This window comes from Nicotiana attenuata, unplaced genomic scaffold (genome assembly GCF_001879085.1).
Source record: "Nicotiana attenuata strain UT unplaced genomic scaffold, NIATTr2, whole genome shotgun sequence".
Taxonomy (NCBI): Eukaryota; Viridiplantae; Streptophyta; class Magnoliopsida; order Solanales; family Solanaceae; genus Nicotiana; species Nicotiana attenuata.
Window position 1 is genome coordinate 854526 of NW_017670350.1, and position 59252 is coordinate 913777.

The 59252-nt window shown below is 39.9% G+C and overlaps 2 protein-coding genes across 2 annotated transcripts; both read right to left on the minus strand.

Annotated features, from left to right (window-relative positions):
- Positions 1-13272: 13272 nt before the first annotated feature.
- On the minus strand, positions 13273-14242 carry LOC109238234 (chlorophyll a-b binding protein 21, chloroplastic-like). Its single transcript, XM_019404662.1, has one exon. The coding sequence runs from the start codon at positions 14165-14167 to the stop codon at positions 13370-13372; it is 798 nt and encodes a 265-aa protein (XP_019260207.1). The 5' UTR covers positions 14168-14242; the 3' UTR covers positions 13273-13369.
- Positions 14243-19815: 5573 nt separating this feature from the next.
- LOC109238235 (LRR receptor-like serine/threonine-protein kinase FLS2) lies at positions 19816-24143 on the minus strand. The gene is made up of 2 exons (XM_019404664.1): positions 20706-24143; positions 19816-20258 (listed from the first exon to the last, which is right to left on the minus strand). The coding sequence occupies exons 1-2, from the start codon at positions 23842-23844 to the stop codon at positions 19882-19884; spliced, it is 3516 nt and encodes a 1171-aa protein (XP_019260209.1). The 5' UTR covers positions 23845-24143; the 3' UTR covers positions 19816-19881.
- Between the last annotated feature and the right edge of the window lie 35109 nt (positions 24144-59252).

Here is a 59252-nt window from a genome sequence, read left to right on the forward strand (position 1 = left end):
TCCACAGCGATTTTCGCCGCTTCCTCACCCCGAGGTGAGGTACCTTCGGCTCCAGTCGGCTCAGGGACTCCAACTGAATCCCCCTCTTGGACCCCATCAGATTGAGGCAGAATATTTCCAGTTTCGACCGATCTGGTGGCCTTTTGACCCTCGGTATTAGCTCGTGCTCGAGCCACCAGACCAGAATCATGCTCCTTTTCTTCTTCTTCTTCTTCTTCTGCCTCTCTTTGGAGTTGAACTGACTCCATGGACAGGGGAATCACATTCTTCTTGGGCTTATGAACCTCTCTATTCTTAGGCTCTGGCCCCTCGAGGGTTGAGGTCCTTTTCCTCTTGCTCTCCTTTGCCGGCTTCGGGACAGTGAGTGAGTTTTCTTCTTCACCAGACGGGGGCCTCATCATCACCTCCTTCCCAACACCTACAAAAGAAGAGAAACAGATAAGTTCGGAAAAATGCTCGAACAATGGTCAATCATTAAGTTGAGGAGAGGATCTTACCATGGCTACTAGCCTCTCATCGATTCCTAACCAAATCAGGCCATGCGTGCTCAGCGTGGGTCGATTGGGATATTAGGCTCCTGACCCAGTCCTCGAGTTGAGGGACCGCACCCGACATCCAAGCAATAGCTGCATCCAGTAAAGCGCTAATAAGAAAGGGAAAAAGAAAAACGACGACAATAAACAGGAATTGGGGACGGGGTCATACTTACGTTTCATATTCCATTTCTCAGGAAATGGCATACTTTCGGCCGGGATCAAGTCCGAGGTCTTCACTCGAACAAATCGGCCCATCCAGCCACTGTCTTTGTCCTCATCTATGCTCGAGAAAGGTACCCTGGTGGCTCGACGTTGAAGCTTTGTTAATCCCACTCGATAGAGTCGGGGGCTATATAAGCGTATAAGGTGATTGAGGGTGAAGGGAAGCCCATCGACTTTGCTCGAGAAGAAACGAAGTAATATCACTATCCTCTAGAAGGAGGGAAGAATCTGACCGAGGGTCACCTCGTGCTTCTTGCAAAAATTTATGATGATCGGATCCAAGGGACCCAATGTGAAAGGATAAGTGTAAACACTTAAGAACCCTTCAATATGAGTGGCGATTGCCTCTTCTGGAGTAGGCACTACCACGTGTTTTTTTGCCCCAGTTGCAATCTTTTTTAACATAGAAGAGAAGTTTTTCGGTTATCGAAATATACCTCGATACCGGTTCGCATCGGTGTGGCATCGAGGAAGTCTTTTCAACCTTGAAATCAGAATCGAGAACACCCTCCGGGGAAAAATTCTTCAGGGTGTGGCTCCGCCGCCGGTTCTTCGCCGGCCGACCGTGACGATGAAGCAGTCTCCTTTCGCGGAACGGTTTTAGATGTTTTGGCCATTTTAAGCAAGGAAGAAGAGAGATTGGAATATTTGGTGTTTTGCGATAGAACAAGTAAGGAAATTCAGATATTTGAAAATATAGAGCTCTGAAGAAGGCAGAGATTTTGGAAATTAGAGGGAAAAAATTTTGTAAGTAAAGTTTGGAAGATGAAAAAAGATGCATTTATAGACCATCGACTGACAAGCATTAAATGCCTAGAGAATTGTACCAACGAGACGTTCCAGTCACCTCTGCCGCTTACGTCATGATAAACCGAGGGGAAGAATGAACACTTAATTTGTTTCTTGTCATTGCACTCCAAAAAACGAGGGGACTATCTGTATACGGTCAAAATCGGGCTTGCCTAATTTTGTATGACTAACCGAAATCAGGGTGGCAGATCAAGACTTTGCCTCGGTTATATCGGACCACAGTATAGAGATGGATTGGTAAGCTCGTGAATCAATGGTCGATTGAGATCGAGACCAGCCGTGATCGAGACCGAAGCGAGAAAGAGATCGAGCAAGATCGAAGGAAGCCTGCTACGCAGGGGCGGATTTAGGGGGGCAGAAGGGTGTTTACCCGAACCCCCTTCGTCGAAAAATTACAATGTATATATAAGGCATAATCTGTTTTTTTTATATATATATATATATATATATATATATATATATATATATATTATGTTTTGAATCCCCTTGACATAGTTTAAAAGCATAGCTTAGTGGTCAAGGGGGTTCAAAACTTTTGTAAGGTCATTGGTTCTATTCCCACTAGCTACAATCTTTTTAACTTTTTTCTTTTTAGAACTCCCTTAGGGTTAATCCTACCTCCGCCACTGCTGCTAGGTCGCATAATAGAAAGCCGAGATATCCGTGATTGGGCAAGGATCGTGCCGGAAATCTCGGCACGTATCGAGTCAAGACCGGACCTTCAGCCAATCATGGGATTTTCTTCTGTAATTAGAATTACAATAAATAGGATTCCTCTACTATATAAAGAGGGTCCTAATCATTTTGTAATCATCACACTCACGCATAATCAAGAAATATCCTACATTTTTTCTCTTAAGCTCTCTTAAGTTCTGTTGTTCAGTTCATACCTTTTTAGTATACTCTGTTGTTCGAGGGCGATCTAGCTCGAGGGCCACAATTGTTCATCACATTGGTTTGCTTTATTTTATTGTTAATTTCTAGTATTAATTTTCATATTTATCAGTTTGTGCCAAGTGAAATCACGTATCCTTAAAATCACTTATAAGTTTAATTGTTATCCAATTTTAAGGTAAACAAAGATTAAAAAAAAATACAAAGAACTAGGTAATTTATTGGCATAATACCCTAATTTCAGACTTCGAAATCTTGGTAGAGATGCAATGCTCTGTTTTACATATGGATTTAAAATTTCTAGACTTTGAAACTTTGCCGTTGGACCTTAACAAAGTCATTTGAGTTAGCCACGCAATTTATCTTGTTCAATTTATGCTTTTCACAATACTACTTAGCATAAGCAAGAGTTGGACTTAATAGTTATGTAACTTTCAGTTTACATGAAAGTGAAGATACTGGTGTTTTGGGTTTTTACAAATGCAGGCAATGCAAGAATATCATGGTTCTTTTCGAAAACAATTTTTTTAACATTGGCCCATGCTTGGCTTTTGTTTATCGCATCGGCATTGTTTAACCAGAAAATAGGAATTTCGATCAAAGCTAATATTTCAGAAGAACTCGGGTTACTGATAATCAAAAAAATTAGATTGAAATAATTAGACTTGCAATAAGAGAGCAATAAGAATGCGTAAAAGTAAATGTATTTCAGTAGTAGTTCGAACGTGTCCCTACAAGTGATATTTTCTTCCCTTTTATAGGGAATTTCTTAATATAACGCCTACTCTCATTAATAATTGAGCATTAATGACTAATAATATCATTAATGTAACATTACAATAGGTAATCGTAACTGTTACGTGAAGATTATGTAACGTTTGGCTTATTGATTGAAGATCTTTGAATCTGCCCTTTATTCTGCCTTGGTTCATTCTGACCGTGTCTCTTCAACTCCTCAATTATACTGAGGTTCCCGCATCTAATTGCCTCGTGGATATGTTGTTTTGTTCCTCTCTATTTCGTACCTCTTTGTAAATTTGTGACCAGCTGTCATGTTTCTATTGCTCCACATGGATCGCCTTGTTATCAGAAATATTACACGTGTAAAGTCTATTTTTTACCAATACATATAGTCCCCCCACTAACCATTTATTTATTGATTAAATATTTGGTAAGTGGATACCCATTTATGGCGGGAATTTTTTGTTGCCACTTCACTCGTACCATTGCATCCGTCTTTGAATGTATACGTCGCTTGTCACTTCCATTTAATGCTCGCGCCACGTGGCATTCTCATATTGGTTCTGCAATTTTTCAGCGCCTTTTAGGGCTTTTTTCGGCTGCATCAGTCATGAAGTGACAGTTTCAATTATGACTTTCACATCACTACTTTTTCCATTTTTTCTTTTTTGACGGTCACCTCTGAGTATAAATACCCTTTTTTCTTTCCTTTGCTTTCACGAAAAATTTCTGACTCTCCTTCAGTATTTGTAAATTGTTCTTTGTCGTGAATATGTCTTCTTCAAGCCAGCAACCCAAAAAAGTTATCATTGTAGATGAACTATCTCCTTCTTCTGCTCCAATCCGGAGTAGGAGGGGTGGTAGGCTAAGAAGTTTAAGTTCTACACCTTTCAGGGGTTCTTCTTCTTCTCGTAATATTACTCCTCCGACATCTTTTAAGTCTGATATTTCTTCGTCTTCTTCGAGGGCTAGGGCTTCTATCTTCTTCTAAGAGTAGGGAACCTAACGAACCACTTCGCGAGCCAAAAGTTGATGAGATTGTCCCTGCCGAGTTTTCTTTTATAAAGGATAGTGAGGCCATTAGTAAGCAGCTTTCTTCCATGTCATCGCATGATCGTGCTGACCTTTATCCTACCCAAATAACAGAGGGTTTAGTGTCACTCGTGCGTAGAGATTGCTGTCGGAAATCTGATTTTCCAGTCGTAGTTCCTAATGACAATCAGAGAATAACCTCTTACAGAACTGGGTATTCTTTTGTGTACACTTATCTCTTTATTTTAGGATTTAAGCCTCCCATCGACCCTGTCATCATAGAATTCTGTCGATTCTTCAATGTTTATTTGGGACAAATCGGTTCTCATGTTTGGAGGGCAATTGCATGCCTTAGGTATTTGGCCAATTTAGCTTCAGTTCCTTTTACTTTCCATCATCTTATTCACCTCTATTCCCCGATGCTATTCCGCCAAGGAGTTTTTACTCTCGCGGCTAGGAGTAAAAGGGTTATAGTTATACCTGATGATGACAAGGATAGAGGATTGTATGTCCGATATGTTGCAGTCCCTACTGCAGGTTTGGTAGGTGAAGAAAATCTCCCCTTTCCTGAGAAGTGGAACTTTGCACGTGAGTACAGTTTTGCTCACTTTCTTTCTTTATTTTTGATAAATTACCAGTACCGTAACTATTTCTTTTTCTTTTCTAGCTTTTCTGATCCCTTTCATTTGTTAGGGTTTCCTGCTCGTCGAATCTCTGTTGTTGCTGTGTCCGCTTCAAAACTTTCTTTGGCTAAGGCCCAAGAAATCATTGTTAATTCCTCTTCGTCAAAAAGGAAGGCAAGTGGGTCCCAGACCTTGGAGGATGAGGAAGAGCAGGAGGAGGGTTCGCAGATTTGGAGATCGCGAAGAAGGAGGGTCGTATCTGACGATGAATCTGTTCCCGTTGCTGATCCTCCCGTACCTGAATCAGAGCATTCCGTTCCTGAAGATGCAACTTCCTCTCCTGCTAATGAATCAATTGAACAACTGTTCCACCAAGGCTTTGGCACAATTTCAAAGGAAACACCTCTTGCTATTGTCCCTCCGTCTTCTCCTGTGGAACTTTCGTTTACTGCTCCCGTTACCGTTTCTGTTCCCCACCCTATTCCATCTGTGGCTCCTTCATCTACCCCTATTTCCGTACCTTCTATTATTGAAGTAGGATCTTCTAGTAGTGGTGTGATGAGGCAAATAATGATAGAGGTTCCTTCGGGAGGCAGCCTCTTAAAGAAGTCAGGCTAGGCGGATGTATGGCTAAAGCCCCTAATAGGCCCGGTTGAGAAGTCTAAGTTGGAAAGTCACAGCTCCTTAACTTGGTTAAACGATATTGTGCACTCGTCCCTAAAGGTAGACTTTATATCATCCCTCATTCTTTTCATATCTTTTACTGTATCTAACTTCTCCTTTTATGCAGATCAATCTTATTGGCACAGAATTAATGAAAAGAATCGTTCATACGGAGCAATTAGCAAATGACTATCATACCGAGGCTGACAACTAGAAGGAGCAGTTCGAGAGTCTTCAGCTTGATATGGATGCAGTAGAGGAAGAGAAATGTGCCCTGGAGCAGCAGATCAGAGTAATTATAGCGGAATTGGCCAAGCAACATCAAATCAGGCAGGTAAGGATAGAAGCATCTTGGAGTCTTCCTTTGCGGAACAGCTTTCCCATGCTACTAAAGAGATAAGAAGCTTGAAGGCTTTGTTGGATCAAAAGGAGGCTTACGCTGGTGAACTTGTGCAATCACTTACTCAGACTCAAGAAGACCTCCGTGAATCTTCAGACAAGATTCAATTTTTGGAAAGATCCCATGCCCCTCTGCAGGCTTCTTATGATGTTGTCGTGGTTGAGAGAGATGAGCTAAGGGCCGATATCGAACGATGGGAGAAAGACTACGAGGCTTTTAAAAACAAAGAAGTTGTTGATATAAGTTGGGCTTATTTGAATGCCCGACTTGACACATTGACGGAAATGGGCCAAGAGAATTTTGACTTAGAAGTTGAAATTGCCAAAACCAAGGAGACGATTGAAAAGTCTCAGCAGAGTCAAAAAATTTCATCACCTGAAGTTGAGATCCCAACGGGTGACGAGATCGTGCCCGATGAAGCTACTGCTCAAGCCTCGCCATCTCAAGCCGCCCCTTCTACTGATGAAGATAATCCCCCCAGTGTCTAGTGAAAAGAGTTTATTGAAACCTGTTCTTTTTTTTTTGAACAATTGGTGGTTACCCCCGGTCCCATTTTGGGGGTTATGTTTTTGGTAATAGGAAGTCCCCAGGTCTTTTCGGGGCTTTTTGTAAAAATGACAATCAGTTTATGACTAAGTTTATACTTAGTTTTAACTTAATATTATAAAGTTTTCGGTTTAACTTAATCCCTTCAAGTTTCTGTTATACTCTTTTTGCCTTGTTTTTTTTTTAAATCCAAGGTCTTGTTTTTAATTCGCGGGTTTTTGTCTTACCCTTTTGACTTTTTGCATTTTCAGAAATGCTTTATTAATTTCATGGATCTTTGAATCAAACATGAATTATAAAAGAGGGCCCTTTTATATACGACACTTAATGAAGAAGACGTCTCAACTTCATAATGGTGTAAACATACGAAAGAAGAAATAGGAACACACATGTTTCTTGAAATAACTTTGATAAAGTGTTCATTCGAACTTTGTCAAGTGTAAATAAAATTTTACGTGCATTTAAATATCTTCTATTATTCTTCCGTAACTGTTTCTTTACAACAAATTTGCAAAAAAGAAAATTCAAGGGTTTCTTTATGACCCATGGCTAAATACCGCCTTTAACCTAAACATCGTAAGATTTTAAAATCTGTATCTACGAGTGTATTCTTCACAGGTTTTTTGATCAGGCTTGTGTTATTGGCTCGTGACTTTGCTCTGAACTTGATATTTGATGAGTAGACTTTTAGGCTTGACTTGACTTGAAATTTAATTGATTTCAGCCTTCTTTTCCTTCTTTGCCTTCCTTATACATATATCATATGTATATTATGTAGTCCCCCAAGTGTTTGAGCTTTGAAGCATGAAATCTCGAGCACTTGATTATTCCTTCCATGCGGTCCTTTTCCTGAAAAGGAATAACATACAGGACTCGGAGGTACGATTTTAGATGAAGACTGCTTAACCCATTTAAATTTCCATCAGAATAGTTGTAACCCTAGACCAGGAATTATGTTCTTTCCGCGTGTCTTTCAGGTCGTAATTCATCATTTAGTGAGGGCTAGCTTTCTGCCTATCATCTAAAATTGTTAGTAAATTTCTTATAATTCGAAAATAAAAATCGTTAGTGAGGATACCTGCTCGTTGGTATTTCCTTTCCTTAGAAATAGTATCTCTTTAGATGGACAACATTCCAATTTAAAGGTAGAATCTTGCCATCCAATGTTTTAAGCTCGTATGCTCCTTTTCCTGCGATACCGTGAATCTTATAAGGTCCTTCCCAAGTTGGACTTAACTTTCCTGCATTGGCTGCCCTTGTTGATTGGAAAACTTTCTTGAGTACGTAGTCCCCAATCTTGAAGTATCTGAGACGAGCTTTTAGTTATGACTTGCTCTATTCCGAGCTCTCGTGCCAATTCTAAACCTGCAATCACAGCTTCGTATTTTGCCTCATTATTAGTAATAGGATGACATTTTATGGCTTGTCGTATAGTTTCTCCCGTAGGTGGTACCAAAATAATTCCTAGACCTGCTCCTTTTTACATTCGATGAACCATCAGTAAATAAGGTCCAAGTACTTGGATTAGACCCGTTAAATACCTGCAGTTCTTTTTCTGCCTCCAGCTGCATTGTCTGACTAAAATCTGCCACAAAATCTGCTAAAACTTGCGACTCTATTGCAGTTCCTGGTTGATATGCTATGTCATATTCACTTAGCTCTATGGCCCATTTGGCTAGTCTACCTGATAACTCTTGTTTATGCAGTATGTTGCGTAAGGGATAAGCAGTTACTACAGAGATAGGATGACATTGAAAATAAGGTCTTAACTTCCTAGATGCTATAATTAACGCGAGGGCAAGTTTTCTAGATGAGGATATCGAGTCTCAGCATCTAATAATGACTTACTAACATAATAAATCGGAGATTGTTTACCTTGGTCCTCTCGAACTAACACAACACTTACCGCTACTTCTGAAACAGCAAGGTAAATGAGTAGTTTTTTCCCATCTTTTGGTTTTGTGAGAAATGGTGGATTTGATAGGTATACTTTCAAATTTTTAAGCGCCTGTTGACATTCTTCAGTCCATTCAAATTGATCTTGCTTTTTTAGAGCTGAAAAAAACCTGAAGCATTTTTCCGATGACTTGGAAATAAATCTTCCCAAAGCGGCTATTCTTCCCATCAGTCGTTGTACTTTTTTTTTATTCGTCAGTATATCTGGAATTTCTTCAATAGCTTTAATCTGCGTTGGATTTACTTAAATACCACGGTTAGAAACAAGAAATCCCAAGAACTTACCTGACGAAACCCCAAACACGCATTTTTCAGGGTTTAATTTCATATTAAATTTACGAAGAATCTGAAATGCATTAGTTAAGTGTTGAATATGATCCCCTGCTTGTTGTGACTTAACCAGCATATCATCTATATAAACCTCCATGGTTTTCCCTAGATATTCCTGAAATATTTTGGTCACCAGCCTTTGATATGTGGCCCCATCATTCTTGAGACCGAATGGCATCACTTTGTAACAGTAAGTCCCCCTGTCTGTTATAAATGAAGTCTTTTCTTCATCTATAGGATCCATTATTATTTGATTATACCCTGAATAGGCATTTAAAAAGCTCAATAATTCATGTCCTGCAGTAGCATCAATTAGTTGATCTATATGCGGTAATGGATAAGAATCTTTAGGGCAAGCTTTATTTAGATCAGTACAATCTACGCAAACTCGCCACTTACCATTCTTTTTTGGTACCACTACAGTATTAGCTAACTAGTTTGGATACGTTACCTCGCGGATAGACCTAACTTTTAAAAGTTTCTGGACCTCATCTTGAATCACCTAATTCTTGAAGGAGCCTTGCTTCCTTTTCTTTTGTTTGACAGGTGGGTACGATGGATCTTCACTTAATTTGTGAGTCATTACCTCCGGGGGTATACCTGTCATATCTGAATGAGACCAAGCAAAGCAGTCTACGTTAGCTTTTAAAAATTTAGTCAACTTACATTTCATTTCATGGCTGAGGTTGGTCCCGATGTAGACTTTTCTGTCAGGCCAAGGTGCAAATAATACTACAGCTTCTAATTCCTCGATCATTGTTTTGATATTCATTTTCTTCTGGTTCTTGGATGGTGTCAGGCCTCGAGTCTACATCTGTTCGCCCATGCTTAGTTGAGGTTTGTGTTGCAGCAACCTTAACTTGGTTCTGTGATTGCTATTTGTCTTCGCTTTTTGTGCTTGCATCTGCTACGGAATTAATGCTTCAAGACGCTTGTTGGTCACCACGTATTTGCCGTATTCCCCATTGTGAAGGGAATTTGATAACTTGATGCAAAGTGGATGGAACAACATCCATCTCATGAATCCATGGTCTACTAAGAATCATATTGTAAGCCATATCGATTTCTACTACTTAAAATTTGGTTTCTTTGACTACTCCTTCTGCGAATGTGGTGAGTATTATCTCGCCTTTTGTCACGACTCTCGAGTTGTCAAAATCAGACACGGTATGAGCCTTGAGTATCAACTTATCTTCAGCTTGCATCTCATTTACCACTCTTAACAGAATGATATTCACGAAACTACCTGGATCAATCAAAACTCGTTTCACATTAGTGTCATGTACAAGTAAAGATATTACCAGTGCATCATTATGTGGGGTTAGCACGCCATCTGCATCTGCATCTGCATCATCAAATGTAATACTATCTTCTTCCAAAACCTGTCGAACTCGCTTCCCGTGTGTAACTGTTATTTTTGACACCTTCCTCGCTGTTGTATATGTTACGCCATTGATCCCTTCTCCTCCACTTATGACATTACTCGTCCTTTTTGGTGAAGGGGTTTTGGGGGCTCCTGCCTATTTTTCATATATGCATGCTTTCCCTTTTCACTAAATAATTCAGTCAAATATCCTTGTTTCAATAAATGTTCTACTTCACCTTGCAGCAATCTACAATCCGCCGTTTTGTGACCGTGATCGTTGTGAAACTCGCACCAAAAATTAGGATTTCGCCTGTTCGGGTTTGATCTTATTTCTTTTGGCCAGCGTACCTTGTCTCCCATGCTCCTTAAAACAGCCACCAACTCAGATGTGCTAACATTAAAACTGTAACTGCCGATCTTTGCCTTCGAGTTTTTGTCACCATCTCTCGTCTATCGCGTGTTTCGTTCTTTTTCGAACCTTGATGATGAACCTGACTCTCTATCTCTTGATCTATGATCGTACCTTGGGTTTTCCTGTCTTGAACGTGAGTCTCTTCCTGCTGGTCCCATATAAGGCTCGTACCTATTTTTTCCGGACCTTTTTTCAGTTTCAGCTCGCCTTGAACTTACCCTTTCATCCGTTCGAGATTGAATGATGGTATCTTCTTCTATCCGCAGCTTTATCTGTTATCAACATCATTCCAAGTTGTTGCTGGAAATTCTCGTAGACTTTTCTTGAGTCTCCTCGTTGCTTCTGAATTTTTTTCATTTAGATTGCTGGCAAATGCCATAGCTGCCAGTTATCTGGTACACGTGGCAACATCATCCTTTCACGCTGGAATCTGTCTACGACTTCCCTGAGCAGCTCCGTATCTCCTTGTTTTATTTTGAAAATGTCCTCCATTCTTTTCTCAACTTTTTGAGCTCCCGAATGTGCTTTGATGAATGAATCTGCAAGTTCAGCAAAAGAATCTATAGAATTTTCGGGTAAAAGAGAATAACATGTTAATGCTCCCTTAGTGAGTGTTTCTCCGAATTTTTTGACCAGTACTGATTCAATTTCTTACTTGGTCAAGTCGTTGCCTTTTACACCGGTTGTGAATGCAGTTACATGATCCCGTGGATCAGTTGTTCCATCATATTTCGGAATATCGGGCATCTTGAATTTCTTCAAAATTGGTAGAGGAGCAGCACTTGGCTTCCAAGGTGGTTGTGAGTATTTGTCCATATCTATTCCCTTGATTACAGGCGGCACTCCAGGTATTTGCTCTATGCGATCGTTCTGCTCCTTGAGCTGTTTCTGCAAAGTTACTAAATTTTGTAAATCTGAATTAACTGGGTTACCTGACCCTCCATCACGAGATTCGCTAGGAGTTCCTCCACTGCCCGAGTTAACGAGCCCCGAGTGAGGATTTTCTAAGGTGTTGTTGTTTGGAGTCGAAGTTGGCAGCACAACTGGCAGCTGGTTAGCGAAGGCCTCAAGAGCATTGCTGACCTGTTGAGCGATTAACTTTTTCAAAGCTTCATTAATAGCTTCATCATTTTCAAACTGATCATTCACATTTGACTGAGATCCATCAGGAGTTCCTTCTCGAGATTGTCGAGGAGAATTTCGCGGGGAAGGGACCGGAGTTCCATCACCTTGCTGATTCACCCGGTGTTGATGGTCTCCTTGATTGTTGTCATTGATATTCGACATGATTGATTTGACAAAAAAGTCGATTTAGAAAATAATAGATTATCAGATTTCCGGTAGCGGAACCAATTTGTTTAACCAGAAAATAGGAATTTCGGTCAAAGCTAATATTTCAGAAGAACTCGGGTTACTGATAATCAAGAAAATTAGATTGAAATAATTAGACTTGCAATAAGAATGCGTAAAAGTAAATGTATTTCAGTAGTAGTTCGAACGTGTCCCTACAAGTGATATTTTCTTCCCTTTTATAGGGAATTTCTTAATATAACGCCTACTCTCATTAATAATTGAGCATTAATGAGTAATAATATCATAATGTAACGTTACAATAGGTAATCGTAACTGTTGCGTGAAGATTATGTAATGTTTGGCTCATTGATTGAAGATCTTTGAATCTGCCATTTATTCTGCCTTGGTTCATTCTGACCGTGTCTCTTCAACTCCTCAATTAGACTGAGGTTCCCGCATCTAATTTTCTCGTGGATATGTTATTCCGTTCCTCTTTGTTTCGTACCTCTTTGTAAATTGTGACCAGCTGTCATGTTTCTATTGCTCCACATGAATCGCCTTGTCATCAGAAATATTACACGTGTAAAGTCTATTTTTTACCAATACAGTCATGAAGTTCAGCATTACAATATGCAGCCGTGTTAAGAGCAAGAACATTTGCTGCCACATGCTATATTTCGAGTTCAGACTACAAAACATGTTGGTTTTCCCTTATCATTGAAATGTCAATGGTCTTGTAGTGAAATACTATTAGGTCCCTCTTTCACTTCTCAACAGAAAAATGAGAAATCATGTAATAACATATCATGTTGTTGAACATTATTAATTTTTTATGTATGGACTCCAAAATTTGTAAATTACTCTATTGGAGGCTATTCTAACAGTGTTACCATTTGGGGCTATTGCTGCTACATGCCTATGCACCGGAAAACCGTTGGCCGTATTTGTGCCTTCATCTGTATGTTTTTTAAGCTCAATATCATGAATTTGTACCGCTAAATTCCAATTTTTGTGTTTGTTTCAACTTGTGTCAGTTTTTCCAAATGGATAAATGCCTTTAATTCTGCAGTGGATGTTTTCGGCATAATTCAGAGCAAAAGGTGGGACACCCGAGAACATGCAGAAATAGTTGATACTTTCTCTATTCATTCAAGAGACGGGACAACAGGTAATTTTAAGAAAATACTTCTTTAGCCTTGGTTATTCAACTTCAACATTATATTATTCTTGGAACTATTATTGCTTCTTGAGAACTCATTAAACTCTATAAGCTGCTCTCGTCTGCAAATTAAAGTTTAATCTTTTTAACAGCTTTTTAGTTTTTCTAGTTCCCACATATATCCCAATTGTTTCTTTTGGTCTTCCTCCGTTCTCTTTTATTTTCATCTTTTTTCTCTTTGGTATGAAAGTTTGATTCATGGCTTTGGAAGATTAAACTCAGAACTATACAATTATTGGAATAAAGAATTCATTCTATTGTCAAGTAGCTCACAACAACTTTACAAGACCATCAAACAATTAAATTTTAAGATTGTTTTACAATATTCATTTTCCGGGGACAAAGTTTGTGGCGTAGGACCAGGCGTTGTTGTTAACTGGGTCAGCAAGATGGTCAGCAAGGTTCTCCAATGGACCTTTTCCGGTAACAATGGCCTGAACAAAGAATCCGAACATAGAGAACATGGCAAGTCTGCCATTCTTGATCTCCTTTACTTTGAGCTCAGCGAATGCCTCTGGGTCATCAGCAAGGCCTAATGGGTCAAAGCTGCCACCAGGGTAGAGTGGGTCGACAACCTCACCGAGAGGTCCACCAGCTACACGGTATCCCTCAACAGCTCCCATCAAGATAACTTGGCATGCCCAGATGGCCAAGATGCTTTGTGCGTGGATCAAGCTTGGGTTGCCCAAGTAGTCAAGTCCGCCCTCGCTAAAGATTTGGGAACCAGCCTTGAACCAGACAGCTTCGCCAAACTTGACACCGTTACGAGCCAAGAGCTCAGGGAAGACACATCCAAGAGCACCAAGCATAGCCCATCTGCAGTGGATCACCTCGAGTTCACGGTTCTTGGCAAAGGTTTCTGGGTCTGCTGAAAGTCCAGCAGTATCCCACCCGTAATCACCAGGGAATTCACCGGTCAAGTAGCTTGGAGACTCACCGGAGAATGGGCCCAAGTACTTAACACGGTCTGGACCGTACCATGGGCTGCTAGATGCGACGGGTTTGGCGACGGTCTTTCTCATGGACACCCTTCCATTTCCAGTGATTTCTGAGGCAGATGGGGAGAGTTTCACTGCCTGTCCAGCAAAAGAAGGGGAAGAAAGAGCCATTGTAGAAGCTGCCATGGTTTATCAAGAGGAGAGTGAGAGGTTGCTGGTGTGATATGTCAAAGTTGGTTGTGAGGAGCTGAAGTCATTCGGGCTTCACTATGTATAAGAAGTAAGTGGGAAAGAGTCCCTATCCAGTGATATCTATATCAACGGTCTCATTGGGTTTCAAGATTACTCTCATGCACACTTGGCAATCTCAAATTCATCAATATTTCAAGATTTTTAGAATGTGTGGCTACAAACATTGCAGTAAGATATCTTCTACCTTTCTCCATTGTGCAAATATTGCTTAGATATTTCTCTTCCGGAAGGGTAAAAGACACCAGCACTATTAATTAATCATTCAATATATGTTGTGGCTCCAGTATACTTTTCATGCATATATTCTCCCTGGTTTAAGGTTATGCAGAATAAATTCAAGAAAACCTGAAACTTGTTACTCCAATTTGTAATATTTGGGCAGTAAATATTCCCATGATGCTTATGATTGTATAGCAATGCGAATTTAAGTAATATCAGTATCTGATGATAAGTATTTCTTACTTTCAGTTTTACAAACCTAACGTCTACAAATGCAGGCGATTATACAAGAATATTGTTTTCCTTTTCTAAAATCTTTTCAACATAGCTCTAGCTCACTTGGATTTTTTTTGTTAAATCGTTCCCATGGTTGTGAAGACGTATTCTCTACGATTCATACAAGTGGTCCGGTTTGGAACTAAACGGTGTTATGAGTTACTCTATATTCAGACCATGTTCATATTTCACAAACCGACACTATCATACGTGCCTACTCCGGTTTGGAAAATTTAAAATTGTGCGAGAGATTTTTCAGACCCAAAAGAAGAAAAAGACTCGTGGTTAGTGGTATTGGAGTTTGCCAAATGGGCATGAAATGCCAATGCTATCAAATTGTGATCCACCGGTTAAAGAACGATAATTGTGTTAAAGGACAAGGACCTGGGGCAAGTCGTGTCTAACATATTTAGGGGTGGTTTGGTTCGAAGACAAGTTATGTTGGAATTAATTATGCTGAGATTAGTTATACTATGATTAGTTATGCTGGAATTAGTTATCTTGGTATTATTTCTTATTGACTGTTTGGTATGTTGTATTAATCGTGGGATTTCAATTTTATTGTTTTATCCCGAGATAACTTGTCCCGGAATTGCTATTCCACTCTCAGGCAAGTATAAGTTATCCCACTGCTTTCTCAATCCTAGAATAATGTCACGCCCGACCTTGAGGCGCGATCGGCGCTCAACCGAGATATCTCAGTCAAGCAAGCCTACTTGATGCCTTCTACCCGACCTTACCCATAAATAAAGTGAAAATGCATGCCATCTGTTAGACAATGAGAGGATTTCATAACACACCAATTTCATTACCATTAGTTACTTCATTTACAATTCCCAAGGTAATATATTACACGTGCGTAGTTTTAGAAGTGGAAACATGTGTTACCAGTACAACGTTTCAAGTTTGACTTACCCAAATCAAAATACAACCCACACTATGTCTAAGGAACCTCTAATGGATACAAAAGTGTAATATAATGGTCCCGGCAACAAGGCCCCGGCTATACCTCAAAACACCATATATAAGGAACAGAATATATAAGACCCCGATATGAAGTGGGGCTCACCAAGTTAGCTGAGAAGAGAGTGTACCACTATCACTGATTGATGCCGCCTGCTGTCGAACCATCTGCATCCATTAAAGATGCAGCGCCCCGGGGAATAGGGACGTTAGTACATACGGAATAGTACTAGTATGTAAAACTAAACACCCTCTCGATGAATCGATTAACAGTACAAGGAGAAAGGGCATGGAATCAATGAGAGCCTCAAATAATATTAAGCATCAAATTAAGAGAAAGATAAGTTTTCGAGTAAATATCATTATTTTTAAGTTGGGAGATCTTTAGCACCGATATACCATCGTGTTTTTTAGCACAGAATTCGATCTCGGCCCGAACGGCTAAGCGGTCTCACCCAAAGACATCCAAGCACAACACCACCATGCTTTTAGCACGGAGTCAGATCTCGGCCCGATCGGCTAAACCGTCTCACCCCAAGACATCTAATCACAATACCGCCATGTGCGCGATATGGCGTCCGATCTCGACCCGATCAGCTAAGCCGTCTCACCACGATATCGCATGGGTCGACATCACCTTCCGCTAGAAATCATCTCATCCCAATTAAGGGAAATAATCTCAACACATCAATCTCATCCCAATTAAAGGGAATAATCTCAACACATCAGTCCGGGGATTTATCCCCCAATCGCTCCTACACTGATACGTGTAGTTTCGGGTTTAGGTTATTTTAACCTACCCGTCCTCGGTGACTAAATGATGCTCCCAAAATATTTATTATATAAAGGAGTTACAACTCATTTCATAATCTTTCACACTTTCTTTTTATTTCATTGACACTATTGGTCACAAGTGTAGTTTTCATTCTTTGGCACGATGGCCACATTTTATGTCTCAGACTCTTTCTTATCACTTTCCAGCATCATCATAGGTTATTAACAATAAGAGCATTTGGAATCAAGACTTTAAATATGTATATGAGCAATAGGAGTCTTAAGCACATTGAGTATTCTTTATTAAAACATCATAAACTCGCATTTGAAACATGAATTGAAGTCATAACGTTTTGATACATAAACCATACTTGAATACATTCCCGAAGGAGCGCATAATGTGATAGGAGCAATTGAAACACATTTTGAGCATATAATTTCCGACACAATGCTTATTTGGAATAAGTGAAATACTAGGAATGACCCGGATCATGAGAAAGTAAGAACTTGGGCCAACCACGCTTGAAACATACGAGGACATCATGGAATTCGATTCTACGAGAGAAGTTTATCCAACATACCTTAAATCCTCCTCATAACGATACTACAATGATCTACTACACTAAGCAACTTCAATCTACGATAACAACATCCAATGGGGCCAATATTAGTAACAAATTCCACAATTTAGCTCATTTAAGCACCTTATCAAACACCTAGTAGGCATAAATCTCTACATTTCTTATCCATAGAACTAGTTCATCCAACTACCACCATTTACCAATAATTTATCCCACCATCATTCTTAAACAATTTATAACTTCCAACGTCACAGGCGTGACGAACCATCCACACCCAACCAATAAAATTCCATCAAATAATCACTCTTCAAATCTCTAATTCTCTATAATGGCTAAGTATTTAAATTGGGAACTTATGGCTTCCAATCACCATCCCATACGTTCCAATACTTAATCCTTACTCATATTCCTATAACAAATTCATGCATGTAAGTCTAAGGGTGTAGGATTACCTTTTGAAAGAAATCTTGCAAAACCCTCTTTTGAGTTCTTGAAGAAATTTCTTGAAAATCTAAGGATTTCATGGTGGATTGAGTTAGTTCTAGTGTGAATATGATAAGATTCACACCAAGATAACAGGGATTGCTTACCTTGAATATGGGAGGAGTTGGGGTCCTTGAGAGAGTGGACGAAAGCTCCAAAATTCGTCCAAGTGAAATGGGGAAATAAGCCCCCGAAATGACTTCAAAGTACCTTAAGCTGGGGCGCGCCCAGTTTGGTGAAGTGAGCCTCACTTCGCCGTCCACTGCATGCGAGGGTAGACAGGATCTCTGCCCGGTCTGGCGAAGCGGGCCTTGCTTCGCTGTCTGCCAAAATAACTGGGTGGTCTGACTTTAGTAATTTGATCATAACTTTTAGTAGGAATGTCCAAACGATGAACGGTTTGATGAGTTTGAAACTAGACTCGAAGGGCTACGCTTTAGGGGCAACCTTTATTGAAAATATCTTTATATTATGAGAGTTATACCCGTTCAAAGTCAAGTGTAGTGCAAATTTGGACATCTTTTCCACTTAATATTTGTTCCAAGCAACTTCTTCCCACTTATAAACCTCTTTAATGTGATCCGAAACACTTTTCATATGTATTTTCATGTCAAAATAATGTGGTTCTATCCCATAGATCTCATTAAGTACTCAAAAATATTATTCCCAATTATCGTTGGTGCACTATAAAGTCTTAAATCATTAGAATTTTTTTTCGGGGCCTTACAAATAACCTATCCCAGGATTAATAACCAAACAAGAAATAAGGCGGTATTAAATTTTTTATCTCATAATTATTTTTGTTAATCCATCTGGATTGCTATTCTCTTATGTTTGATCATACCTACTGAAATACCACTAAAAGAATTTCACATTCATAGTTAAGTGTTTGGTGGTGAAGTTCTCTCTTTCTCTATCCTCCTCTTTCACTATTTTGGGAAGAATATTTATACCCAATAAAATACCATATTTCATATCAATGTTAAACTGTTGGATCATAAGAAAAAGAGTAAAATAACGTCCGTTACATTCTAAGGGTGATTTCTTCAACCGATAGTTAATAGTCTAGCCAAAGCTTCAGGAAATAAACAACTGTTTGATTCAACTGTGGATTTCAGCAGTTGGCGCTCTTTTCTCCCCTGTTACCCATAACTAAAACCCTAAACCCCAATATTCATTCTGATTCCTACAAAAAATGCGAAGGCCTTCGCCACATTCCATTTTCTTCTCTTCTCTCAAACAATTGGAGAAAAGATTGAAACTTGACAACCCAACTCAACAAGAAACTACTGAAACACCTGAGACCGAGTCTTTTATCAGCCCGTTATACCTTAACTGTGATGAGACCTCCAACACCAGCAACACAAACCTTAAAGAGAGTGAAACCCCTCTTCAATTTCTCTCAAATTCCCCTCTTTTCCCACTTCCCCAACAAACCCCATCTCAGATAAACCCTACACAAGTTCAAGAAAGATCAGTTGATAAAATTGAAGCTGAAGGTAATGGGGTTGATGAGATTGAACTGTTGATGCAGCTATTGGGTTTATCTGATAGTAAAAGGGAAGGTTCAAAAAGGGTGGAAGTGGATTTGGGCTGTGATGATGCATTTTATGGGAAGATTGTTGGGGTTAAGGGCCCAAAAAGTGAAAAAGAAGTAGAAAGATTAGAAGGTTGGATTGAGCATTTTTTGAATAGTAATAATAGTGGAGAGAGAAGAGAATCATTCAGGTTGGCTCATTTGCTTTTAGGCAAAGCTGCTCTTATTCATTCGGAGGTTTTCGATGGTGTTGGAAGCTTTGAATTTCCCTCTACTGTTGATGAGTTCTTGCATAATGATCCACCGATAGATGAGGTTGCGTCTTCCCTCTCTAGTAAATAAATTTCAAGAAATTGTATTTTATGGTAGAATAGAATGTGATGGATGATTGTAGGCTTATTGAAGGCCTTTATTGAGTTTTGCTTAATTTCACTTCTAGATATTTGTGTTTCAAAAAAGTATACTCATATCCTGTACAGAATCTTTTAGTGAAAGAATTCGTTGGCACTATGGTGTTGCAATTGACTGCTCGCTAACTCTCTATTACATGTCACTTTGTAAAGATCTAGCTTTTTGCTCCTTTGTTGTTTTTTGAGCTGAAATATTCTTGAATATGCTGTTCGAATCTAACATGAGAGCTCAACTATATCTTTCTTGTAAAGCAGGAATAATCGGGAAAACATTTTTGTCTAGAAAGACGTAAACTCTGTTATAATGGTAAAGACTTTTTAAGTTATGGACTAGTTCCATTGGCCGCTAAGGGAAACTTGGTGGTGGTTCACATTAATATTGTTGAAATTCCAGCTTCGTCTACATCAAATTGCATCTTTTACCAAACAAGCATGTGAATTCATGCATTCCATCTTACTTAACTTTGAAAGAGAAGACAGAACTTGTTCCATGTCAGGTCTGTCTTCAGGATCAGGAGAGGTGCAGGACAAAGCCAATTTAAGAAGTCCCTCTACTACATCCTGTTTCTTGGAGACATATGAAGTTAGATTAGGATCCACAATCTGGACTAGCTCGTTTATGCCATTTGCAACGGCGTTCTGAACAATTTGATGCAAAGTCATTGGTAATTCATCTGCTCCTGTAAAACCTGTTGGCCTTCTTTTTGTAATGATCTCCATCACTATTACACCATAGCTGAATACATCTACTTTTGTAGTCACTTTCCTCATATATGCAAACTCTGTTATATAGCAGAATATTTCATGTAAGTAAGGTGTCAAATAAAATAAGGAGCATGTAAAATGTCCAACAAATTCAAAATTAACTTTCTTTTGGTAAGATTAAAGCTGACATTAGCATTAAAAGTACTTTGCAGATTAGCAGATTTTATGTTCAAAATATCACATTATTTACATGCTCGTCCATTCTTCCATATATGAGTTGATCAGTATTTTGTGATTGACAGGCAAAAAAAAAAAATTCTGCTAAGCTGTATATTGTGATTGAAATAAATGATGTTGTTGCTACTGAATGATACTAAAATAGAATACGTAAACATTACTCATTGACCAAAATATGGATTGTGATCCCCATATAAGCTGTTTGTTGATAGCACTCTTTTGTTCATGTTAATGTTAACAATAGAATCCAGACAAACTATGGGTTAAGAATTTGTAAGAAAGATTACCTGGCGCCAAGTAACCAATAGTTCCTTCAAATGCGGATGCTGATGATATGCTGCTCCCATCCTGGAGATGAATACCCAACATCCTAGCTGTCCCAAAGTCACTGACATGTGCTTCCATATTTTCATCCAGAAGAATATTTGAAGGCTTCAAGTCACAGTGCACTATTGGAAAATCATAGCCTGAATGCAGGTATGACAAACCACTAGCAACCGAAACTAAAATATCAATCCTATTGGACAATGTCCAGTCGTCCACCATTTGATCATAAATAATATTGTCCAAGTTCCCTTTCTCCATGTATTCTAAAACTAAAGCCTTTAGCTTCTTGCTTTCCCAAGCATAACCGAGCACCTTAACCAGGTTCCTGTGTCTGAGTTGGCTCAGAGTCTTGACTTCCCTGTCAAAGCATTTATCAGCTTCTGCTGCGAACCGGTGATTCAGTTTCTTAACTGCTACAATCTTTCCATCTTCCAGTCTACCCTTGTACACAGTACTTAAACTGCTGGCTCCAATAATATTTTCTGGACTGAAATTATCAGTAGCAAGTTCCAAATCCTTTTGATAAAATCTCTCGAGGCTCAGTGCTGAGGTATACTTTGGAATCATATCCTCCGTGTCTTTCACCTTTTGCTTCTTCGTGTACTGATGAAGAAAAAAGATTCCCAACACGAGAAGAATGAGACCAAAAGCAGATCCAAGTGCTGCAAGAATGATCAAGGTTTTCTTGGAAAAACCGTGAGTACCTGTTCGGATGCTTTTGGTGCTGCAAGGCCTGAGAAACTTAGTTCCACATAGAGATGGATTTCCCACTAAATCTGCCAACTTTATATTGTTGAATACACCCCCCTTTGGAATGTGACCTTCAAGTTGGTTGAAAGAAAGGTTGAGATATTTCAATGCAGGCATACTGGCAAATCTCTCTGGAATGATTCCCTTGAACTTGTTATGTGAAAGATCAACAGAGCGAAGATGTGGCAATCCTTCCATTTCAGGAAGTTCGCTTTCTAATCTGTTCCTTGAGAGATTCAAAAACACAAGCTCACTTAATTTGGTGAGAATTGCACCTGGAGCAGGAGCAGAGAGCATGTTTCCTGATAGGTCCAGTGAGAATAAGTTTTTGCATTGTCCAAAGGATCTGGGAATGCTGCCTGATAGATTGTTGTTTGACATATCAATCTCTTGAACCATTTCTAACACGCCAATCTCATCTGGGATCGTTCCGTCCAAAAAGTTGCTGGAAACGTTCAAGTAAAATTGCATACTTCTCATGCTGGCGAGTACTGCTCGAGGAAGAGATCCGGTGAGAAGGTTGTGTGAAAGATCTAAGGTCATCAGTCTGCGGAGGCTCGCCATGCTCTCTGGGATTGTACCATTAAGCTTATTTCCGCTCAGATCCAGCAACGAGAGTAACTCCAGTTTGGATATCTGGTGAGGTATTGGACCGAAGAAATTATTGTTCTGCAGCCGGAGTTCATTGAGATTTTTAAGCTCAAAAAGTTGCACCGGAAGTTTACCTTCCAGCTTGTTGTCAGACAGCGAAAGACCCTGGAGGTCTGAAAGCATTGAAATTTCTGGTGGTATCACACCTGAGAAACTGTTTTCGTGAAGCACTAAATCCATCAGTTGACTCAGTTTACCAATCTCTGGTGGGATTGGCCCGAGAAATGAATTAGTACGGGCTCTTAGAACTCGAAGTTTAGAAAGTCTGCCAATCATCGGTTTGAGTTCCCCGCTGAAATTGTTACCACTCAGATCTAGAACCTCAAGCATTGAGCAGTTGAAGAAATCGTCAGGAATCTCCCCCACCATTTTGTTTGATCCCAAAGACAAAAATGTAAGATTGGACAACTGCCCCAATCCATTGGGTATTTTCCCCGTTATTCTATTATAAGAGAGGGTCAAAACTAGAAGATGTGAACAATTTGTTATGCTAGATGGAATAGATCCCTCTAGGAGGTTGTCACTTGCAGTTAGATTCTTCAGATTATAGAGCAACCCAAATTCTGATGGAAGTGATCCAGTCAATAAATTGAAGCTCAAAGACAAATATGTCAAGTTTGTCAGTTTTGTTATAGTTGATGGAATCTCCCCAGACAAGCTATTTGAGTGGAGGGTAAGCACTTGTAGTGACGTTGAAGATCCTAACTCGGGAGGAATTTGACCAGTTAGCTCATTCTGTGAGAGTCCTAAACGAGCTAATGACTTCAGGTGGAACAATGAGGCTGGGATACTGGAGTTCAACTGATTGTTATACAATCTGAGCGTTTGCAAGTTTTCTAAATTTCCAAGCTCTGGAGGTATGCTTCCGGTGAATTGATTAGTATACATGTTCAAGGTAACAAGATTGGTACAGAGGCCAAGTTCAGATGGAATTTTACCAGAAAGAAAGTTGAGATGCAACTGAAGAATTTCTAAACTTGACAAGTTGCCAATTTCTGGTGGTATAGGCCCAGACAATTGGTTCTCGCTCAGGTCAAGGGTTTGCAAAGCTGTTAACTTTCTAATGGAGGTAGGAATAGAACCAGTGAAATTGTTTTCATAAGCTACAAACAACTGAAGATTAGCCAAATTACCAATATCAGACGGTAATTTGCCTGTGAAACTGTTGTTGATGAGGCTTACTAACAACAATTCAGTGCAGTTGCATATACTCTCAGGTATACTCCCATTCAGAAAGTTATTTCCAAAATCTATTAACTGCAGGTTTTTGACGTTTCCAAGTTCAGCAGGAATTTCACCAGAAAGAGAATTTTGATAAAGAATGAGCTCAACCAGCTCTGTGCAATGCCCCAGCTGAGGTGGAATATTTCCAATAAATGAATTCAAAGTTAGATCAAGAACCTGGAGTTTGGAGAGGTTTCCCAGAAATGGAGAGATTTCGCCTTTGAGCTGCGTCTCAAACAGCGTAATGTTGATGACATGGTTTGAAGAAGGATCACATGTAATTCCAGACCAGTTGCAATGGTGATTTGCATCAGTCCAATCCACAAGTGCACCAAAAGGGTCATCAGAAATTGAGTTCTTGAAAGCTTTCAAAGCAGCAACTTCAACTTCCAAGCTTGGAGTTTGGCCATATGACAAAGGTATGAAAAAGGTAAAGGAAAATATGGCTAATGCATATACAACTGTTTTTGACATTGTTGGTTCAAAAACTCAATGAAAAAACTTAAGCAGAAACTGAAGACTTTATACACTTACTCTAGAATCTTTATTCACTGCTTTCAATAGAAGTCAACTAGTCGTAAAAACTAAGGAAAATGACTTGCATTCTATGAATCTGTAAGAAAATACCAAGTAGGCCTCTAATCTAGGATGTCCCATGTTAGAGAACAAGTTGCCTGTGCCCCCACACAGGAAAAGAAAGCAAAGAACTACACCTACTCAAAACCTAGGAGTATATTAAAAATATCAAGCTGCCTGACCACCAAATAAATAGTAAACTCAAAATATGCATTCACATTACATTCAGTCAACTTTTTTTCTAGAAGTGGAACATGGGGCAGAAATGTCCTGGAAGTTGAGTTCAGTTTATTCTTTTCCTGAGAAGGTCAAGTTGGAGAGAATTGTGAGTAAAGAAGCAATTTCACTTTGATACACCTTAATATTGGCTATAACTAATGGTTTTTTGTAGGTTTCAATGGTAAGGTAATTATTTATTTTCATAAGTGTTTAAAGGTTAGGTACTGAGAAGTCATAAATAAAGAGAACAAACCAAAAGAGGGAAATAAGAAAAGAAAGATGATAATCTTACAACAAAAATGACAAAAATGGTGTGCCAGCGCATTGACTAGAGTCCAAGGGATGGTCACGAGCCAATATCTCAAATCAAAGTAAATGCAAGTTGGGCAGGACACTCCAATATGAATATATGATTATTCGACTCTATGAGCTATCCATTACTACAGTTTCCCTGTCAAAAGTAGTTGAAACACGGCATTCAGTGCTAGTCTTTTCCTAATATATAGAATAATATGGTTGTTAACGATATACTTTGTAAGCGATAAAACAATAAAAAATAGAAGAGGGGTAAATCGTAATCAAATATAATAAGCCTAGAGATGCCAAGATGATAATATTGTTGTAAATCTAATATTGCAAAGTGAAAATGTTTACCAATAAGATATTTTCGTTAGAAGTAGAGATATAGAAAGAGAAAGCCAGAAAAATGAGAGAGTTGTGTTAGATCAGATCCCCTTTTTACAATGTGGAGGTCTCCTTTATATAATAGGAGACCTTCCTCGAAAGAATCAAAAAGTTACAAAGATAGGTAGCGTCTCCCTAGTGTAGACGCTGAGTTCTAAACGATGTCGCTTTTGTCCTCACGGCCGAGTCGTACCCGCTACGTTGGTTGGCGTACACTCATTGGGCGTATCCACTGGCGTAGAGATACTGAGGGTCAAATTTGACCCTATACAGTTAGTCCCTCCGCTCGTTGGAGATGCGTTCGGTGGGCGTCTTCGACGGGCGGAAATACGAACCTCGGCTTAGGAGAATTTGACCTCGACCAGGGGCGGCAATATGAATGAAGTGAAATATATGTCGTTGTTGAGCAGCTGACGCGTGGCTTCCTTTTTGGAATGATGTCATCGCCTGTATGCATCATCATTATATTTGCCCCCGAGGCGGTTCAGAGGATGAAGTGACGTTTTGGTTTCCGGCGCATGTTTTGAATCATGACTCTTCGATTCCTGTGCAACTTATCCTTATAAGTATGAGAGAGGTTTGATCTGATTCCACTTTCAAGCCTCTGAAAAGTATTTTCTGATACACTCCTTTGCCTTTCTTTCCTGTAACCGTTATTTCGTGAGGGACTCTCCCACTTCTGTTGAAACCACACTTCCTATCGTCAGTGCTTCATTTCTCAAGTAGTATAATCATGACAAAACGCGGACAGAATAATAAAAAGGCCAAAGATAATGCCCCGTCTAGGGTTCCGCCATCTTCTGGTGGCGAAGGGGAAAAGGCGGAGAAGGCCCTTGTTCCTCTCAGCGTAGACAATGTCCTTCCGAAGGAGACGCACGTTCGCAGGGATTTTCCAACTAAAAGCCCTGATCTTCCCTGGGAGCACATCATTTTACTACAATCCCATTTAGATGATCTGCGAGAGACGCACCATATTCCGGACCGCGTGGAAATGGTTCCGGCCGGGACGGATTATGCCAATGTGCACCGGCCTGGATATTGCACCTTCTATGAGTACCCGTTCTTGATCGGTTACGACCTTCCAGTCTACCCTCTGGTGGAGGAGCTTTGCCGTTTTTACAATGTGTTTCCGGCCCAGCTCACTCCTTATACTTTGAAGGTGTGCCGTATCATGACCACTTATGCGGCCAGGGCTGGGTGCAGCGTCTCGGTCCACCACCTCTTACAGTTGTTCAGCGCTGGTTACCTGAGGGGTACCATACTGCAGTTGAAAGGTCGTGGCACAAAGGGCTTGGTCGTTAAAGCCGATGATAAGCCCAACCACCGCTTTTGGCGTAAGTATTTCTACATCAGGACGGAGCACCTGGTGTCGAATCCCGAGGGGTTCCCGGAAAGATGGAATCCAGAACGTAAGTATTTCTACTTGTAGATTTCAGTGCTGCTTGCGCTTTCGACCATACGGCCATTGTGACCTTTGTTTTTCTTTCTTCTCTTTTTTATTCGCAGCGAGGGCTTCTCCACCCCAGCTCGTTGATGACATTAAATCGTGGGTGGAAAGAATAATACCCTATGCGGAGGAGTGTCGTACCTGGGCTGCATTTTTTCGACAGTACGGCCCATCAGGTAATTCTTTGGCTATGGTTTTGGGGATTCCCTACGTATTTGTTACCTGACTTATTCGCGTTGGCAGGTCGGAGCGCCCCTAAGAAGAAGAAAAAGAGCGTCGTCATCTTACCTGGGGCGGGGACCGATTCTGAAGATGGATACATACCCTGCGGTTCGCCCAGTGATGACGCTACAGAGGTTCCTCAACCGCTGCCTGTGGCGGCGTCCGCGAGGGGAGCGATTCCTTCGATGCCATCCGTTCAGGCTGCGGAGGAGACTTCTCAGAGCGAGGAGACGCCGGAAAGAAAAAGACGTCGGTTGATAACCGGCAAGGGGATAGCCACGGCAGATGAGGGGGCGAGCGAGCCCCATCGAGAGTCAAGGCCAGTTTTTATGGCGGATGCCATCCGTTCCGGGAGGTCGGCTCCCTAAAGGGGGGCGGTTCTCGACGCCAGGCCAACACGCATTCCGGAGAGCGGCTCGTCGGCTACCGTTGGAAAGGCGGACGATGATGCCGAGAGGGCGAGCTCTGAGGTTTCCCAGGCAGATGCAGAAGCATCAACGCAGGGTCCGGCCCGTGTAGGGATGACGGTAGGTAGATCCAACCGTCGAATTCTGATCCCGGGGGGGTATAACCTGTTGCAACACAGCGAGCAGGCCGCAGCGGATATGACCCTGCTATGTGCGGCCGCTGAGCGTGAAACGTTACAAGGGGTTAGCGACGGGGAACTATCCCGGAGGGTTGCCGGTGCGGTCTTACAGGTATTTTTCGATTCTCTTCATGCATCGTAAAATAAATTTTGATGCATGCTGACTTGCCTTTCATCCTTTTCCTCTTTTTTTTAGACTCTCATTTTGGAGATAGAGAGGGGGCGGCGAGCGCAAAGGAAGGCAGCCACCTTTAACAAGGTGGTAAAGAAATATCGGCAGTGCCGAGTCAAGCATCAAGCGCTGGCGGACCTACTCAAGCAGGACCCGGAATTTCGGGTTTTCCGTGAGGGTCTGGAGCAGTCGGGGGCCCAGCTGAAACGGAGGGTGGCCGAGTTAGAGCAGATCGATGAGCAGCTGATGGCCGCCCTGGCCCGGAATATTGAGCTGGAGACTCTTCTCCAGTCTAAAGAAGAAGAGTTGGAGGTTGGCCGTGGGGTAGAGGCGGAAGCTGCTGATTTGCGGATCAAGGTTGCCGCCATGACCTCCGAACTCGATGCCAAGGCGACTGAGATTAAAGTCCTCAAGCGGACTGCTGCGTCAAGGCCTGATGAGGATGCGCGTCGTAAGGCGCATGATATGTGGGTATACGCCGAGGCCAGATTGGTCGTCTTCGAGGAGTTTTTAGCTGCGGGTCGAGCCACCGAGGCGGAGGTTCAAGAGCAACGACGCATAGTCCGTGTCGCTCGTGAAACTTATGGGTATAGTTCTGATTCCCCAGACCGGGCGGGCTATAACTCCGAAGATGTCAACCGTCTAGAATCCGGCTCTTGGATCTCTACGGCCTATCGGGCAGAGGACGGCGGTGGACGAGATGGCGATCCGTCGGGAGGCGGTGATCAGGATGCCGAAGCCCCTTAGGACTTGTATTTATTTTGTTTTGCTGTACTCGGAAATGTAAATGGGTCCTTTTTGTACATGCATTTTTGGATGATAATGGAAGTTATACTTTTCTGTTCTTTTCTCTCTGTATCTTTTATTTTCTGCCTTAGCTTTGTTGATGGTTTTAGCCGTGTGCGCAACTTCGACTATCTTCGAGTTACACGCTGTTATAGTCGAGCTGGGTCGACTTATCGGCGTCGACGGCCTCAGCCACTATACGGTTGATGGCCTTAGTCGTGTAGGTGACCGGCTGTCGTCGAGTCGTTTACTCACCTTAGTCGAATCTAGGTCGACTGTTGGCGGCGTGGCCTTAGCCATACTGTAATTGATGGCCTTAGCCATGTAGGCGACTTCGACTATCGTCGAGTCGTTTACTCACCGTAGTCGAATCTAGGTCGACTGTTGGCGGCGATGGCCTTGGCCAGAATATAATTGATGGCCTTATCCATGTAGGCGACTTCGACTGTCGTCGAGTCGTTTACTCGCCGTAGTCGAGTCTAGGTTGACTGTTGGCGGCGATGGCCTTAGCCATAATATAATTGATGGCCTTAGCCATGTAGGCGACTTCGACTGTCGTCGAGTCGTTTACTCACCGTAGTCGAATCTAGGTCGACCGTTGGCGGCGATGGCCTTGGCCATAATATAATTGATGGCCTTAGCTTTTCGCACATTGGAGATGGTCGTAGCCTTTCATGCATTGGAGATGGCCGTAGCCTTTCATACATTGGAGATGGCCGTAGCCTTTCCTACATTGGAGATGGCCATAGCCTTTCCTACATTGGAGATGGCCGTAGCCTTTCATACATTGGAGATGGTCGTAGCCTTTCCTACATTGGAGATGGCCGTAGCCTTTCCTACATTGGAGATGGCCGTAGCCTTTCATACATTGGAGATCAAGCTAGTCCAGTCCCTTTATCATGTCGGCCTGGAGGTCGTAAGGAGAGGTTGATATGATAAACTTGTTTCGCAAATATCTCTAGGTGTCCCCTCTGTCGCCTCGTTAAAAACCTCCCCGAGAAAACCCAATTGGGACAAAACTCGGGTAAGGGAAAAAGAGTACGACTCGGGAGACGCCTTTCAGAAGTGGAAATACTTGAGGTGAGTAACGTTCCAGTTGTTTTGGAGCGTTTTCCCTTCCATTGTTTCCAACTGGAATGCGCCTTTGCTGGCTACTGCTGTGATTTTGTAGGGTCCTTCCCAGTTGGTGCCCAGTTTCCCTTCACTCGGGTCTTTGGATGCCAATGTCTTGGCTTTAAGGACATAGTCTCCCACCTTGAGTGGTCTTATTTTGGCTATCTTGTTGTAATATCTTTCGACTTGTTGCTTTTGGGCTACCATTCTGATATGGGCCATTTCTCTTCTTTCCTCAGCCTCGTCGAGGTCTTGGAGCCTGTTTGTGTCGTTTTCTGTTCCACTGGTGTGTGAATATCTTAGGCTTGGTTCGCCGATTTCGACGGGTATGACCGCGTCGGTTCCGTAGACCAGCGAGTACGGTGTTTCCCCCGTGCTGGATTTGGGTGTGGTCCTGTGTGCCCATAACACTTCGGGTAGCAGCTCGGGCCATAGCCCTTTGGCGTCCTCGAGTTTCTTCTTTAGTATGTTTAATATTGTTTTGTTGGAGGATTCCGCTTGGCCGTTGGCGGCAGGGTGATATGGCGTGGAAAGTATCCTCTTGATGCGCCATTTCTCGAAGAATTCTGTCGTTTTCTGCCCGATGAACTGTCGTCCGTTGTCACAACTGATTTCTTTGGGGATGCCGAAGCGGCATATAATATTTTTCCATATGAAGGCGATCACTTCCTGTTCGCGTATTTGGGCGTACGCTCCTGCTTCCACCCACTTGGAAAAATAGTCAGTTAAAACTACTAGAAATCGTACCTTTCCTCGTCCCGCTGGTAGGGGACCGACTATGTCCATTCCCCATTTGATGAAGGGCCATGTGGAAGTGACCGAGTGGAGTGGTTCTCCTGGTTGGTGTATCATGGGGGCATACTTTTGGCATTGTTCGCATCGGCGGACATATTCCGCTGCGTCTTTCTTCATGGTGGGCCAATAATAGCCGGCCCGTATTATGCAGCATACGAGGGCGCGGTTGCCTGTATGGGCACCACAATGTCCTTCATGTACTTCTTCGAGCACTGGCCGCGTTTGTTGCGGCCCTAGACACTTGGCTAGGGGTCCGCCAAACGTCCTTTTGTAGAGCTCGTGGTTTATTAGGCAATAACGGGCGGCCTGTACGCAGAGCTTCTTGGCTTCTTTTTTGTCGAGTGGGAGTGTTCCATCCTGCAGATAGGATACAAATTGGTTTCGCCAGTCCCAAGTCAAATTTAAAGAGAGTACCTCAGTGTGATCAATGGCTGAATGGAGGAGGGTGACCACGCTTTCTTTGTTGAAGTTTTTAGTGGCTGTGGCTAATTTTGCTAAGCCGTCTGCCTCGACGTTCTGTGCTCTCGGAACTTGTTCGAAGCGGCACTCGTCGAACTCGGTCATTAACCTGTGGATTTCTGACTGGTATTTTTGCAACCTCTGCTCCTTGGTTTGGTAAGTCCCAGTGACCTGGTTCACCACGAGCTGAGAGTCGCAATGGAGAACGAGTCGTCGAGCTCCATACTTGATGGCTAGTTTCAAACCTGCAATAACAGCCTCGTACTCGGCTTCGTTGTTAGTCATCTCGGGGCATCGTATGGACTGGCGAATTGTTTCGCCCGTGGGGACCTCGAGAACGAGTCCCAGTCCCGATCCCGAGGCGTTAGCGGCGCCATCAGTGTAAAGAGTCCATAGGTCGGCGTTGGAGGGGGCAGGGCGTGCCTCCAATTCTGCTTCTGGTAATATCTCTGCGCTGAAGTCGGCTATGAAGTCGGCAAGTACTTGCGACTTGATGGCGCTCCTTGGGTGATATGAGATATCGTGCTCACTGAGCTCTATGGCCCATCGGGCGAGTCTGCCTGATAACTCAGGCTTGTGTAGGATACTTCTCAAGGGGAAGGTCGTCACTACCTTTATGGGGTGGCATTGGAAATAGGGCCGGAGCTTCCGTGAAGCCACGACCAATGCCAAAGCTAATTTTTCAAGGTGTGGATATCGTGTTTCGGCGTCCACTAAGGTTTTGCTAATATAGTAAATAGGAGATTGTGTACCTTCATTTTCGCGAACTAGGACTGCGCTGACGGCGACCTCGGATACGGCCAAATATACCAGCAGTGGCTCGCCTGGATTTGCTTTGGCTAGCAGTGGCGGCGAAGACAGGTACGCTTTCAATTTCCTTAGGGCCTCGACGCATTCCTCNNNTTTAGGATGGCTGTTAGCGTGCCATCGTTGGTCTGTGTCTCGATGGGTCTGTTATTTACTAGTGTAGCTTCCGGTTCACCCACGGCAGTAGTGGTACCTACCGTTGGTGTACATACGATGTTATTTTGCGGTGACCTCTCAACCAAGCCACTTAGAGTGCTCGTTAGCCATCTTTCCAGTAGCTCTTTGACCGCTGAGGGTGCTTCCGTAGCCGCAGATGTGGAAGCTCCTTTTTCATGCAAGATCATCAGGCCTTCGGATGGGGAAGGTGAGATCTCTGCACCTGGTGTGATGCTAGGGGTTGCATTCAGGATGCCACCGTCACTGGCCTCATTGAGAGGGCCCAGGAGATTGGTAGTGACACCCAATATGGCTTTCGATCTTGTGCTATTTTCTGCCATTTTCTGTTTTTGTGTAGTGTAGAGAGTGGTAGTTGGTTGATCTCTAGGTGGATACTATGGTTTTGATTCTCGAAATCCCCACAGACGGCGCTAAATTGTTTGGCTCAAAAGTTAACGATATACTTTGTAAGCGATAAAACAATCAAAAATAGAAGAGGGGTAAATCGTAATCAAATATAATAAGCCTAGAGATGCCAAGATGATAATATTGTTGTAAATCTAATATTGCAAAGTGACAATGTTTACCAATAAGATATTTTCGTTAGAAGTAGAGATATAGAAAGAGAAAGCCAGAAAAATGAGAGAGTTGTGTTAGATCAGATCCCCTTTTTACAATGTGGAGGTCTCCTTTATATAATAGGAGACCTTCCTCGAAAGAATCAAAAAGTTACAAAGATAGTTAACGTCTCCGTAGTGTAGACGCTGAGTTCTAAACGATGTCGCTTTTGTCCTCACGGCCGAGTCGTACCCGCTACGTTGGTCGGCGTACACTCATTGGGCGTACCCACTGGCGTAGAGATACTGAGGGTCAAATTTGACCTTATACAATCGTGCTTTAATTCCGTGAGTACGTACTCATACTATTTTAGAAACTATTCTAGAAACTATTTTTTCAAAATGAAACCATACGTGAAATTTTCAGAAACATAATATGTTGACGAATGAGTTCTGATCGGGTGATTTGCAAGAATGGCCTCGAAAATGTTTGACCTTGATTTTTTGACTCCACTTGTCTCATGGACAAAACTTTAAGTTTAACAGGTATTGCTCATCGTTTGTCTCATGGGCAATACTTTTGACTTTTGACCTTAAAGTTTACTCATGGAACAAGCAAGGGTCAAGACCCTCCATTTTCAAGGTCATTGGGTGTACTTTCATGTGAATTTTGCTACCTGCTTTCTTTTTATTGGACGATAGTATTGTCTAATCTATTGTTTGATCTATTAGAATATGGTGTTTAACCAAAAAATATCTCTCTCAATTTTAGAAGAAAACGGGTTACTAATAACCAAGTTTAGCTTCACTTTCTCAACGATATCAAAAGAAAATAACAAGAATAACTAAGGAAATAATTGATTGCAAAGTCAAAGCAGATAATTTCGAGAAAGCAGAAAAGTAAAGTGTATATTTTAATATTACCTTAGATGTCCCCTTACAAATAGTATTATGTGCCCTTATATGGGAATATACAATAATAACGATTTTCCCCCATAACTTGGGCTAATTATGGGCATTAATGATATTTATTGCCCATTATTTTGGATTTTTATAACTGACGCATCTATTGCTATAAATGGCTTATATCTATTCAGATTCCCCTCTTTATTTCCTTCTGGTCCATGTATCTTTCCTTCTTTTTGCTATTTATTCATTCCTTACCAGCTGTTAGGTCCGGTACTGTCTCGTGGGTATTTCTTCTCATGCCTTTTCTTTTTCTATCAAATAAGACTGTCACGTGTTGCTATATTATTGTTCCACACGTTATGTCATGTCAGCAGTCTTCACGTGTAGCTCTTTTTCACCACCAATACAGATAGTCCTCCCACTTTCTTGAATATTCTCTATTGATATTCGGGGAAGTGAAAAGCTTTTTATATATGGCGGGAATTCTCTGCCGCCGTTTTCGAATATAATCATACCCTTTTCTGAACCAATGTGACGTTCATCACTTTTCATTTAATGATCATGCCGCGTGGCTTTTATCAAATGGTCCTTCTGTTCTTCAACGTCTTTTAGGGTTTTCCTGTAACCGCATCAGTCACGAAGTGACGGTTCCATTATGACGCTTCATAATGACCTCAATAGTCGTGTCTTCTTATAAATACATCACCCTTTTTTCCGATTTTCTAAAGTCTTTCCTTCTTCGTCTTCGTGTCTTACTTCTTTCTGCATCCTTTCTTTGTGTTTCTTTGATTAATCATGTCTTCCCCTGATCCTCACAAAGTCATCATTGTTGAGGAGTTTGCTTCTTCCAATGTACCTACTAGAAGTAGAAGAGGTGGTAGATTGCGTAGCCTCGGTTCTATTTCTAACCGTGGTTCCCCTCTCAAGGTAGTGCTGTCAATCCATCTTCTTCTAGACCTAGGGTTTCTGCAACCCCAAGATCTTCTTCTAAAGATAAAGATTCAACTGAAGCTCTACGTGAACCCACTGTTGATAAAATTGTTCCTCAAGAGCTATCCTTTGTGACTGAAAGTGGATCCATGAAGTCTCTTCCATGGCTGCTTCCCTTGATCGTGCTGATCGTTACCCATTACCACTGGTCTTCTCGCTCTGGTTTGAAGAGAATATAATTGGAAACCCGATTTCCCAATTTTAGTCCCTGGTTCTAACCAAAGAATAACTTCGTACCAAACTGGTTATTCTTTCATTTATACATATCCTTTTACCCTAGGTTTTAAACCTCATATTGACCCGGTAATCATCGAGTTCTGTCGTTACTTCAATGTGTGTTTGGGACAGATTGGCCCTATTGTTTGGAGAGTTGTTGCATGCCTCTGTTATTTATCAAACTTGGCTTCTATGCCTTTTACTTTTCATCACCTATTCCATCTTTACTCTCCCAAACTATTTCGTGAAGGAGTTTTTTCCCTTATGGCCAAAAGTAGGAGAGTATTAGTTAGCCCTGAGGATAATAGAGATCGAGGCTGGTATGCTTGCTTCGTTGTTGCTCCCGCTAGTGCTTTGGTGGGTGAAGAAAATATATCTTTTTCAGAAAAGTGGAATTTTGCACGTAAGTATTTGCATTTTTATATGTTTCCTTCCTCAAAAGTATTCTCATGTATACTCGTGCCTACTTTTTCAACAACTATGGAAGTTTTTTAGGAGATCCCTAACTTCCGTGCTTGGGTAGGAAAGTTATTATCTGTTGCTCCTATGGAGAGAAGATCTTGGAAGTATCTCACACAGAGATTTGGGTGGAAAGTTAAGACACACGGTATTTTTTCCCGCCTAGTCTTCTTCTTTTTCTCTTTTGCTAGTTTAAGAGCTTCTCACTGTGAACTCTTTTCTTTTTTAAGGATTTCCCATTCGTGGTGCTAGTCCCGCTTCTGTTTCATCTGCAAGGCTTACGATGCATCTTGCTCAAGAAAGGATTTTGAGCTCCTCATCGAAGAGAAAAGTAGACGGAGCCCGTAGCTCTGAAGGTGAAGGGGAACAAGAAGAGGGTTCCTTAGTGCACAGGCCTCGGGCAAGGAGGCGCGTTATTTTAGATGATGAAGCCACCCCTCCTCCAAGTTCAGTTCCTTTGATGAGCCTGAAGATGCCACTTTAGTGAGTTATGATGAAGAGATGAATGCTTCCCCTCGTGACTTTACTGATAAGCTATTTTCCCGTGATTTTGATAGTGAAGATTTTGGTCCCGTTTCTGAAGAATTACCCGTTGCTCCTCTTCCAGCGCCAGTCCCCGTTTGTTCTCAATATACCGTTCCTGTTGCTGTTGCTACTGCTCCTCCCGTGACTGCTTTCACTTCCTCAACTGTCGCTGTTGCTACTACTTCTCATGTTGAGTTGGTACTTCTAGTAGCAATAGGTTGATGAAAAAGGTTACCATAGAAGTCCCTGAAGATGGTAATCTGTTGAAAAAATCTGGTCAAGCCGACGTATGGTTGAAACCTCTACTTGGCCCAGTTGAGAAGTCAAAGTTGGAAAGCCACAGCTCCTTGACATGGATGAATGATATTGTTCATTCATCTTTGAAGGTTCAAATCTTAGTTTTTTTCTTTCTTTTCCTTGTGGTTATTTACTTTAGTTTGACAATCGCTTCTTTCTTTTCTTTTGTAGATTAACTTGATAGGCACGGAGCTTATGAAGAGAATTGTTCACACTGAAGCTAGTCAATGATTATCGTACTGAAGCGGATAATTGGAAGGAACAATATGAGGATCTTCAATTGGAGAAAGAAGTTTTAGCTAAAGAGAAGTGTGCTTTGGAACAGCAAGCAAGGATGATGGCGGCAGAATTGGCAATTGAAAAAGCCTCTTCAAGTCAAGTTGGCAAAGACAAAGACATCCTTGAGTCTTCATTTGCAGAGCAACTTTCTAAAGCTACCGAGGAGATAAGGGGTTTGAAAGAACTCCTTAATCAGAAGGAGATTTATGCCGGGGAGCTAGTTCAAACACTCACTCAAGTTTAAGAAGATCTCCGTGTCTCTTCTGGTAAGATCCAGTTCTTGGAGAGTTCCCTCGTTCCTTTGAAGGCCTCTTATGATGCTTCTTTGATTGATAAAGAAGAGTTGAAGGCTGAAATTGACCTGTGAAAGAAAGATTACGAAGCCCTTGAAGATAAATCGACACTTGATGTAAGTTGGGCTTTTTTGAATACCCACCTCGAGACTTTGATGGAAGCTAGCTGGAAGGCTTTGACTTGAATGCTGAGATCTCCAAGGCTAAGGAAACAATTGAAAAAACTCAGCAAAGTCAGAGCTTTTCCTCACCTGAGGTCGGAGTTCCTAAAGGTGATGAGCTTACTCCTGGTGAAGTTGGTATTCAAGCTTCTTCTACTCAAGTTGAATCTTCTCCCGCTGCTGATGATGCCATATTGGATTTTGCCTCTCCCGCTGCTGATAATGCCACATTGGACTCTGCCCCGTAGTGTTCTTTCAGAACTTAGTTTGTTTTTGAACTTTTGATGGGGAGTTTTTTTTTTTTTTACTTTTTGGAATGGTTGGTTAGTTTTTACCCCTGGTTCGTTTTGGGGTTTGTTTACTAAACAAACATTTTGGTTTTAACTAAGTATATACTTAGTTTTAGCCAAGTTTAATATATGATCTTTCGTTTAATTTGAGTTTTTCTTTAAACCCTTTGACTTGCATTTAAAAATACTTTAATATTTTGTGATTTTGACATAGACACGAATTTTATAAAAGATGGCCCTTTTATAAACAACACTAATGAAGAAGACGTCTCAACTTCAAATTGGTGTAAGTATATGAGAGAATTCGGAAAGTACATATTTTGAAGAAGTTTCATGAATAATTTGAGGAAGTTTCATGTTTTGAATTTTCAAATTACATAACACTTTACAAGTATTTAATTAACTTTTTGTATGACATCTACAACTCTTTCATAACTGTTTTTCTTATAACAGATTTCAAAATATTCTAGGGTATATCTTGCAATCCATGACTAATCATTTCCCTTAACCTAAGTACTCGCAAGATCTTGTAATTTATGTTCGCGAGTTTACACTTTATCAAAGCTTATTACAAAGGTTTTTGAATCAGGCTTGTTTTTTTTTTGCTCTTGACTTTTGATTTTTGGGTTGATCCAAGCTTAATTCTGACTTTTAGTCTTCTTTGACTTTCAGTCTTCTTTGCCTTCTATAGTCCCCCAAGTGTTAGAGCTTTGAAGTATGAAATCTCGAGCTCTTGATTATTCCTTCCATTTGGTCCATTTCCTGGAAAAAAAAATACAGACGGGACTCTGAGGTATATTTTTAGATGATGACTGCTTAACCCATTTTATTTCTATCAGAAAGGTTGTAACCCAGACCGAGAATAATTTTGTATCCCGCGTGTCTTTCAGGTCTAATATCATCATTTGGTGTAGGCTAGCTTTGTGCCTATCATCTAAAAATGGTTAGTATAATTAAAAAAGAAAAAAAACTAACCCATACACGAAGGATACCTGGCCGGGGGGTTTTCCTTTGCTTAGAAGTAATACTTCTTTAAATGAACAGCATTCCAATTTGATGGGAGTACTTTGCCCTCCATTATTTCTAACTCATACACGCCCTTTCCAGCAATGCCTCGAGTCCTGTAGGGTCCTTCCCAATTTGGACTCAACTTTCCTGCATTGGCCGCTTTTGTCGATTGAAAACCCTTTTTTGAGGACGAAGTCCCCAATCTTGAAGTATCTAAGATGAGCTTTCCGATTGTAGTATCGCTCAATAATTTGTTTCTGTGCTGACATCCTTATTAGAGTCGCTTCTCTCCTTTCTTCAAGCAAATCTAGATTTATTTGCATCTCTTCCTCATTTGATTCTTCAGTTGCTTGGGTATATCTTGTACTTGGTTCACCTTAAACAAGTGAGAATGGAGTCTCTCCCCTACCTGTTTTTGTTGTCGTTCGATAAGCCCATAAGACTCATGGTAACACTTCTGGCTACTTACCTTTTGACTCGTCTAATCTTTTCTTCACGTTATTAATAATAACTTTGTTTGTCGATTCGGCTTGTCCATTAGCCACATGATGGTAAGGTGTTGAAGTTATCCTTTTAATTTTCCAACTCTAAAAGAATTATGTGATTTTCGCACCTATGAACTGCGGGCCATTATCACATACGATTTCTTTTGGAACTCCGAACCGACATATGATGTTTCGCCAAATAAAGTCCCTAACTTCTTTCTCCGCACCTGTTTGAAGGCACCTGCTTCTACCCACTTGGTAAAATAATCTGTTAATACTAATAAAAATCGTACCTTTCCTTTGGCTTGTGGTAGTGGACCCACGATATCCATCCCCCATTTCATAAAAGTCCATGGTGAAATCACCATATGTAATAGCTCCGATGGGCGATGCATGTTGTTGCCATATCGTTGGCATTTGTCACATTAGCCACAAAACTTTCCGCATCTTCTTCCATTTTTTGCCAATAATATCCTGCTCTAATTAGAGTTTTTACCAAGGATCTTCCTCCTGCATGATTTCCACAGTGTCCCTCATGTACTTCCCTCATCACATATTCTATTTGAGAAGGTCTGAGACATCTTGCTAAAGGCCCTCCGAACATTTTTCGATACAGGTTGCCACAAACCAAACAATAACGGCAGCTTTTCGTCGAAGTGATTGAGCCTTTTTCTTGTCTTCAGGTAAAATCCCGTACTGCAAGAAATTAACGAACTCGTTCTCCAATCCCAAGTTAAATTATTGAAATTTACCTCGTTTTTATCCTGATCGAGTGTCGAATGAAACAAATATATTACGGCAGCATTTTCTTCATTTGTTGCTTCTACAACAGATGCGAGATTAGCCAACGCATCTGCAGCTTCCGCATTTTCCTCCCTGGGTATTTGCACGATTTTCCACGATTGGAATTGTCTGATTAATTCTCGTGCCTTTTCCAAATATTGTTGTATCCGCACCTCTCTAGCTATATAAGTCCCCTGCATTTGATTGACTGCAAGCTGCGAGTCACTTTTGATTATAATCTGCTTTATTCCGAGTTCTCGTGCCAATTCCAGACTTGCAATTACAGCTTCATATTCTGCTTCCTTATTAGTAATGGGATGTCACTTTATTGCCTGCCTTATGGTTTCTCCTGAAGGTGGGATCAGAATAATGCCTAAACCCACTCCTTTAACATTGGAGAAGCCATCAGTAAATAAGGTCCAAGTACCCGGATTAGATCCGGTGAATACTTGTAGTTCCTTTTCTGCTTCAGGAACTATCCCTGGGCTGAAGTCCGCCACAAATACTGCTAAAACCTGTGATTTTATCGCAGTTCTAAGTTGGTACATGATATCATATTCACTGAGTTCTATAGCCCATTTGGCTAACCTACCTGACAGTTCCTGCTTATGCAATATATTTGGATTTTTGGGGTAAGCGGTCACTACAAAGATAGGGTGACATTGAAAATAAGGCCTCAACTTTCTAGATCCCATAACTAGTGCTAAAGCAAGTTTCTCTAAATGAAGATATCAAGTTTCAGCATCCAATAAAGATTTGCTAACATAATAGATAGGAGAGTGTTTACCTTTGTCTTCACGTACTAATACTGCACTTACCGCCATTTTTTAAACAGCGAGATAGATGAGTAGCCTTTCTCCATCCTTTGGTTTAGCGAGTAACGGTGGGTTTGACAAGTATGCTTTTAGATTTTTGAGTGCTTGTTGACATTCATCAGTCCACTCGAATTGATTTTGCTTTTTCAACACTGAAAAGAACTTAAAACTTTTCTCCGAAGACCTAGAAATAAACCTTTCCAAAGTTGTTATCCTGCCTGTCAGCCTCTGCACCTCCTTTTTGCTCGTGAGTATGTCTAGTATTTCTGTAATGGCTTTGATCTGTGCAGGATTTACTTCAATACCCTGGTTATAAACAAGGAAACCTAAAAACTTACTTGAAGCCACGCCAAAGGCACATTTTTTGGGATTTAACTTCATATTGAACTTTCGGAGAATCTGAAAAGTATCTGAAAAATGTTGGATATGATCCCCCGCCTGTGCTGACTTGACCAGCATATCATCGATGCAGACTTCCATAGCTTTTCCCAGGTGTTCTTGGAACATTTTTGTTACCAATCTTTGGTACGTGACTCCAGCATTTTTTAATCCGAAAGGCATGACTTTATAACAGTAAGTCCCCCTGACTGTGATAAAAGAAGTTTTTTCCTCATCTAAAGGGTCCATCTTTATCTGATTATATCCTGAATAGGCATCTAAAAAATTCAACAACTCATGTCTTGTAGTAGAATCAATTAGTTGATCTATATGCGGTAAAGAAAATGAGTCTTTAGGACAAGCTTTGTTTAAGTCAGTATAATCTACACAAACTCTCCATTTCCCATTCTTTTTTAGTACTACTACAGTATTAGCTAGCCAGTTAGGATATTTTACCTCGAGTATGGACCTAATTTTTAAAAGTTTTTGTACCTCATCCTGGATCACCTGATTTTTAAAGGATCCCTGCTTCCTTTTCTTCTGTTTGACAGGTGGATAAGATGGATCTTCATTTAGCTTGTGGGTCATCACCTTCGGTGGTATACCTGTCATATCTAAATTTGACCAAGCAAAGCAATCTGCGTTAGCTTGTAAAAACTTGACAAGTTTACCTTTCATTTCTGGGCTTAGCTTCATTCCAACATAAACTTTTCTATCTGGCCACTGCTCGGAAAGCGTGATAGCCTCGAGTTCTTCTATTATTGTTTTGATGTTTTCATTCTCTTCTGGCTCTTGAATGACATCAGGACTTGAATCTATGTCTGTTTGTCCACCTTCAGTTGAGGCTTGTGCTTCTTTATCCTCAACTGAATTTTGTAATTTCTATTTTTCATCTGCACCATCGTTCGCTATGCTTGAATATGCCACTGAATTAATACTTCTAGAAGCATGCTGATCTCCACGGATTTGTCTAATCCCCTATTGTGAAGGGAATTTAATAACTTGATGCAAAGTAGACGGAATATCATCCATATCATGAACCCAAGGCCTACCCAGAATCATATTATACCCCATGTCTGTATCTATCACTTGGAATTTCGTACCTTTGGCAACTCCTTCTCCAAATGTGTTAAGCACTATTTTCCCTTTTGTAACAACGCTTGAATTGTCGAATTCAGATAAGGTCCATGCTTAGGGCACCATTTTGTCATCAGCTTGCATCTCATTTACCACTCTCAAAAGAATGATGTTTACGGAGCTACCTGGATCAATCAAAACTCGTTTCACATTAGTATCATGTACAAGTAAAGATATTACCAGTGCATCGTTGTGAAGGATCATCGCGCCATCTGCATCTGCATCATTAAACGCTATACTGTCTTCTTCCAAAACTTGGCGAACTCGCTTTCCGTGGATAACCGTGACTTTTGATGTCTTTTTTGCAGCCGTATATGTCACATCGTTGACCTCCTCTCCTCCGCTTATCACATTAACCGTCCTTTTTGGTGATGGAGGTTTTGGTGGCTCTTGTCTATTCTTCATATATGTTTGCTTACCCTTCTCACTAAACAAATCGGTTAAATAACCTTGTTTTAACAAACGATGTATTTCACCTTATAGCAATCTGCAATCTGCTGTTTTATGACCGTGATCGTTATGAAACTCGCACCAGAAATCTGAATTTATTCTACTAGGGTTCGATCTCATTTCTTTTGGCCACCGCACCTTATCTCTCATACTTCTTAAAACAGCTACCAACTCAGAAGTGCTAACATTGAAACTGTAATCACCGATCTTTGCCTTTGTATTAACATTGTTGTCCCGCACATCTCGCTCTTTCCCAAACTTGGACGATGAACCCACGTCTCTGTCTCTTGATTTAGAACCATACCTTGGATTTTCTTGTTTAGAGCATGAATCACGTCCTGCTGATCCCATGTAAGGTTCGTACATGTTCTTACCAGACCTTTTTTTCAGTTTCTGGTCGCCTCAAACTTGTTCTTTCATCACCCCGTGGCCGAGTGATAGTGTCTTCTTCTATCCGCAACTTCGTACTACACCTATTGTAAACATCATTCCAAGTTGTAGCAGGGAATTCTCGTAAGCTTTCCTTGAGTCTCCTTGTGGCTTTTGAGCTTTTTTCATTTGAGTTACTTGCAAACGCCATGGCCGCCCAATTATCAGGTACCCACGGTAACATCATTCTTTCACGCTGAATTCTATCCACAAATTCCCTGAGTAGCTCTGTATCTCCTTGTTTTATTTTGATGTTTTCCATCCTCTTCTCAACTTTTGAGCTCCCGAATGTGCTTTAATAAATGAATCTGCAAGCTCAGCAAAAGAATCAATAGAATTTTCTGGTAAAAGAGAATACCGTGTTAATGCTCCTTTAGTGAGTTTCGCCAAAATTGTTGGCCAGCACCGACTCAAATTCTTGCTTGGTTAAATCATTGCCTTTCACGCCAGTTGTAAACACAGTTACATGATCTCGTGGGTCGGTTGTTCCATCATACTTTGGAATATCGGGCATTTTAAACTTTTTGAAATCGGCAAGGGAGTTGCACAGCTTCTAGGGCTATTATGAATATTTGTCAATATCCACTCCTTTAATCACGGTGGCACACCAGGTATTTGTTCTATGCGATCATTCTGCTCCTTGAGCTGCTTCTGCAAAGTTAGTATTAAACTTTGTAAATCAGAATTATTTGCGGTACCTGACTTTCCATCGCGAGATTCGCTGGGAGTTCCTCTGCTTCACGAATTAGCAAGTCTCGAGCGTGGGTTCTCTATGGTTACAGTGTTGTTTGGAGGTGGAGTTGGTGGCACAGTTGGCAATCCACTGACAAAAGCTTGAAGAGCATTGTTGACGTGTTCCGCAATTAGTTATTTTAATGCGTCCTCAATAGTTTACTCGTCACCTTGTTGATCATTCGTGTGTGATATTGATCTTTGAGGCGTCCCCTCCCGGGATTGCCGAGGAGAATTTTGAGGTGAAGGGATCGAAGCTCCTCCCTCTTATTGGTTTTGTTGATTCAGTTGGTTGTTGTCGTTGGCAGTTGACATGATTGTTTGACAAAAAAGTGAATTTGAAAAGTGAAAAGATTATCAGACCCCGGTAACGGAACCAATTTGTTTAACCAAAAAATATATCTCTCAATTTTAGAAGAAAACGGGTTACTGATAACCAAGTTTAGCTTCACTGTCTCAACGATATCAAAAGAAAATAACAAGAATAACTAAGGAAATAATTGATTGCAAAGTCAAAGCAGATAATTTCGAGAAAGCAGAAAAGTAAAGTGTATATTTCAATATTGCCTTAGATGTCCCCTTACAAATAGTATTATGTGCCCTTATATGGGAATATACAATAGTAACAGTTTTCCCCCATAACTTGGGCTAATTATGGGCATTAATGATATTTATTGCCCATTATTTTGAATTTTTATAACTGACGCATCTATTGCTATAAATGCATTATATCTATTCAGATTCCCTTCTTTATTTCTTTCTGGTCCATGTATCTTTCCTTCTTTTTGCTATTTATTCATTCCTTACCAGCTGTTAGGCCCGGTACTATCTCGTGGTTATTTCTTCTCATGCCTTTCTTTTTCTATCAAATAAGACTGTCACGTGTTGCTATATTATTGTTCCACGCGTTATGCCATGTCAGCAATTTAATATTTCACGTGTAGCTCTTTTTCACCACCAATACATATAGTAATCCGTGAACTTTGCTACCATAGGTAGTCTAATGTTGTGCTTAAATAGTTAAATTTTTGCTCAGACATGACGAGAATTGTTATGATATTATTACTCATTCTCAGTTCTCAACCTTACAGCAATTAGACTTAAGTGAATTTGAGGGTGCGTTATTGATAGCCAGCAAGGCAGGCTGCTTCAAATAAATTTTAGTAGTAATTTTTTCTTTGTTATATTATATACTCCTTCCGTTTCAATTTATGTGAACCTATTTGACTGGGCAGGAAGTTTAAGAAAAAATAAAGCCTTTTGAAATTTGTGGTCCTAAACAAGTCAAAAAGGGGTCCAGAGTATTTGTGTGGTTATAAAAGCTTCTCATTAAGGGTAGAATTGGAAGTTTAAGCTAAATTATTTCCAAATTTAGAAAGATGTCATTCTTTTTCGAACGGACAAAAAAGAAACAAGTTCATATAAACTGAAACGGAGCGAGTAAATTTTAAGGGGTGGAAGATGAGTTCCTCATTGTTCGGTTGCGTTATTGAAGAAATCTCGTACGTTTGAGCCTTTGAATATGCCGTTAAAGAAAAAAATCAGACAGAAATGAAGCTCTTTGCTTATTTCTGTACATATTTAACTTTTTTCTACAGTTAAAACTGGTTTGATTAAAAAAGATTAGAATAAACATTAAAAAATACTACTCATTTATCTTCTATATGAACTAAATAGGAGTAATATATTTCATTTAGTTTATCATTTGTCATTTGGTAGTGGAGGGAGTACACTTTCAACATTCGGTCAAAGAGTGACAAAGCGACCCAAATTTTGTCAATTTTTTAGTCGGCAACTTGACATACATGCTTGAATAGATGTACGCAAAAATTTAATCTGACCTCAAAGAAATAAATGCGACAAAAAACTATGGAAATAAATAGTTTCCATTTGATAAAAACTAATTTGACTGACTCGCTAGTTATTGATCCAATATAAACCCTAATTAGTAATTTAATCAAAACTATATATAGTAACTTGTTCTGAAGTCAACACACTAATTAGAGCCAGGCTATTGCCCTATGTTATAAGTCGTCAAAAGTCATTCAATAACTTAGATCCAGCTTAATATGGATTTAGGATCCATAAAGCTAATGGAATCAATATAGAAATGCAACTAGACACCAGATTAACGCCTAAAGGTAATACAGAAATGCTACTAGATAGCATCTAAGTTGCTCGGACACGCGTGCGGTTGTCCAACAGGTTGTAGATTTAGAGGTTGGATCCTCGAAATGTAAATTCTTAGATTCGAGGATACGGATCCTAGTACGGATGCGGGTGGCGGGATCCGGCTAAAAATACAAAAATATAAAAATATTTCTAAATTATGAGAAATTTTGTGGAATACTTACTTATAGCTTGTAAAGTGTGGATTTATTTTTTATTCTTAAGTTGTAGATAAGTAAATGATTGATTTCCTAGATAAGATATGCTATTTTCGTCAAATTTACCTTAGTTTTGGTTCTGATTTCGGGAAAGAAAACTTGTATCTCGTCTCGAATTTTTCTTCCGTCGTCGTCAAAATACCCAAAATTATTTGACCACATCCGGTACGGATCCCATGCCCACACCCATAGAGTCGTGTCGATATGGGTGCGGCACCTAAACTGCCGTGTCGGAGCAACATAGGATAGGATTAGTTTGAGTTGAACAGAAAATTAAATAAATAAAGCAAGATGAGCAACTTCAAGCAATTTTATTGGTAGGTGTAGAAACTTTAGAGTGTCAAATGAATGCGTTGAGTCGAAAGAGTTGCAACAAACTGAGTTAATAAACGAATATTCAAAACACATTGTTTAACCAAAAATTAGATTTTAGGTCAAAGTTTGAATTTAGAAGAACACAGGTTACTGATAATCGGAAAAGAGTATATAAAGAAAGAAATTGATGAATAATATAATCAGAAAGCAAGTAAATCAAAGTATATTTCAATAGTGTTTTTTCTCTGTCCCTACAATCGTTTGTGACTTTCCTTTTTATAGCCATTTTGGGAATACAGACTTTACCTTTGTCATAATAAGACAATTATGGGCAATTAATGACTTTAAATGTTACGTTATGCAATCATATATGTTAAATACATATTCTCTAACGTTTCCAGTATTTAATACTCATTAAATGCTGTATCTGGGCTCTTTTTTGCTGTCAGATTCATTCCTTTGACTCTTCATGATCTTTGACCTTTAAATGTCTTGAATAGGTACGAGCGTTTGAATTACTTGTATGACCGCTCGTGCCTTCTCCATTTAACTTGTTCGTATCTGTCATTGCTCGTATCTGTTGTTGCTCGTATCTGTTAACCAACCTTAATTCTTTGACTGTTTGACTAGTCTACGTGTCATGACACGTCACCTCCAATATGCAGAGTAAATTTTTTCCAATACAAACATGGTCAATTTTATTTTTAATAATTAATACTAAAAGGTAAATTCTTTAATACGTATGAAAACAGTCAAAAAATCAATTAAAGTAGACCGGGAGAAGTAGTTTATTAGCCTGTATATAAAAGGGTCAAAGTCCAGGATGCATGTTTTGAGATCCTGAGGGGCTAGAATCGTATTTTCAAAGAATAAAGTGTCAAAATTAGATCACTTGTAGAATAGCCCGACATGGTGGAAAAAGAGTTTTCAATGTTGGCTACTCACGCGGCGTTGGTGGCCATCAGCATCTACGTTAAGGGGGACGGAATTATATCTACCAGATCTATGGACATATAAGTAATTATGACACAATGCAAAACAAGTTCGTGCGAAATTATGTNAGGATCCTCTCGTGGTGGCGGTTCTGCCATGCCTTCTCCTAGCCCTGGTTCTTCCTCTAGAACTAGAGGTTCTTTTACCCAAAAATCATCTTCTAAGAGCAAGGAGACCTCTGAACCATTACAGGAGCCCTTGGTAGAAGAGATAGTGCCTAACGATTTATCTTTTCACCACGATAGACAATCACTTCAAACCCAAGTTTCTGGTCTAGATCGTGTTGATGCTTACCCCACTTTGAATACAAAGATTTTAGCTCCCATAGTCCGCAAAGATTGCCACTGGAGTAATGATTTTCCCATTGTAATCCCCAATCCAAATCAAAGAATTACCTCCTATATGACTGGTCTTTCTTTTGTTTACACATACCCTTTTACTCTTGGTTTTAAACCAGCTATTGACCTAGTGATTCTTGATTTCTGTCGCTTCTTCAAAGTTTGTTTAGCACAGATTGGCCCGTTGGTATGGAGGTCTGTCGCTTGTTTAAGGCATCTGGCCAATTTGGCAAACGTTAATTTCACCTTTCCTCACCTAATTCATCTATACTCCCCTAGACTCTTTCGTAACAGCGTCTTTACCTTAGTGGCTAGGAGTAAGAGGGTTTTAGTGAGCCCAAAAGATGATAAAGATCGTGGCTGGTATGCCTGATTTGTTGCTGCTCCCACAGTTGGTTTAGTGGGTGAACAAAACGTTCCCTTCCCTGAGAAGTGGAACTTTGCACATAAGTCTTTCATCTCTCTCGTATCTCTTTCCTAAGAAGTTTATCAATTTCTTTAACTTTGTTTCCCTCTCTTTTTTTTAGCAACCATGGGAGTTGTGGAGAACATTCCCAATTTTCGTGATTGGGTAGATAAACTGTTGAAGATCGCGCCTATGGAGGCGAGGTCTTGGAAATTTATTTCCAATCGTCATGGTTGGAAAGTAAAGACTCACGGTATGAGTTTTTGTCTTTCTCATATGTAAAAGTTTTTTCCCTTTATTGCTTTAACTTTCAACCTTCTCTTTGTCAGGTTTTGCTATTCGAGGTGTTACTGCTGAAGCAGTTGCGGCCTCTCGTTTAGGAACCCAATTTTCCTTAGAAAGTGCTTAGGATATTCTCCTGAAAAGGAAAACCACAGACGATGATAGCTCCGACGAAGAAGAGGAGGATGGTTCCTTGGTGACAAGTCCAAGAGTTAGGAGACGTATCGTCTCTGACGAAGCTGAAGTTTCTCATCACCTTTCTCCTACCGGGCCTGTTAATCTTGTCTCTGATGATGATGTTGCCACCCCTCATGACACTCATGAGTCGATTAACCATCTTTTTGTTAGTGGTTTTGAGAGTGGTGGATTAGGACCCGTTTTGGATGAACTTCCCCTATCTTCTTCTTCAACTCCCATATCTTCAGTTCATTCTCTTCCTTCTTCTGTTGTGCCTTTGGTTCCTTCTTTACCTGTTCCATCTGCTTACAAACTTCCCTCTGCTGTTTTTACTTCTTCTACCGCTCCTCCTTCTACTGTCCTTAATGCAGAAGTGGGTTCTACAAGTAGAAGGATTGCTATGAGGAGCGTGACTATCGAAGTTCTTGCTAACAACAGCCTTTTAAGGAAATCCGGTCAGGCAGATGTTTGGCTTGAACCTTTAATAGGCCCAATTGAGAAAGAAAAACAGAATAGCCATAGCTGTTTGACTCTGATGAACGACATAGTTCATTCTACCTTGAAGGTATGTCCCTTCTTTCTTTAATTTGCCAGAATTTTTCTAGAATTCTAATTTTTCTTCCCTTATCATTTTCAGGCCAACCTTATTGGTACAGAGCTGATGAGCAGAGTTTCTTTATTAGAGAAGGTGGCACGTGACTCTGAAAAGGCTGTTCTTGATTCAGAGAGGGAAGCTCGTGACTTTCAGTTGGAAGCAGCTAATTGGAAGGAACAATTTGATAGTGCTCAAATTACTATAGAAGATTTGCAAGTGAACAAGAATAACCTGGAACAGCAGGTAAGAGCATTAACTTCAGAACTTGCGGTTGTCAAGGCTTCTTCAAGTCAGGCTGAGAAAGAAAGAGAGCGTCTCGAGTCTTCTTTCTCAGAACAATTATCTAAGACAAGTGAAGAGATTAGAGAGCTGAGAGCTCTTTTAAGTCAAAAAGAAGTTTATGCTGAAGATTTGATACACAATTTGACTCAGACCCAAGAAGATCTGCGAACTTCTGAAGACAAGGTGCAAGCCTTGGAAAAATCTCATGCCTCTCTCCAAGCCTCTTATAACTCAGCCCTGAATGAAAATCAAGGTCTCAAAAATGAAATTGCTGCTTGGGAAAGAGATTATGAGCTTCTTCAAGATAAGGTTGCAGTTGATGTAAGCTGGGTTTTTCTGAACTCCCGTCGTGATGCCTTAGTTGAAGCTAGCCAAGAAAACTTTAATCTGGAGTCAGAGTTAGCTAAGGTGATGGAGACTATTGAAAAAGCTCAACAATCACTGGACATCACTTCACCCGCGATTGAAGTTTTCGAAGCTGAAGTTACTGTAGTTGATGTTCCTGTGGGTGAAGTTCCGGTGAAATGAGGCTCCCTTAGCTGAAACTTCTGATGCACCCTCTTCAAGCTCAACCGTGCCCCTTGCTGCAAGTCAAGTTGAAACTTCGTCTATTGATACTCCAATGGTTGAAAATCAACCCGCTTCTGTTAGTGATGTTGTTCCGGTTGAGCCCGCTGATGATCCTTCTTCAGTCATTTCCTCTTAGTGAAAAAATTTACATCTGTTTTAAATTCCCTTTTTCCAGGTACCTGTTTGGAAAATTGTGTTTAAAGTTCTTGGATTCATTTGAGAGTTTTTGTAATCAAACCCTTGGCTATCACTTGAGGGTTGATTTTTAGAAGTACAAGTCCCCAAGTCTTGTTATGGGGCATTTTGTATAAATATTCGATGACTAAGTTTTATACTTTAGTCTTTAGTTTTAAATATTAAGAAGTTTTTGTTATCATTAAACTTCCGTTTGTTCTATTCTTGCCTTTTTGTTTTCAAGGACTTAAAGAATAGTCTGCATTTTTGTTATCTGAAAAATGCTTCTGTTAATCCCATGACTAAATAACATGAGTTTTATAAAAGAGGGCCCTTTTATATTTAGATACTTAATGAAGAAGACATCTCAACTTCATAATGGTGTTACCATACGATAAAAGAAATAGGAACGCACATGTTTTTTGCAATAACTTCGACAAGTTTTTATTTCTGAACCTTGACAAGTTTTGAGTAATACTTTACATGTATTTGAATTACATCTATAACCTTCTCGTAACTGTTTTCCTTGCAACAGATTTATACAAAAGAAGAACAATAGATACGGGGTTTTTCCTTATAACCCGTTTTAGTACATAGTCCCTTTAGCTCCAGAACATTAGGAAGAGTTTGAGAGATGACTCCATTGTTCTCATGGGAAAGAATACTGTTGTTATAAACGTCAATACCACACAAGAGGGGGGGTGATTTGTGTGGTACCTAATTTTCGCGTTAGAAGAACCTGGTTCTTCTAAGTGTTCTAACTACAGCAGTTTGCGGAATAATAAATGCTGAAAGTAAAGTGCACAGAGATTTTTACGTGTAAAACACCAGGCTCAAAAGGTGAAAAAACCACGACCTACTACTCAGTAGGATTTTCCCAAACTCCACTAAAATCACTGAGCCAAAAACTGCATTTACAAAACTTTTTGTAAACCTAAGGATTAACTCTAATCCCAGTGTAGCACACAGCCTCAACTGTTGCGACCTTTCAAGTTAACTCTAACTTGAATACTCAATATACCTATTACAATTGCTTCTATGAAAGCTGAAAGGTACAATATGAAAACCTACTACAATTGAACTAGACTTAGAATAAACACAATGATGAAACTGGTTCTTCTATCTTAGTTCATGTAGCTTCAGACGTGAACACTTGTATCTCGCATATGTTTGCTTGCAAATCAGACGTGATCTTTTTGCTCTCAAATATGCTTAACTTCTGCTTATGTGCAATCTCTGTAAAAGAGAACAATCGTTATATTTATAGAGTTAGTAATCAGAGTTTGATAAGAACTCGAATTGTGGATCCTTTGACAATTCGAGTCCAAGAACAACTCTAACTCCTAATCCATTTCCTTGATCCGGATATAATTCTCTTTTCATAAGGAGACTTCAACTCCTTATCCTGTATGCAATCTTTTCGATCAATTCAGAAGATATTGTTGTTGATCCTTGAGACTTATCTTCTTCACGCGTATGTCACATGTGCAAGCATATCAACACTGTGTCTCACATGATGGACCTGGTTCATGACTGAGTTCATTTTGTCAATCTTCAAAACTTCATCTGAACTTGGGCCAACAAATACTATGATGAATGCCATTGTTCTCATGGGAAAGAATACTATGATGAACGTCGTTACTTCATAACTTTCACTCCGTACTTGATTCTTCCAGGCTTGATTTTCTAAATCTTCTTTGCCTTTTTTATACATGTGACTGTATATACTATGTAGTCCCCCAAGTGTTTGAGTGTTGAAGTATGAAGCCTCGAGCACTTGATAGTCTCCTTCACCTGGTCCTTTTTCCTAAAAAGGAAGTACATACGGGACTCGGGGGTGCGATTATAGATGAAGACTGCTTAACCCGTGTATACTTCTATCAGAATAATTGTAACCCTGGGCTAGGAATTTTAGTTTATTCCATTTTGCCTTACAGGTCGTGACTCATCATTTAGTACGGGTTAGCGTTTTTCCTATCATCTAAAATCGTTAGTAAAATTTTAACAATTCAAAAAATAAATAATTTATCATGGTGATACCTGACCGTGGGTTTTTCCTTAAAAGTAGTATCTCTTCAAATGAACTGCATTCCAATATGAGGGAAGCACATTCCCGTCCATTGTTTCCAACTCGTATGCTCCTTTTCCTGTAATATCTCGAACTCTGTAGGGTCATTCCCAGTTTGCACTTAGTTTACCCGTGTTGGCTGCCTTTGTAGATTGAAAAACCTTTTTAAGCAAGAAGTCCCCAATTTTGAAGTATCTCAGGCGTGCTTTCCTATTGTAATATCGTTCGATCACTTGTTTTTGTGCTGTCATTCTTATTAATGCAGCTTCTCTCTTGCCTTCCAGTAGATCCAAATTGACCCGCATCTCTTCATCATTAGACTCTTGTGTTGCTTGTGAGAATCTTGTACTTGGTTCTCCTATTTCAACCGGGATTAGTGCTTCAGCTCCATAAACTAAAGAGAAAGGGGTTTCACCTGTGCTCGTCTTTGTTGTCGTGCGATATGCCCATAAAACTCCGGGTAACACTTCAGGCCAATTACCCTTTGACTCCTCTAAACGTTTCTTCAAATTGTTGATTATGACTTTGTTCGTTGATTCTGCTTGCTCGTTGCCCACTGGGTGATAAGGTGTAGATGTGATCCTTTTAATTTGCCAACTCTCAAAAAACTCTGTGACTTGAGCTCCGATAAATTGAGGGCCATTGTCGCATACAATTTCCTTTGGTACACCAAATCGGCAGATGATATTTCGCCAAATAAAATCTTTAACTTCCTTTTCTCGCACCTGTTTAAATGCTCCTGCCTCTACCCATTTAGTGAAATAATCGGTAAGTACGAGAAGAAACTTTATATATCCTTTTGCTTGAGGTAATGGTCCTACTATATCCATTCCCCATTTCATAAATGGCCACGGCGTAATGACTGGATGTAATAATTCTGCTGGTCTGTGCATATTGTTACCATACCTCTGGCATTTATCACATTTATCCACGAAACTTTCCGCTTCTTCTTCCATTTTGGCCAGTAGACCCTGCTCTAATCAAGGTCTCACCAGTGATCTTCCTCCTGCGTGATTCCCGCAATGCCCCTCATGTATTTCCCTTATTACATACTCCGTTTGAGAAGGTCCGAGGCATCTTGCTAAGGGACCACCGAACATTTTACGATAAAGGTTCCCCTGTTTTAAACAGTAACGAGCAGCCTTTTCTCAAAGTGCATGCGCTTGTTTCTTGTCATCAGGAACGGTACCATACTGTAAAAAAGCAACAATTTTGTTTCTCCAATCCCAAGTTAAATTATTAAAATTTACCTCATTCTTATCAGGTTCGAGAACTGAATGAAATAAATGTATAACTGAAGCGTTTGCATCATTTGCCACATCAGCTGTGGATGCGAGATTAGCTAAGGCATCTGCTTCAACATTTTCATCCCTTGATATTTGTATGACCTTCCAAGTTTGGAATTGCTTTAGCAGTTCCCGTACCTTTTCCAAGTACTGTTGCATCCTTGCTTCCCTAGCTGTGTAAGTCCCCAGCATTTGATTAACCACGAGTTGCGAATCACTTTTGATCACCACTTGATTTATACCAAGTTCCCGTGCCAATTCTAGACCTGCAATCACAGCTTCATACTCCGCTTCATTGTTAGTTATGGAATGACATTTAATAGCTTGCCTAATAGTTTCACCCGTAGGTGGTACTAAAACAATTCCTAATCCTGCACCTTTTACGTTAGATGAGCCATCAGTAAATAAGGTCCACGTTCCTGGATTAGCCTCATTAAGTATCTATACTTCTTTTTCAGCTTCTAACTGCATCCCTTGACTAAAGTCAGCCACGAAATCAGCTAATATTTGGGATTTTATTGCTGTTCTAGGTAGGTATGTGATTTCATATTCACTTAGCTCTATGGCCCATTTAGCTAACCTCCCTGACAATTCATGTTTATGCAATATATTACGTAAGGGGTATGCAGTCACTACAACAATGGGATGACACTGAAAATATGGTCTTAACTTCCTAGATGCCATGATTAGAGCAAGTGCAAGTTTTTCCAATCATGGATACCGTGTCTCTGCATCTAACAAAGATTTACTAACATAGTAGATAGGATATTGTTTACCCTGCTCTTCTCGAACCAAAACTGCGCTTACCGCAACTTCTGAAACAGCAAGGTAGATGAACAGTTTCTCCCCAGCCTTTGGTTTTGCTAGCAAAGATGGATTTGACAAGTATGTTTTCAAATCCCTATGTGCTTGTTGACACTCCTCATCCCATTCAAAATGATCCTGCTTCTTAAGGGCTGAGAAGAATTTGAAACATCTTTCTGATGATTTAGAAATGAATCTTCCCAAAGCTGTGATTCTTCCCGTCAGTCTTTGAACTTCTTTCTTGTTTGAAAGTATATCAGGAATTTCTTCAATGGCTTTAATCTGTGCAGGATTTACTTCAATACCACGGTTAGAAACAAGAAAACCTAAAAACTTACCTGATGCCACACCAAATGCACATTTTTCTGGATTCAACTTCATATTATATTTTCGTAAAATTTTAAACGTGTCAGACATGTGCGATATATGATCTTACGAATTTTGAGTCTTAACTAGCATATCATCTATATATACTTCCATGGTTTTACCTAAATGTTCTTGAAACATTTGGGTAACTAACCTCTGATACGTTGCACCTGCATTCTTAAGACCAAAGGGCATTACCTTATACAGTAAGTCCCCCTGTCTGTTATGAAAGAGGTTTTTTCTTCATCTCCTGGATCCATCTTGATTTGATTATAGCCTGAATATGCATCTAAAAAACTTAATAGCTCATGCCCTGCAATAGCATCAATTAATTGATCTGTGTGCGGTAAAGGAAAAGAATCTTTTGGACAGGCTTTATTAGGTCTGTGTAATCTACACAGACTCGCCACTTACCGTTCTTCTTAGGAACCACAACAGTACTAGCTAACCAGTTAGGATATTTTACCTCTCGAATTGAACCAATTTTTAGCAATTTTTGAACTTCTTCTTGAATCACCTTATTCTTGAAAGTTCCTTATTTTCTTTTCTTTTGCTTGACTGGAGGATATGATGGATCTTCATTAAATTTATGGGTCATGACTTCCGATGGTATCCCTGTCAAGTCAGAATGGGACCAAGAAAAACAATCTGCATTAGCTTTTAAAAATTCAATCAATTACGTTTTACCTCCGGGCTAAGATTAGCTCCTATATACACTTTTCTCTCGGGCCAATGTACAAATAACACCACAGCCTCTAGCTCTTCTATCGTTGTTTTGATGTTCTCGTTCTCCTCCGAGACGAGGTCTCGAATCCACATCTGTTTGCCTTTGTTCAGGTGAGGTTGACACTGTGTTGCCCTCACCTAAATTCTGTAATTGCTATTTGTCTTCACCCTTAATAGTTGAATCTGCAACGGAATTGATGCTTCTAGATGTTTGTTGATCGCCTCTGATTTGACGTATTCCCCATGGAGATGGAAATTTAATAACTTGATGTAAGGTTGAAGGAACAGCATCCATGTCATGAATCCATGGCCTCCCAAGAATCATGTTGTAAGCCATTTCCATATCTATGACTTGAAATTTGGTATCTTTAACGACGCCTTCTGCGAATGTAGTAAGTATTGCTTCCCCTTTCGTTACAACACTAGAGTTGTCAAATCCCGACAAAGTATGTGCTTTTGGAATCAATTTATCCTCCGCTTGCATCTCGCGCAATACTCGTATTAAAATAATATTTACAGAACTACCTGGATCAACCAAAACTCGTTTCACGTTAGTGTCATGTACAAGTAAAGATATTACCAGTGCGTCGTTATGCGGAGTTAAGAGTCCCTCGGCGTCTGCATCGTTGAATATAATATTCTCCTCTTCCAGCACATGTCGAGGCCGCTTTCCGTGGGTAATTGTTACTTTTGAAACCTTTTTATATGATACATCGTTGATCTCTTCACCCCCACTTATAACGTTGTCAGTTCTCTTGGGGTGAAGGTGGTTTTGGAGGCTCTTGCATGTTCTTCATGTATGCTTGTTTACCTTTCTCACTGAATAACTCAGTGAGATACCCCTGTTTTAGCAAATGATCAACTTCACCTTGCAGAAACCTGCAATCTACTGTTTTATGCCCGTGATCGTTATGAAATTCGCACCAATGATCAGGGTTTTGTCTGTTTGGATTCGATCGCATTTCCTTTGTCCATCACACCTTATCTCCCATGCTTCTTAAAACAGCTACGAGTTCAGAGGTGCTTGCGTTGAAGTTGTAACCACCGAACCTTGCTTTTAGACTTCCATCATCGTCTCGCGACCCGCGTGTGTTCCGATCATTCCCGAACCTTGATGAGGAGCCTGATTCCCTGTTTCTAGGTTTCTGATTGTACCTTTGATTATCTTGCCTTGACCGTGAGTCCTTTCCCACAGGTCCCATGTAAGGCTCGTACCTGTTTTTACCGGATCTCTTTTCATTTTCAACACGCCTTGAGCTTACTTTTTCTTCTGTTTTATGTCGTAAAATAATGTCTTCTTCAATCCTCATTTTTGTACTGTATCTGTTGTAGACATCAATCCACGTTGTTGCTGGGAATTCTCGAAGGCTTTCCTTGAGCCGCCTCGTGGCTTCTGAACTTTTCTCATTCAAATTGCTAGTGAAGGCTATGGCTGCCCAATTGTCAAGTACTCGTGGCAGTCATTCTTTCCCGTTGAAATCTATCCACGAATTCTCTGAGCAGCTCTGAATCTCCTTGCTTGATTTTGAAGATATCCTCCATTCTTTTTTCAACTTTTTGAGCTCCCGAGTGTGCTTTGATAAATAAATCTGCAAGCTCAGCAAAAGAATTTATAGAATTTTCAGGTAAGAGAGAATACCATGTTAGTGCCCCTTTAGTGAGTGTTTCACCGAATTTTTTGACCAAGACTGATTCAATCTCCTGCTTAGTCAAATCATTGCCCTTGACTCCTATTGTAAATGCAGTAACATGATCTCGTGGGTCTGTTGTCCCATCATACTTTGGAATATCGGGCATCTTGAACTTCTTTGGAATTGGGAGAGGGGCGGCACTTGGCTTCCATGGCTGTTGAGAATATTTATCTATATCTACCCCCTTGATCACGGGTGGTACTCCGGGTATTTGTTCTATGCGGTCGTTTTGCTCCCTAAGCTGTTTCTGCAATGTTAGTACTAGATTTTGCAAATCAGAATTAATTGGATTGCCTGGGTCTCCCTCCTGTGTTTCACTGGGGGTTCTACCGCTGCCTGAATTAACCAGTCCAGAACGAGGGTTCTCCAAAGTATTGTTATTTGGAGTAGGTGTGGGTGGAGCAGCAGGTAATTGACTAACAAAAGCTTGTAAAGCTTTGTTGACCTGAGTAGCGATAAGTTTTTGTAAGGTATCATCCATAGCTTCAGCATTTTCAAATTGACCTCGTTCTTCTGTGTGAGATCTTTCAGGAGTGCCTTCACGAGATTGTCGTGGTGAGTCTCGTGGTGTTTGATCATTTTGCGGATCTCCTTGATTTTGCTGATTGATTGGGTTTCCTTGGATATTGTCATTGTTGTTCGACATAGTGGATTCCACAAAGAAAATCAAGCTGAGATATACTTTATTATCAGATTCCCGGTAGCGGAACCAATTTGTTTAACCAAAAAATAAATTTTTAGTCAAAGCTAGAATTTAGAAGAATACGGGTTACTGATAATCAGAAAGGTATGTAAAAAAAGAAATTTGTGAATAATATGATCAGAAGCAAGTAAATCCAAAGTATATTTCAATAGTGTTTTTTCTCTGTCCCTACAATCGTTGTGACTTTCCCTTTTATAGCCATTTTGGGAATACAGACTTTACCTTGTCATAATAAGACAAATATGGCAATTAAGTTCTTTAAATGTTACGTTATGCCAATCATATATGTTAAATACATATTCTCTAACGTTTCCAGTATTTAATATCATTAAATGTTGTATCTGGGCTCTTTTTTGCTGTCAGATTCATTCCTTTGACTCTTCATGATCTTTGACCTTTAAATGTCTTGAATAGGTACGAGCGTTTGAATTACTTGTATGACCGCTCGTGCCTTCTCCATTTAACTTGTTCGTATTTGTCATTGCTCGTATCTGTTGTTGCTCGTATCTGTTAACCAACCTTAATTCTTTGACTGTTTGACCAGTCTACGTGTCATGACACGTCACCTCCAATATGCAGAGTAAATTTTTCCCAATACACACATTCCGTCCAAAGTTCGCCTAGATCAAAATGAGTTAATAAGTCAATTATATTGATCTACTAAGAAATAATTTAATTTAATTTAATTACATTATGAAATTTGTCTTTGGATGAATTTGTACAATTTATCTTTTGGATTATGTTTTCCTTTGGAGGAATTTATGTTTTGTGGATGTATTAACTCTAAATTCCTCCAAAGCAAAACATAGCCATTTATGAGTAGCGGTGTACAAAGAAAACCGATAAACCGCACCAATCCGATAATCCGAGTCAAACCGAGAAAAAAATCGACTATAGTTTGGTTTGATTTGGTTTGGTGTTGAAAAAAATAACCCGACCATAATTGGTTTTGTTTGGTTTTAACTAAAGAAAGTCAAATCGAAACCAAACCAACACGACATTACATATATAGAAATTTTAGATATATTTAATATATAAATATACTTTTTGTGATGTAATTTATAAATATTTCTTAAACATTTTCATAATTTTTAAGGTATTATTTCAAGGTTGGACTTAGAACTTTTGAATGTTCCAATAAGTTTATAGCCATTAATATTAGTAACTTAAATAATGCTAACAAAAGCCCAAACCAAAATCAAATCAATACTAATACTAACGAAAGACGTTCAATTCAATACTACGAACGACAATGTATTGAATATCTATTTTTTGTTTTGCAATAATTTAGATAAAAATGCATAACCTATTTTATTTTTTCTTTAGCGTTTAGTCATGTAATTAATACTCCCTTATTAGTCTACTTATTTTAGCGTGACTTAGTACTTTTAGATTATGTTTATTTTTATTATGACTTTTTAATTAGCAATATTTATATTACATAATTTTATTGTCTATTGTTGAATATTTTAGGATAATGCCATGACACATCTCATATTTCGTATTATTTTCTTGAAAAATACCTTATATAGTTGTATCTTACTAGGATTAAATAAATATTTTGAGCACAAGTTATATGTTTTGTGCTACAAAGATTTTACCGTGAAAAAACCCGAATAACCCGAAAATTCGAGAAAAAACGAGATTGGAAAACCCGAGTTTTATTGGTTTGGTTTGGTCTTTAGATTAATTTAATAACCCGACACAATTGGTTTGGTTTGGTAATTGCAAAATCCGAACCAACCCGACCCATGTACACCCCTAATTATGAGTACCTTACTCTAAAACTTTATCTCCTGAAAATTGTTCGAAAATAGATTGTCCTACTTGTGAGGGCTATTCTCATTCTATTTAAGTAGTATATTCTTCATTTACGCTACCAAGTGTAGAATGTGTCTCTTTTCTCATAAGTAGAAAAAGTTCGTTCTAACATTATTAACTACTAGCTACTATAATCATAGACGTTGATATATAATAGGCTTATTTCTTAAGCTTTCTTCATCCTCAAGCTTTCCAGCCATGTGATTCTTTTGTTCTTTTTTGGCTTAAGTAAATGTGAACGAACAATTCTAATAAGGATTCCTAACTTTCGACAGTTTGGTGTATTTACTTCTAATGGAATATTGTCTATCATAATCATGAAATAACAACCCGTTAGTTCATAGAAATTGATGCTGTGTTTTGGCACTTTTGTAGCTTATTTCTTAAGTACACTTTTGATGTTTTTAGAAATATACTTATTCGTTTTAGTAAATAGTTCTGCGATGATATCAAGGTTTCTGATAATGGAATATATTTTTGGATCAATCAGAATATTCTCAAATGTTCAAGTTCAGATTAAACATATAATAGTGTTTCTTTCTGTTTTTTGCATTTTACTCTATAGACTATAAAGTTTATATATTTTTAAACAAGATAAAATATTGTGTGTGTGTGGGTTGGGGGGGGGGTTTTTTTTATTTTTTTAGGGAGGTAGTATTAAGTTATAATAAGGTAGTAGTTCG

Excerpts from the sequence above, each read along its gene's own strand:
- LOC109238234 (XM_019404662.1), bottom strand. The coding sequence starts at position 14,167 with ATGGCAGCTTCTACAATGGCTCTTTCTTCCCCTTCTTTTGCTGGACAG.
- LOC109238235 (XM_019404664.1), bottom strand. The coding sequence starts at position 23,844 with ATGTCAAAAACAGTTGTATATGCATTAGCCATATTTTCCTTTACCTTT. Across the intron at positions 20,259-20,705 it reads TATTGGTTACTTGGCGCCAG|AGTTTGCATATATGAGGAAA; the intron begins GTAATCTTTCTT and ends GCTATATAACAG.